This window comes from Diabrotica virgifera, chromosome 3 (genome assembly GCF_917563875.1).
Source record: "Diabrotica virgifera virgifera chromosome 3, PGI_DIABVI_V3a".
Lineage (NCBI taxonomy): Eukaryota > Metazoa > Arthropoda > Insecta > Coleoptera > Chrysomelidae > Diabrotica > Diabrotica virgifera.
This window is the reverse complement of record NC_065445.1, coordinates 44,483,082-44,555,170: the sequence shown is the minus strand read 5'-3', so window position 1 is coordinate 44,555,170 and position 72,089 is coordinate 44,483,082. Positions and strand designations below refer to the sequence as shown.

Below are 72,089 nucleotides of genomic sequence, written 5' to 3'. Positions count from 1 at the left end.
TTCGGTAGTCACTGCATTCTTTGGCATTCACTTTTTTTGGCAAACACACAAATGCTGATGTCAACATTTCTCTAGGGATGATTCCCGTAGTATAGATAGCGTTGAACAGTTCTACTATTATGTCTAGGTTTTTCTCGTTGACCAACTTTATCAGCTCGCTAGGTAATTCACCTGGACCAGCAGATTTATTAGTTTTCATAGAGTTTATTGCCTGACTAACCTCTGATTTGGTTATCTCTGGGCCTACGTCTCCGGTTTGGCTATCTACGGATGTACTAGCTTCTCTCTGGTCATGAAATAGTTCCTCGATATACTCTTTCCATCGTCGTAGTTTTCGTTCTGTCTCCATTATAATATTTCCGTTTTTATCGAGCAATATATTTGAGGTTCTTCTATTTCATATTCCGGCTAGTTCTTTGACTTTTTTATTTAGGTTGAAGTTGTCATATCTGTTTTGAAGTTCTTCTATTTCTTTACGTTTTTCAGATAAGTAGGTTTCTTTAGCCTCCCTAATTTTTCTTCTTATTTGGTTTTGAAGCTGTTTATAGCGGGTCATTTTATTTGTTTTGTTTTTTCTTCTTTCATTCATCAACTCTAGAATTTCCTCCGTCATCCATTCTTCTTTCTTACATTTGGTTGTTGTAAGTACTTTCTTACTTGGCTCTAATATAGAGGTTTTGAAGAATTGCCACTGCTGTTCTACGTTGCAATTATTTCCTGGGTTTCTATCTAGATTGGTGTTGATTTCATGTTTCAAATTTTCTTTTGTTTCTTCTGACTTAAGTTTCTGTATGTTAAGTTTATTGTTGTTGCGGCTTTTTTGCGTCTTTTTTAGTTGAAGTTGAAACCTAGCAATAAGAAGACTGTGATCAGAAGATACGTCTGCTCCTGAATATGCCTTTGCTGCCTGAATTGAGTTTCGATATCTGTGCTTTATTAGGATGTAGTCAATTTGATTTCTGACGATTTTGTTGTCTTTGTCAGCTGGGGATTTCCATGTATAAAGGCGTCGTTTAGGTAATTTAAAGAATGTATTTGCGACTATAACATTATTCTCCTGGCAAAATTCTATTAGGCGATCCCCTCTGTCATTTCGTTCGCCAAGTCCATATGGCCCTACATTAGGGTAGCATTTTCCTTCGCCAATTTTTGCATTGAGATCACCCATGATCACTGTTATGTCTCTAGATGCTGTGAACTGTAATGTTTTTTGAAGTTCGCTATAAAGTTTTTCTATTTCTTCTTCATTTTTGTCAGCAGTTGGCGCATAAATCTGAATTAGGTTCATTTTTCTATGAGTTGTCAATAACTCCAACATTATAATTCTTTCGGACACCGGAACGAAGCCTGTTACTGATCTCTTTACCTTTTCACTGAGGATCATAGCAACTCCATATCTGTGTTGGGTGTCGCTGCTTCCAGAGTAATAGATTCGCCCATTGTCAATATTGAGTTCGGCAGAACTGACCCATCTTGTATCGCTTATTCCTAATATATCGATATCTAGTCGGATCATCTCTTGCTTTATATTCCTCAGTTTCCCAGGTTCATACATACTTCTTACATTCCATGTAGCGATTTTGTAGGTGGATTTGTATATATTTAGGGAACAGGGATTTCGCTTACTAACGGCCTGGGAAGCCCTGTCGTTACTGTTGTTTCTTCCCCTGTCGAATCTTGGCATCCGAGAACCATGATTAGTAGGTTGTTGATTGTCATTTCTGCAAACCATGACGAGTTCTAGGGATACTCCATCAGTCTTTAATGCAGTGGTTTCCCGTTGCCTTCTGCATTCTTATACCGTTGACTTTGACCAGTCTGTAGGGTTCATCCGCCTTCGAGACCGATTTTTCAGTCTCAAGACAAAAGAGTGCCCTGCCACTTACCAACTCATCCGCCCGAAGCCGTTGATCAGTAAGTGGGGGATTGCTTATACCGGCAATCATTCGGTGAAGAGCAGGTAGGTTGTAGAAAAAAATATAGTGACCCGTCTGCCCTCGGAAACCTAATAGCCATTCGGGGTCGGGAGAAGAAGAGGTAGCCAAGAGAGGCCGATAGGAAAGATTAAAGACATTTCACTCAAGACTAGTTGAAAAAAAGTAAAATGTGAATAATACACTTTGTGTTCCCGCTCATACTTCGGGGTGTTGACTACAGGCTGTATGGCTCGTCCAGCATGCCATAGCACGAAGGGTAGGGTGCACGCCATTTTACAATGTAAACACCCAAACTCCATGGCCTGACTTGCGATATCTGTGCTTTATCATATCTATGAAAATATCATACCACAATATTATAGTTATTAAGGTACCAAGGATAATAACGCTTGAGGTCAATGGTGTATATACCGAGGGTCTTTGGCCCGAGGGATATACGTTGTCCGAAAGCGTTATTATCGATAATACCCGTGGTGCCTTCAACGTTTAATGTCCGACTAAATTATTCTTTATATGCAAAAAATTTGAATGAATTCTGAATTAATTAGTTTTCAAATAAGTACATTTACCAGCAATAGTCGTAACTTAATTGTGGTAACCATAGATTTAATTAGGTTGTTATTTGTCAACTTGACAGTATTTAACTAGTTATTTAAATTTAATGCCATAATTCATAATTTTGCACTGAAAGTTATGTCTCAAAGATGTCTTGACATAAATCAAGATGTATTCATGTGTTTCATAGATTATAACAAGTCCTTTGATAAAGTGCGGCATGATCATCTAATCAGACTCCTGGCAAAAAAAAATTTAGATAAACGACACATCCGACTAATAGCAAATATGTACTACAATCAGAACTATTAATCAGTACTACTCTCAGTAGTGAGAGTAGGGAATAATACCACTGAAGAAATTGAAATAAAGCGAGGTGTGAGACAAGGGTTTATACTGTCACCAACCCTGTATAATCTCTATTCCGAAGACGTAATGAACAGAACACTCTCTGAGCAATCCATAGGTATTAAAATAAATGGTGTTGGATTAAACAATCTGAGATTTGCCGACGACACCGTTCTGATCGCAGAAATACTTGAAGAGCTACAGACATTGGTGAATAAGATAGCAGACTGCAGCGAAGAATATGGACTGTCTTTGAACATATAGAAAACTAAATTTATGGTAATATCGAAATCAACTCGAAATGTCCAAAATTTATATTTACACAATGAAATTATCGATCGAGTTAGCAAATACAAACATTTAGGCACTTTTATAAATGAAGACCACGATAGCTCAGCAGAAACCAAAATAAGAATAGAAAAAGTCAGATCCATATTCACTAAAATGAAGAGAGTGTTCTGTGGAAGAGATTTGAGCCTTGAAATGAAGCTTCGCCTGATAAGATGTTACGTACTTTCTGTGCTGTTCTACGGAATGGAGTCATGGACGCTGAAAAAGATTGATACCAAAAAATTAGAGGCATTTGAACTGTGGATGTATTGTAGAATGTTGAGAATATTATGGACGAAGAGAGTCACAAACGTCGAGGTCTTGAGAAGAATGAATAAAGAAAAGGAAGTCAGTCATATTTACGATCAAAAACGAAAACTGCAATACTTGCGACACATGAGGTGAAAGATATGAACTGCTTCGAATAATTATGCAGGGGAAGATAGCAGGAAAAAGGTCCATAGGAAGAAGACGAAACTCCTGGCTAAAGAATCTACGGGAATGGTATAGCTGTAGCAACAACGAATTGCTTCGGTCAACAGCTTCGAAAATACGTATAGCCCTGATGACCGCCAACCTTCGGAACGAAGATGGCACTTGAAGAAGGAGAAGAATGCCATAGGGCGTTATTTTTCAAAATACCGCCCTAGGGCATTATATCATACTTAACTGACCGAAATCATGTCATTATTTTTCAAATAATATACCTTTCGGACATTAAAATATTATATCATGATATTGTATAACAATATTAAAATTAACATATAACTTTTTTAACTTGGCTAAACTATACTGATGAGGACCAATTAGTCCGAAACACGTATACAGTGAGGACGTTTGAGTTTGCATAAATTCATTATCTCGAGAATGAGCAAATTTGAAGAGAAATCCTCAGATAGGTCTGTTTTTATTTTTAAATTAGGACTTTTTGGCATATATACAATACTAGTGACGTCATCCATCTGGGCGTGATGACGTAATCGATGATTTTTTTAATGAGCGTAGAGGTTGTGTGATAGCTCATTTGAAAGGTAATTCAATTCTCTATTCAGCAATATAAACAATACCATAATTTTGTTTATACATGTTTATACATTTTAATACCATAATTATTTATACAGGGTGGTCAAAAAAATAATTTTTGAATTATATTAATTCACACTAAAAGAAGAATGTATGTAATTTATTTAATTCAAAATACATTTTAATGTTGTGCGAAAATAGGAAAGAATGTCTATTTGATAAATAAATATTGGTTTTCGCTTAAATTCAATATTAAAGCTACCACCTACCTGTCTCTTAGCCATTTGAACATTTAATTTAAGAGAAAAGCAATGTTTATTTTTCAAATTAACATTTTTTCTGTTCTATGGCAGCTGTAAAAGGTATTTTGAATTAAATAAATGACATACATTATTCTTTTAGTGTGAATTAATATAATTCAAAAATAATTTTTTGACCACCCTGTATAAATAATTATGGTATTGTTTATATTGCTGAATAGAGAATTGAATTACCTTTGAAATGAGCTGTTACACAACCCTTACTCTCATTTAAAAAAATCATCGATTACGTCATCACGCCCAGATGGATGCAAAAAGTTACAATTTAAAAATAAAAACCGACTTGTCCGAGGATTTCTCTTCAAATTGGCCCATTCTCGAGATAATGAATTTATGCAAACTCAAACGTCCTCACTGTATACAGTTACTGAAAGACAGGGAGAAGCGTAATTTTGAAGTGTGTAAAATATATAAATCGTAGCTGAGCGCCTTCGGCTTATAAAGCCATCTTCAGAGCTATGGTCAATAATTTCAAAATACCACTATGCAGAGAGGGGGGCCCCTGTAAGATTTAGAAAACTTCTACTTCTTATGCAGTTTTTTATTTGTAGAAAAAACTTTGACTTTTGTAAAAAAATTGTGTAATGGTCTAATCCAAAAGTCAGACAAAGTTTTTTCTACAAATAAAAAAATACACAAGAAGTAGAAGTTTTTTTGATCTTACAAGGGTCCCCCTCTCTGCATATTGGTATTTTGAAATTATTGACCATAGCTCTGAAGATGGTTTTATAAGCCGAAAGCGCTCAGCTAGGATTTATATATTTTACACACTTCAAATTACGCTTCTCGCTGTCTTTCAGTAGTCATAAGTGTGTACAAAAACTATTTCAGTACCCAGAAATATATGGAATGATGACCCTTCATCATTTGTATTTCCTTTTATAAAGATGTACTACTATACAAAAACTATTGAATACACCCTAATTTTTTTTTCAAATTATAAGTACAGATAAACATAAATTCGTTTTCGATTGTGGAGACATTGCTAAAAACTCATTAAATGTAATAAACTGTAGTTGAAAATGCAGTCACCATTTTCTATTTTAAACGCGTGTGAGACTTGGGCTGGCACCGGCTATAAACTCTTGTATTAAGGATCCTTACTTGTTGTCCCGAGCTGCAAGTAGGTAGTGGTGTACCTGTACCAAAAGAGTTACGCAGATCTTAGTGATCATTGTGTGGCCCTAGATAGAACATAATATCTGGTTTTAAGAAATTGAAGTAGGTACGCCTGAATTACGGGGTGGTGATTTTACTACGATTTCAAGAAGATATTGCTGATGATTTCGTATACTGTAAGTATGTTTATGCTTATCGCTTTGGAATATTTTTTATGAATCTATTATTTTAATAACAATTATTGTTTTTGGCAACAACTCGTGTTGTAATATAATTATTAAAAACGTAAAATGTTTAACAATTAAAAAGCAATATCGAAATTTTTATTTCACTTCATTGTTGTTTCATATTGCAGTTTTTTTAATCGCCTATAACTACCTCCGAAATATAAATTAGGAAGGTCGCTATTAAATACGTGTTTTTATAAACAAAAGCTCAATCACTGGTTGCTATGCAGTATCTATTGTTGCAGCTACAAGTATCAATTTTAAATGATTTTTCAAGAAAGTCACATTTTCAGTAGCATCTTTAAAGAAACTTTGTACATTCCAAAATCGTTGGAAAATTTTATTTTTCAGTTTTCAGTAGGAAAAACCGGCTTAAAATGACATAGATTCCAAACTTTTCACTAAACTGGAATATAATATATTTATATAATATACAGGGTGATTCATTAAGAATATCCAATTTCTGAGTTGTTGATTCTAGACCTCAAATTTTTATGATTTTGCCCAACAATAAAATTTTGCTGCATTCCGAGATACTGACTGTTTAAAATTTAATTTTCGCAATTTCAATATACAGTGAAAATATGCATTATTTCCGAAAAATTCAAATAAGCTTATATTTTTCTAAAACTCTTTTTGTTAGTTATACAGGGTGTCCAGAAACTCTACCGACAAACGAAGACAGGAGATTCCTCAGATAATTTTAAGACAATTTAACCAAATTCACCTAGTCCGAAAATGCTTCCTAAGGGAGCTAGAGCTCTTTGAATATGGCGTCTTGTTTTTCTTAAATATCTCCAGAACGCTTCTAGTTAGAAAAACGAAAATTGGTACACATATTTATCTTCCAGAGATAAATCGACTACATCCATTGTGAATTTTTAGTACCAGTCATAGCCGTCCGTTTTGGGTGGGGCAACGGTTATCTTATCTCATAACTTTTTTGTCTTTAACTTTTAAGCATTTTTGATACTGGATTCTTAAATTGTGAGGTATCCTAGTAGTACTAAAAGGTACTCTTGCTTTAAGTAGGTAGGACACACCGTTTTATAGAAAAATAGATTTGAAAATTTTTGGTTTTCTGAATTTGAAAAAAAATTTTAAAAAAAATTTAAAAAAATGGTGCACTTTACCAACTTAAAGCAAGAGTAACTTTTAATACTAGAATACCTCATAATTTAACAATGTAGTGTCAAAAATTCTTAAAAATTAAAGACAAAAAGTTATGCAATAAAATAACCGTTGACCTACCCAAAACGGACGCATATGACCTGTACAAGAAATTCGCAATTAATGAAATCGATTCATCTCTAAAATATAAATAAACGTATCAGTTTTCGTTGTTCTAAATCGTTTTTTTTTTATTTTTTTTTTTATATTTAAAAAACGAAAAATTCAAATCGATTTTTCTAGAAAACGGTGTATCCTATCACTTAAAGTAAGAGTACCTTTTAGTACCACAGAACCTTACGTTTTAATAATACAGACTCAAAAATGCTTAAAAATTAAAAACAAAAAGTTATGCGATAATATAACTGTTGCCCTACCCAAAACGGACGCCTATGAACGGTACTAGAAATTTGCAATGGATGGAATCGATTTATCTCTGAAAGATAAACATATGTGTATTCATTTTCGTTTTTCTAAATAGAAGCGTTCTGGAGATATTTAAGAAAAACTAATTACCAGACGCCATCTTCAAATAGCTCTAGCTCCTTTAGAAAGCATTTTCGGACTAGGTGAATTGGGTTAAACTGTCTTGAAATTATCTGAGAAATCTCCTGTCTTCGTTTGTCGGTAGAGTTTCTGGACACCCTGTATAATATATGTTAAAGAAAAACGTTCTACTCACAGATTTAGCCGTTATAATTGTTTATTAATTGTTGAAACAATAACAATTGTTTTGTATCAATAATTGTTAAAAATTTAGTTGAATTCATTATTTTACTTTGATCAAATATGTTTCTATTTTGTTTTTGATTATGCTGAATCCGAATATGGCGTAACAATTTGAAAATAAAAAAAAAAATTGAGCTCTTATGTATGTCTGCGTAACGAGGAACCATATGAGAAACTGTTTTATTAGGTATCTATCAATTTTACGAAAAAAAGTTATTCTTCATAAAATGCTCTACATAATCTAAAATCTAAAACTTAACCACCAGATATCAAATTTTATCTATTTGATGCGAGGTATGTCAAACATATGAAATTCGTTAAAGAGTCAAGTACCTTTATATTTCAGAATATCAGAAATTGTTGTTAGGAAAAGTTGTTTTGAATTAATTCCAAACAACTTTTTTTAATAACGATTTTGGAAATTGTGAAATATACAGGTAATTTAATCTTGAGCGAAATCCATATTTTTAGACATACCTCGTATAAAATTAATAAAATGTGATATCTGATGGTTGCATTTTAGATTATATACGATGCAGAGCGTTTTATAGAAAATAACTATTTGTAAAAACTGACAATAAAAAAGCTAAAAAGCATACTGTGTAAAATGTTTTTTAACATTTATTATTTTTTAAGCTTGTTATTAAATGTTCTTAAAGTAAGATGTACAGAAAGAAGTTTTGATGACTTTGTACAAACATTTTTTTAACTGATATTTTTGGTTTTTGTATTACATCTTTTTACCTTTCTTAATTTTCTCAAAAAGAAGTTGTTTATTCTCAAAAAGAAGTTGTTACATGTCTAAAATAAAATAATTTAGTGCATTTTAAAGGTTACATCTTAATATTTAAAAAAACACCTATCAAATTCTAATATATCTGTTCAAACTTGAGTAATACCCTCTTAAAGTGGTAGTAATTCTGTAAAACTAAGAGTTTTTCAAAAATTACATTTTTTAAAACGTCGCGTCGTATTATTTGAATTAAATTTTTGAGATTTTTTTAATGAAACGTCATTTATTAAGATGTTTGAAAGGTAAGTTGTGCAAATTTGAGAGTTATATAAATAAAATTGTATTAAAAATAAAAATGTATACCATTTTTATTCAGTTGCAATGCGAAGCCAAAACTGTCTTAATTTTTACTTAGATTAGAGAGTGCAGCCAGCACTCTTATCGACGATTTCACCTCTTGTTAGAGGTTCATCAGAGACTGCATAGGCTGCTTTCTCTGGTCCAGGTAAAAATTTTCGACATATTAATCCCTCATTGCAACTGACGAGAAGGTAGTAGGTGCGTAGCGGCATCTGCTAAATATTGTATTATTTGAAAAAATATATAAATTTGTAAAAATTGTATTATTTACACATTTTTAAATCATTGTTAAATAAAATTCATGTCTTATTTTACGCCAACACCGTACTTATGCCCCTATATTTTATTTTTTTTTTAACTATAAGATAGCGTTATTATTCTTCTTTCGTTTATAATTTGTAAAATTTAATTTGATCAATTATTTAAAGAATTATATTAAAATAACTTAACTGTGCGCTTCGACGAACGCTAGTTTTCAGTGCGCCAATGTTTGTAAGAAGGGTGACTTTAGCGTTATAAATAAAAAATTATAGAATCTATACATTTAATTGTAGAAAAATCTCTATATAAAGTTTTTTGTGTAAAATTTTCTGTATTTTTCAATGGTCAGCTCAGTATTTTTCTAAGATTTATATTTTCGTGGGTATTTAAAAAAAACAACTAATTTCGCAGTTCTTTTGTTTAATAAAAAAAGAAGCACCCACTTCTGGAGTCGAACTTTGTTATATGTTGTTTATTAAACATTTCTTAATTAAATTAGAAAAAAGTTCTATCTTGTTTGATTATTTCCGTAAGCAAAAACTCTATTTGACTCCCCTATAACATTTAAACCGTTTTGTTAATAGTTTTTTTATTATTTTCCAGATATAGCCACTGAAAATGATCCAACATGAAGAAAGCATTTCTGAACGCTTGGGCATAAAAATAATCGACTCGTCATCAAATATCGACAAATATCCACAAAACTCCATATTCAAACAACAATATTCACTTAGACCTCGTTCTCGTAAAAGAAAACATATTTTTTTAGAAGATAATGACACATTTATCAATTCGCTACAAAGTAATAAAAGCAAATCCAAAGCTCCCCCTCTAAGCAAATACCGTCGAAAAAACGCCAACGCCAGAGAAAGAACACGAATGAAAGAAATCAACGCAGCTTTTGAAATGCTTCGGAAAGCTGTACCACACATGACACAACAGGAACAGCAAAACGAAAAGTTAACTAAGATTACAACTTTAAAGCTAGCGATGAAATATATTTCCACATTATCTGAATTGTTATCAATTAAAAGGAACAGTTTTGTACTTTCAGATTATCATCATTCTGAAGAGTGTGTTATCGGTTTAGACAATGCGTCTCAAACGATACAAATTGATAACAGTAAGCACAACATAACCGATTTTATTTTGGACTTACGCGGTGAATCTTTCTACAAAACAGCCCTTCCTACTTTTTTCTATGATTTTCCGGAACAATAACAAATATATAATGTATTTTAAGTAACAGTGTTTCATTAATTACTATTGTTCTTAAGCTATTTCCTTGTAGCATCATAATTATTATGTAATTTACTATTTTAATTGTAGGGCAGTCAATGAGGGTATCTGGATCCGAATTCCATCCTACTAAATCGATTTACTTGATATTTTCACAGTAAGTAGGGAATAGCTCAAAAAACAAAGTCTACCCTATGCCGATGTGCGCTTTTATCTTGGGGGTGGTTCCCACCCTTCCTCGGGGGTGAAAAATGTTTTGGTTAAAATAGCCACGAAAGAGACTAGAGAACCTAATTTTAAGCAAAAACTGTTCTATAATTATTTTTGGAAAACTTAATACTTTTTAAGTTATTCGTGGTTGAAAATTGGGCATTTTCGTTGAAAAATTACACCTTTTCGGACGGATTTTTGCGAATAACTGAAATCTACGCATCTAATAAAAAAACTATATAAAATATTTCTGTATGTTATAAAAAAATAAAGAGATTCGTTCCTTCGTAAATCTTCTAGTTAAAATACAAAGAGGAATATGGTAGGTAAGAAGAGTTTGTTTTTTTGCTGCATGCTCAAATCGGTGTATTCAACTTGAAATAACAGAGAAACTGTCGATTTTGGGTGTACAATGGTACTAATAACTTTTGTAGTGCTTGAAAAGACCCTTAAAATGAGCAATACTAAATGTCGATTACATTCTAACTAGGCGAGATATTCTGCAAAAAAGTTTTGATGACTAATGTATTTTAAGAAGAAATAGAAGTCTATTTAACTCCTCATCCATCAGAATTTAAATACATCGTTTGCCTTCTACAATACTTTTTATTATAGTGTTTTTTCTATGTTCAAAAAATTGGACTGGATTAAAATGAATGGTTTTTAAAAAAAGAGAGCAAATTATAGAGCGCATTTTTAAATTTTCTTAAAAATCTTCCTTTTCCTCCATGTACCTCGACAAATATAAGAGATACGAAAAAAAGATACCACACAAAAATTTAGGGCTTTTTCAAATATTTTTTTTTTCTTTTTCATTGCTGTATCTCATCATTTTCAAGTTACATTGAGAAAAAGGAAGATTTTTAAGAAAATTTAAATATGCTCTCTATAATTTGATCTTTTTTTTTTCAAAAACCATTCATTTTATACCCGTCCAACCTTTGGAACATAGAAATAACACTATAATAAATTGGAAAGAAATCCTTTGTAAAAGGTATAAAAATTTTTTATTAAAAATCCCTTAAAAGGGCTACATCACAACAAAACGTTTTCGATTTTTATAAAAAATCATCATCAGTGTTCGATCTAAAAATAAGTATAACCGGTATAAGTATAACTATAATAAATGGTATTGTGGAAAGAAAACGATGCATTAACATTTTGGTGGATAGGGGTTAAAATTACTTCTCATTTTTTCTTAAAATACATTAGTTATCAATTTTCTTTGCAGCATATCTCGCTTAGTTTTAATGTAATGGACCTTTAATATAGCTCATTTTAAAGGTCTTCTCGAACACTATAAAAGGTATTAGTAGCATTATACACCTAAAATCGACCGTTTTTCTGTTATTTCAAGTTGAATACACCAATTTGAGAATGTACCAAAAAACAAACTATTTTCACCTACCATATCTCTTTTTGTATTATAACTAGAAGATTTATGAAGGCAAGTGTCTCTTTTTTTTTTATAACCTACAGAAATGTTTAATACAGTTTTTTTAGTTAGATGCATAGCTTTTAAGGTATTCGCAAAAAACCGTTCGAAAAGGTATTATGTTTCAATAAAAATGGCCAATTTTCAACCACGAATATCTCAAAAAGTATTGAGTTTTCAAAAAAAAAAATTATAGAACAGTTTTTGCTTATAATTAGGTTCTCTAGCGAATTCCGTGGTAATATTAACCAAAAAATTTTCCACCCCTAAGAATGGTTGGGAACCATCCCCAAGATAAAAGTACACATCGGCATAGGGTAGACTTTGAATTAGGAGATAAGTAGAGGCTAGGCCCAAAATTTTATTAAAATCCATGCAGTAGGATAGAATTCGGAGGTAATATCCTAGTTTTGCTCCCATTGATTGGCGTATTGGGAATAAAGCCCCAATTTAAATTTGAAATTAATTTATTTTGCGTTTCGACTTCTTTTTCGGAAATCGTTAGTGGAAGTCGAACCGTCAAATAAATTAATTTCAAACTAAAATTGTGGCTATATTCCGAAATAAATTAGTTAATTAACTAATTAATGCACTTCATAAGTCTAACATAGTCTTTTGAGTCCCTTGCAGTAATATTTTGTATTTTGACATCGACGTCCGAAGTGGAAGTCGAAACGTCAATAAAATCATTTTTTAAGTTAAATTGTCAGTTTCGTACGGATCTTCGAGAGAACCACACGTATCTATTTACATCGGCCGGTGATATCGAGTGCTTAATAGTCAACAGATTTGTATTAAAACTTGTTAAATTATTTCTAAAAAAAACAAACTGAAATAGTGGTAGTGTAGGGACACACAATGAGTGTCAATTCGGGGGGAAAGACCCCCCCACTCATCCTCCAATCGATTCTACAGAACCGCAAGATATTAATATGCAAGTTACGGATTCAGGTATATTCAATACACAGGGAAATCAAAACGTAAGTACACCAATTTCTTAAAATATCGAGCAAACTAATCCTTTGAAAGACGGAAACACCTCCCAATTACAACCCCAAAGGGAGAAACAGGTATTTAAGTATGAATCAAACGATCAAGGACCTTACCATTTATATGTTGAAAATAATCAAACGAACTTTTCGGGTAGGCTAAATTCATTAAAAGTCGGGGATTTAATTTTATCAAATTTTCCTGAACTTGACAATAAAATTTTAAGTATAGATACAATAGGTCGCAATAGAATTCGAATAAAAATGAAGGACCCAAAAAATGCTAATTATCTTGTCAGTAACAAAAACGCTAAAGTATTTATCGACAACAATTTAGATATTTATGTTCCTAAATTTATTATTGTCAGGCAAGGAGTAATAAGAGATATTGCGACGGAATTTTCTGAAGAGTATCTCAAAAATAAAATTAAATCTTATGATAATCATCTGCCTTTCGAGGTTTTAAATGTTAAGAGAATAAATCGTAAGGTTACAAAAGATGAAATGACAGAATTTGTGCCAACCAAATCGTGTGTTGTCAGTTTAAAAACACAAATATTACCCAAATATGTAATTATCAATAAAGTTATTAAAGAGGTAGAGACATACAAACAAAAAGTATTGCTTTGCTTCAATTGTTTGCGTTACGGGCACCTGGGGGGGCACTGTAAGTCTCATCCCCGCTGTTTCAAATGCAATAAGGATCATAATTCAAAAGAGTGTACGGAAAAAGAAATATCACCAAAATGTTTCAGTTGCATGGGAGATCATTTCACTATTAATTTGAAAGATTGCCCGGAGTTTCACCGACAAAAATTAATCAAAGAAACTATGTCATCAACAAATTTAAATTATCATGATGCTAATAAACAAATCCCTAGAAACACCTACGCTTCTATTACTGCAAATCGTTCAAATAACACTAGCAACATCCCAAATAAAAACATGACCTTTCAAAATATGTCCATCCCACCTCCAACCCGTTTTGAGCTTCTACCCTCATGTTCAACTCGACCTCCTCCAAACTATAACATCTTCGGAGAAAGCCCTTCACACCACACACAAACATACAGTAAAGTTCATCATAAACAATCAACTGGTACGTTTCACAAACCAGTTAAAAGGCTGAGGCCAAATAGCCCAGACCCCATAGAAATAGCACATCGAGATATTGTTTCCCAACCTAGGACTCTAGGGCCAGATTCTAATATTTTAACCAATAACAGTTACGTTAAGAATTTAAACACCTCAGATTTTTCAACTCATCATTCAGGGTTAGGCTCAGAAAATGTCAAAATTATTTTAGAATTAGTGGCAAACATTATCTCAACAATTAGGAGAACCAATAATTATGATATTTCAAAAACGGAACTAGAATATATAATTAGTAAACAATTAAATATAGACTCATCAGAAAACACATTAAATTCGCAGATACAATACAAAAAATAAATATAATTCAATGGAACTGCCGATCAGCAGTTTCAAATAAAGAGAACTTGGAATTCCTTCTTCACGAGTATGATGCTGCTCTTGCAGTGTTATCTGAAACTTGGTTCAAACAAGGAAAGTATTATAACTTTAAAAATTACAATGTTAGTCGTCAGGATCGCCCAGACGGATTTGGAGGGGTAGCAATATTAATTAAAGCAAACATTTTATATAAAGAAATAATAATAAATACTAAAGTCAATTTTTCTCATAAATGCATTGCTCTTAAGCTTTTACCTAATAAAAAAACAATTCATATAGTTTCATTATATATTGAGCCAAGAAAGAAGATAGCGCTGCAAGAGTGGACTGAATTTTTTGATAATGTACCAAAACCTTTTGTAATAGCAGGTGATTTTAATGCCCACCATGTTTCTTGGGGTTGCGATTTTAATGACACATATGGGAATATTTTATCTGATGCAATAAATCAATGTAACCTTGTTTATCTAAACAGCGGATCTCCAACATTAGTTCCTTTAAGTTGTAAAAGCGCAATCGACTTAACTTTATGCTCTCACGATATTGTACAATTTTTTACATGGACCACAATTGAGGACCCACATGGATCAAATCACCTACCCATATTAATTACACTCGATGTGGAAGATGATCATCAAGTAGCTGTATCCTCGGAGCACAACAGATGGCAGTTAAAAAATGCAAACTGGAATCTATATGTAGCTATTCTTGAATCCAGAGATATAGCTCAAAATTATGATGAATTCCTTTCTATGATTAATGAAGCTGCAGAAATCTCCATCCCAAGAAAAGTCTCTAGTCAGACTAAGCACCGTAATCACTGTCCGAAGCCTTGGTGGAACGAAACTTGTAACAACGCTGCTCATCAAAGAAAAATAGCTTTCATCAAATATAAGAGAACTCCAAATCGTGAAAATTTAATAGAATTCAAAAAAATGGACGCTTTTGCCAAACGCACTTTCAAACTCACAAAAAGGCAAAAATGGATTGAGTACTGTGAAAGTTTAAACCATCATACACCAATTTCACAAATTTGGAAAAAGGTAAACTCATATAAAAATCGGAAAGTCCAAAATAGACTACCAATAGACCCAAATGCGAATTGGATAGAAGAATTTCACATCAAAATTTCACCGCCATGGGTACCAACCAACCAAGTTGCATATGATCCCCAAATTTCGTCAGTACCAAGGAACATGACCAATCTAAGCGATAGTTTTTTTATGTGGGAACTGGAACGATGTATGAAACATACCAACAATAGCTCTCCTGGTATAGACAATATTTCATATTCCATGCTTTATAATTTGCCAATGAATCAGAAAAAATATCTTTTAAGTATATATAATGCAATATGGACAGGACAAACAACAATCCCTGAAAGCTGGAAGGAGTATATTATCATCCCAATAAAAAAATATGATAAACCGAATTCCATTCCAACTTCTTATAGACCCATATCATTAGCTTCATGTGTAATGAAAACCTTTGAGAGGCTTATCAAAAATCGTCTTGAGCAATGGTTAGAGAAAGAACATATTCTGCCTGACACACAATATGGTTTCAGAAAATCTAGGTCAGCATTGGAGGCATTAACAGTAATAGTAACAGACACTTTAGCTGGATTTTCTAGTAACTTTATGACTATGACAGGTTTCAACGATATTACAGGAGCATTTGATAACGTTAACCTAAATGTTCTAACGAACAAACTGATTTCAATTGGATTTCATAAACAATTAGCGAACTTTATAACTTCCCTGTACACCAACAGAAAAATTCATTTAAAAATAAATCAAGAAATCACCAAACCTAGAATCACGAACCTTGGACTCCCCCAAGGCAGCATTTTAAGTCCACTTTTGTTTATATTATATACAATGGATGCCAGTGTTAAACTCAAAAATATACGAACAATACAATTTGTAGATGATATTGTTTTTTATTGTACCAGGAAAAACTTTGAAACATGTGAATATGAACTGAACAAAACCTATGACATCTTTAATGAGTGGCTGAATGAAAATAATTTTACACTCTCTGAACAAAAAACAGAGGTGTGTGTATTTAGCCGAAAACGAAACATTGAGCAGGATCATGTAAAACTGGGACCTTATAATTTCCAAATAAAAAATGTAGTGAAATACTTAGGATTATATCTAGATCGGAAACTGCTATGGAAAGACTGTATACATCAAATAACTAAAAAGTCTGAGAATGCTATTAACATACTGAGAGCTTTCTGTTATACCAAATGGGGAGCTGACCCAAATATTGCCTTGTTGTTTTATAGAACTATGATAAGATCAATCCTGGATTATGGTAGCCATTTGTATGGATCAGCGGCACAAACGCATTTAGATAAAATAGAAAACCAAAAAAACAAAAGCTTGAGAATATGTCTTGGATATCTCAAGTCAACTCCAATAAATATTATGGAAGCAGAAGCCGTAGAACCACCATTACAACTGAGAAGGCAACTAATTAGTAACAAGTTCATCACGAAAGCATTTTCCAAATCCGCAAGTTATATAACACTTATCCATGAACTTTCAGTTTCAGTACTCACTCAGTCGTATTGGCTAAAAAAGAAAACTCCACTTATCTGTGAAAGTTACACCACTCTTTCTCAATACAGGTTGTCACTATACACATCAAAAATCCAACCAATATTTTCAGAACGTCCACATATTCTGTTTTCTAAACAAATCAAGACATTTCAGATCGACAAACACGACCACTTTCTCGAAACGGTTAATCAACGATGGCCCGACTACAACCAGATTTACACCGATGGATCAAAACAAATTCGTACAGGCGCCACTTTTTACGATCACACCACAAAATATCACGAAGAGATCAGATTACCAGATGAGGCAACGATATATACAGCAGAAATGTTTGCAATAAGTGAAGCTCTAAAGTATATACTTAGGACTGATAGATCGAAAAGTATTATATTTACAGATAGCAAAAGTGTCGTGGAGAGACTAAAGAATATAGGTGCGTCGAAGAACTTAAATCATCTAGAAGTAGAAATATTACAGACCAATTACGAAATACGTAGCTCACAACGAAAGGTGATAATAGTTTGGATAAAAGGACATTCGGGTATTCAAGGAAATGAAATTGCCGATAAGTTTGCAAAGGCTGCGTCAGACTTAGACAGAGAGTGTATTAATCAGCGTATTCCTTATACCGATTTGAATTCCATACTTAAAATTCAGCTCAAAACCAAATGGCAAGAATTGTATAACAGCAAACAAACAGGACTAAATTACAAATCATGTCAAGTCCAGATCCCGAGGCTAAGATGGTTCCACAACCAAAACAACAGAAACTTTATTATTACCATTAACCGAATAAGAGCAAATCATGCAATGTCACCAACTTATAAATTTAAAATTGGTTTAATTGATGATTCTTCATGTTTATGTGGTGAACTGGGAGACTTAACTCATATTATACTCGGGTGTTCATTAAATAGTGCAAGCACTGATAAATTCTATAATGAAATAGTTAATAACAACATTTTTTTACCCATAAATTTAAATTGTATAATTTTCAATACGAATAATAATATATTGTATTTCTTATATAATCACACCAAGAGGTGCAAAATGAAATTGTAAATTACTAACCACATCTTTGTTAGCAATTCTGCAACTAATTATATTTTGTACGTGTGCACCGAAAAAATATAAAAAAAAATATAAAAAAAAAATTAAAAAAAAAATTTAAAAAAAAATTAAAAAAAAAAAATAATAATAAAAAAAAAACAAAAAAAAACAATAGTAAAAAAGAATATAAAGAAAAAAAAAAGCAAAATAAATTATACATATAAAAAGATAAGTAAAAATTAAATTATAAAGAAAACAAAAGAAAAATTTGCACACATTAATCTTACCTTACTAATATTTTGAGCATTGTAATCGTGAGGAAGGATGAGTTTTAAATTAAAAAAAAAATAAAAAACAAAAAGAATTGTTATAGTTAAAGAAAAAATTGTCTGGCTAATTGGTCCCTACCAAAGCCATCAAATTAATTAAAAAAAAATAAGTTAAATTGTGCCTTTTTTCCAATTTAGAATAATAAATTCTTTAATTATTATTATAAACAAATTACATGATGATTAAAAAAAGCACATGGGTAACTTTGGCCCAAATTGACCTAGGCTAAAATTTTTCATTTGAAAATTCGTGTTAAAATACTAGGTTTTCGAATATAGAAAAAGATTTTTTCTACTGAAAATATTTTTTTAGTTATTCTATATGAAATTTTATAAGCTAAAAAATTTCAAAGTTCGGCATTAAGATTTTTGACTATAATAAATATTTTTTTATATTTTCTTGTTGATAAATGTCAATAAATGTTGATAATAAAACTCTTTTACTTTGATTTGGCACCCGTATAATTACCCTATCTTTAGTATTTTCTGTCTTATGTTATTGCAAAAATAAGATATCCGGGATAAACAAATAAAATAACTTTTAAATTTAATGATTGTTCTCAAATTTTGGGGGTTTGTTAAGTACCCCAATACCCAACTTTTGGTGAAACCCTAAAGCTGTAAGTTAGTTTTAGTAATAAAAGTTTTTAACAAATATCGATTTTTATTTATTCGGCAACTTGCAAAGCAACAAATTGACTTTTTAAATTTTAAAAATTAGCATTTTGCAGCTTTTTCAATGTTCTAAAAAATCAAATTTTGTAATTTTATGTCAACTACTTAGCTTTTTAATAGAGTTCAAAAAATCGAAAAAAATCGCGATTTTTGCACTAAATTGTTAATACCTAAAAACGGCTTTGAACTTTAGTACACTAAGAGCCGGTATATGTGAAATTTGCTAATCATTTTAAGCACGATAAGAGTCTATGACTAAAATAGTGGATTCTAAAAGAAAATGTATACCGTCACTTTTTAGTGGCACATGCGTCGACAGTGGCGCATCAAACTTTCCACTTATGGACGGGATAAATAAAATAAAAGGTACTCTCCCTCACTACCATAATTCATTTTTCATTTTTTCAAGTTCTATGTAATTAACAAATAAGACTCATCCTAATTTTAACCCACCACCCCCTTCCGCCTTCCCCCAACCATCAAAAACTTCATTTTTTGTTTTTATTTTTTTTTAGGTGGGATGCCATCATTTTTAAAATGTCAAAAAATTCACAGGTGTTGATATGTTTTCTTTTAGGTTCTACTATTTCAGTTATACGCTCTTCTCGTGCCTACAATGATTAGCAAATTTCACCTATGCCGGCTCTTAGTCTATAGCAGGGGTGGGCAAAGTGCGGCCCTCGGGCCGCATGCGGCCCTTTATACATTTTTTTGCGGCCCGCGAAAAAAGTGAATTATTTTCATTTAAAGATTTTTTTAAATTATTGCTAATATTAATAAATAAATATAGACACGGCAGCTATTAATTAACACTTTCGCAGCGGGAGATTTTTTTGCAAATTTTCAACATAACGTGGGCAATTATTTGGGTTTCCGGTAGAGTTTTGTCGGCTCCCTGAACGAAATCCGCGAAAATTCAACAAATGGAAACGATATTTTTGAAGTAGTCTGGAACTGTTTGGAAAATTTTAAATAGCGATGTAACCACCTAGTAAGTGTAACAACTGACGGAGCACCAAATTTAAGAGGAACAAAAATATTGTAATGTTGAGAAAACTTAAAGATTACGTCCATGAACAATTTTCAGAACATCAGTTATTATTTTTCCCTGCTTAATCCATGAGCAGGTATTGTGCAAAAATGTTTTGCAAGTAGTCAACGCCAACGTCATTTCAATTATAACTAATATTGTTAATAGGATTCGTTCAATAGGATTAAATCATCGTGTATATTTTTATATTATTCAGGGTAGCGAGAAAGTATGGAAACACGGTAATTTCTCGGAAACCGCTCGAACGATTTTTATGAATTTTGGTGGGTAGGGGTGTCCTAATGCGGCCGATATTATGGTGGTAATTACATTGTTGTCAAATGTTCCGTTTTTCTGAAAATAAAATGAACTTTCTTATTTTAAATGGAACACCCTGTGGATTATTTTTCATGTTATGTTCACTATACCTAAATGAAATAATTTCGTAGTTAGGTATTGCTACATTTATTAAAAAAATTTTTAACAATTTATAAAAATCAATTTTTTAGGCCCAGGTAGAGATTATTTTAGGTTCTTTGGATCATTGGGAACAAAAAAGGTCTTTTGTAATTTTCCTCAAAAGTTTATCGTTTCCGAGTTATAAACAATTTAAAACTGAAAAAAATCGAAAAATGACGATTTTCAAGGTTCAAAAACACAAGTAAAAAAATCATTTTTAAAAGTACGAAGTACCTAAATTCAAGCTCAAACCTTGTTCTATCAGATGTCTATAACAATTTTTGGTATATTTTATTCTAAAACATTGTTTTTTTTTTAATTGTTAATAAATCTCATATGCGAGGATGGGCTATCGGGCTACATTAACAACTAAAAAATAATGTTTTAGAATGAAATAAGACCAAATCGCTTATCGGCATCTGATAAAATAAGGTTTGAGCTTGAATTTAGGCACTTCATAGTTTCAAAAATATTATTTTTTACTTATGTTTTTGAACCCAGAAAATCGTCATTTTTCGATTTTTTTCAGCTTTATATGTTTATAACTCGGAAACGATTAACTTGTGAGGAAAATTACAAAAGACCTTTTTTGTTCCCAATGACCCAAAGAACCTAAAATAATATCTACCCGGTCAAAAAAAAAATAAATTTGTATAATTTGTTTAATTTTTTTTTTTTAATAAATGTAGCAATAACTCCGAAATTATAGCATTTAGGTATAGGTAACATAACATGAAAAATAATCAGTATTTCTTAAGGACTGCAAAACGCAAAAAATATATAGGATGTTCCATTTAAAATAAGAAAGTTCATTAGATTTCCAGAAAAACGGAAGATTTGACAACAATGTAATTACCACTAGAATATCCGCCTTATTAGAATACCCTTACCCACCAAAACTTATAACAATCGTTCAAGCGGTTTCCGAGAAATTACCGTGTTTCCATACTTTTTCGATACCCTAATTCTTTCAACGAAAACAAAAACAATGAAGGGAATCTAAGATTTTTCAAATTTATACCTTTTTTTATTTTGATTTAAATGACGCGTGTTGCATGTTACGTATGATGCGTGTTTGCATCTATTTAAGCGCGGAATTTCCCTTCAAATATTTAAGTAACTAATAGCAATGTGAAAATAAAATTTACTATTTTATTTGGGAATAAGCCACAATTTAAGTTTGAAATTAAATTTATTTGGCGTTTCCATTTCCACTTCGGACATCGTTATCAAAATACAAAACATTAATGAATTGAACTAATTAAATAAATGCTTCGTTTATTAATGTTTTGTATTTTGATAACTATTTCCGAAATGGAAATCGAAACTTCAGATAAATTTAATTTCAAACTTAAACTGTGGCTTATTTCCAAGTAAATTGCATAAGTTGTGACAAGGAAATAGCTTCAGTACAATATTAGGGAAAAAAGAAATAGGTCCATAGATAAAATAAAAATAAATACATATATATATACACATATATTTGAGGGAAATACAATGAGGAAAATATAATTAATTAAGTGCGAATGCTGTTTAGGGGAGACGGGTACGGTTTGAAAAATTTGACATTTTTGATTTTTTACTATTTTAAATGAAAGTATGTACATAAATGAATAAATAAATAAACTTCAAGAATACTATCTAAAATTTTCAGCTTGACCGGAGTAAAATTAGCGGAAGTAAAGCATGTTTAATTCGACTCGCTTTGCAGTAGCTTGAGCGTAGTGAGAAACGTTCAACAGCTGTTCCCGTTTCTTTTGTAAATTATTCTGCGATTCAAAAACATATTCCGGCGCGCATCCCTTTAATATGTGACCGATAAAAAACAAATTGAAATAAAAGTGTAATAAAACTCAAACCAAACGCGTCTTTCTCAAAACTGCTTTTTCAAAGGTGATGGACATTGTAACTCAAAAACTACCTACTTGACAGATCCATCTGAAATTTGTCACAGATTTTCTTTAGACATTTCGTGAGGTAACTTTTACAAAAATTTCGTTATTTTAGTTTGTATTTTGAGTGATATGAAAAACTCAAAAATCGTTAAAACTAAAAAACCGAACAGCGTTACCTCGAGAAACTCATAAGCTAATAAAATATTTTTGAATTTTTTGTTTCATAATGCAAAAATGTTTCATGATCCATTCACGAGTTCTACTGCAAAATCCATTTTTTTTGGAGCTGCCTGTAAAAATTTGCCACCGTTGGCTTATTTTTCAATATTTGGTCTTGAATTTTTTTTTGAATAATCTTTGAATTGTAGTGAATATGTTTATTTAATTTAAAAATAAAATAATTCTACCATAATTTTCAACCAAATTCAAGAAAAGGTGCTTGAAATGTTGATTTCAAACCATGCCCCTCCCCTTAAACAAAATTAGTAAAAAGTTAAAAATTCGAACATGTTAAGGTAACAAATATTGCGGCCCTCGGTAATAGACCAAAAATATTTGGTGGCCCTTACTAAAGAAAGTTTGCCCACCCCTGGTCTATAGGCAAGAAGCAGGTAAATTTTCATACGATAAGGGCCGGTTGTTCGAACACTAATCAAAAATGGAATCCACTGATCATTATCAAATATTTAATTACAATTATATTTGAATAAGCGTACTTCTGACAGATGTCACCTTTTGAGGTTACGTTGACTGATCTATTTTATTATTTTGGTTTTAATTTAAAATAAACCATAATTAACTCTTTCTGATGTTAATTTCTTGTTTTTACTTACAAATCAATAATAATAATAATAATAATAATAATAAGCAGTTTTTAATATATATATTTTTATATAATACTTTTAATAATAATAAGCAACCCACTATCTCAGCTATTGAACTCCACAGACGCAGGTTTTAGCATCAAAAATAACAACAATGTGGTGATTATTGTACATGGATAATTTGAAATTAATGGCTTTTACTCGAAACCAACTCGATGAGATGCTAAAAACTGTAGAAACTTTTTCTAATGATATTAGTATGCACTTCGGACTAGAAAAGTGCCGTATTTTAAATATAGTCAGAGGAAAAATACAGCCCGGAGGATTCGATTTGCAAAATTTCCAGAACATCGAGGCCATGGGTGAAAACGATATGTATAAGTATCTTGGAGTAAAGCAAGCGCGGAAAATTTACCATAAACAAATGAAAACAGAGGTAACTACTGAGTTTATACGAAGGGTAAAACAGCTGGTTCGCTCGCACCTTAACAGTAGAAATTTGTTTAAGGCACTAAACACCTACGCATGTTCCGCGCTTAGCTACTCATTTTTCATTGTTAAGTGGACAAAAACGGACATAGAAAATCTTCAGCGAAAAGTAAGAACGCACCTCATAAAGGCACAAAAACACCATCCCAAAAGTGCAGTAGAAAGAACGACATTACCACGGAATTTAGGGGAAGAGGACTTATGGATATAGGTGAGCAATTAGACAAACAAATTGCTAACTTAAGAACTTATTTTCAGATGCAGGCTGAGACATCTACTCTACATCGCGCTATCTGCGCAGTAGATGACACAATGCCGATCAAACTGAGGGAACCAGAAATGCGCATAAATCACCTCACTAAAGACGAACACATGCGCACCTGGATGGGGAAACCTCTGCACGGGCCACATCCCAATGAGGTCAGCCAAAACTATGTCGACAATACAGCGTCGAACTATTGGTTGACATCAGGAAAGATGTTCCCTGAAACGGAGGGTTCATTACTGGCCATTCAGGATCAGGTTATCATCATCATCATCATCATCATCAGCCCATAGTCGTCCACTGCTGAACATAGGCCTCCTCGAAAAACTTCCATTCAGATCTATCCTGCGCTGCTGCAATCCAGTTGGTACAAATCCTCTTTATGTCGTCAGTCCATCTTGTGGGTGGTCTTCCCGGGTTTCGTCTATCCGCTCTCGGTCTCCATTCCAAGATTTTTTTGGTCCACCTATCATCTCTCATTCTAGCGACGTGTCCTGCCCACTTCCATTTAATTTTGGCTATGTGTTTTATTATGTCTTCTACACCACTTCTTCTACGAATTTCTTCGTTTCTTACCCTATCTCTTAACGTTATGCCCAACAATGATCTTTCCATTCTACGTTGCGTCACTTGTAGTTTTCGTGCAGATGTCCTTGTTAGGGTAAGTGTCTCTGCGCCATATGTAATAGCAGGCAGGACACATTGATTAAAGGCTCTTCTTTTTAAGCTGATGATATCTTTAAAAATATCACGTAGTCTTCCATATGCTGCCCATCCCAGAGTTATTCTTCTTAGCAGCTCAGCAGTTTGATTGTCTCTGCTAATTTTTACCGTATGTCCAAGGTATATGTAGCTGTCAACAACTTCAAGGATCAGGTTATACCAACCAGAAATTACCTGAAATATATCGTCAAAGACCCTCAGGTTCAAAACGATAGATGCCGATATGGATGTCAAGCCCAAGAAACCATCCAACATATTACAGGGGGCTGCCAGGCATTTGCTGCAACTGAATACAAGGAACGGCATGACTAAGTTGGAAAGATCATTCATCAAGAGATAGCTATCAAACTGGGACTTCTCCAAACGAAATATATCCCATATTATCAATACGTCCCTGAGAGTATGCTTGAGGATGGCAACTACAAGCTATACTGGGACCGCACTGTGCTCACAGACCAAACAGTGGCACATAATAGAACAGATCTCGTACTAGTTAATAAATTAACAAGACAAACAACACTAATTGATTTGTCGATACCTAACAACAATAAGCTACGTAGTAAATTTACTGAAAAGATCGCCAAGTACAGATATCTGGAAATTCAAATACGAAGGCAATGGAGAACGCAAAGTACCCAGACGATACCGATTATTATGTCTACTACTGAAAACATTCCGAAGACCCTCCTCGAAAGCATCAAAAAGCTCTGAGTCTGAATGAACATCTTTATAAGACCATGTAGAAAGCTGTACTACTCGCAACGGCCAGAAGTGTACGAAAATTTTTGGGAGATAAACCTGCATACCAAGTCACCTAGGGCTCGATAACATGGAAAGAGTCCCACCAGAGCTCAATCCTTTTGATACCGTAGGTATCTGGGCTGAGTCAATTTTCCCCTTAGAAGGAGTGTGAGCCGTATGGCTAAATCTGGAGCAATTTTTAATAATTTAAGAGCTGCGGCTATATTTTAATTACTGCTTTACCTACAATCAATAAATGATTAGTGTTTTACATGTATTTTTGATGTCTTGATTTGATTCCCATCAAGAAAATTAATTACAATAAACTGATTGATTATAGTAATCAATTTCTTGAGTACCGTCTAAACAACCGGCCCTAGGTCTATAATAACTAAACAAGTAGGCAGCTACCTGGATATTTCAGTGTCCTGAGAAAATCCTTATTTCTCGACTAATAGGTATATCCTCATAATCACGACAACGCTCCTAACAGGCATCGGCTATGACCCATGCTCACATGCTGTCCCGAGAAGAAAGTTACACCGCTTAATAACATTAGGTAAGTCGACTCCCACTAAGTATATGGCGCTCCTATAGTCTATTAACTTTTTATTTAGTTACGTCTAATGAAGCTCAATTTTGATTAATTTGATCGTCAGTGAAAAAACGACCGAGGGAATGATATCAACACAGCTACTAATAAGAATTCTTGTGTAAATTTCGTAATGAAAGTAACTAATTACGGGATTATTTTTCAATTAGTGTGCCACCCAAGTATTGAATCCATTTAATAAAATAGTATGTTGGTTTACGAAGAAATCTTTTTTTTTTCGACTTAATAAAAATCTTCAGTTCATTTCAGTCCAAGTTAATTATCGATTATGTTATAAACAAAACAAAACAAGAAACTGAAAACGATATAAGAAATGCGCTAATAATGAAAAATAACAGAGCTACTGAACCTGAAGACATACCTGCAGAACTGCTAAAACACGGCCTTTATGCCATAATTAAACCAAATATTTAATGATTAATGACCAATTGGAAACACTTTCCACTGAAGTCAATAAAATAGGTTTTAAAATCAATACAGTGAAACCTCGATAAGTCGGATTAATCGGGACCGCGGCCGATCCGGGTTATCGAAAATCCGGGTTAGCCGGAGAATATGGTAAAAATTAATAAAATACATATAAATAATAATCAAATACACATTATATTTGCAAAAACATGAAATTCATATGCACAGTACATCTAAATTACGTAGGTACAGTATTGTTTATTTCTTGGTAAAAAAACTCAGTCAAAGTGAAAAAATGTTTGTTTTGTCTGATGAAAATCGGTGCGGGTTAGCCGGACTTCCGGGTTATCGGAGGCCAACTTATCGGGGTTCCACTGTATACGTAAAATCAACTGAATGAGAATAAATGCAAGGAATGCTATTTACTATCGACAACATTCAGATTGAAAATGTGGAAACCTTTACGTATCTTGGAACTTGGAAATGTCATAATAGAAAACGGATTTGCCGAAATGTAAGGAATGGTAAACAGCAAACAGAATATATGTTGTGTACATAGGCGTCATTTCACGAATTTCATTGGGGTGGTAAAGACCTACCGGGGGTTTGGGGGGAATACCCCCAAAGGAAAGGGGGGTCCGGAGGTTCTCCCCCGGGAAACTTTTGTAAATTTCGATGGAAAATAGAAAGGTTTAACGCAATTTATACACTATTTTTTTATAACTATACACACTGGCTGTACACATCCTGATTTTCGATTTTTTACAATATCTGCCCCAATAGTCCTGTCGCCAGGGGGGGGGTACAACGGCCTCGTTAATTCAGATGGACTTACTCAAGTTTTTTTTATGTATTTTGACCCGTAGAACACGAATTTTTTGGGTAACAGTTGATCCGAATGTCGATAAGATTGTTATAGACCAAGAACTTGAGGAATCAAATAACAGCGATTTTTGGCAAAACAAAACAATATTTTGTATTTTTTGGGCCATTTTAAGTAAAAAATATTTCTACAAGTTTTTTCGTAGGATGCACAGTTTTCGAGATAAACGCGGTTGAACTTTAAAAAAATCGAAAAATTGCAATTTTTGAACCCGAATAACTTTTGATTAAAAAATAAAATAGCAAGTCTGCTTACCGCATTTGAAAGTTTAAGTCAAATTATATCGGTTTTGATTATTTGCATTGGTAAAAATTTATTTTTTTATTGTTTAACAAAGCTATCAACACGTAGGGTTTCCCGTGCTTTTACATGCGTTTTAACGCATGTAACGTAGAAATAGTCTTGATTGCACTAGTACCTATTCTACCTACTCGTTCGATTTTAAATGAGAAATCATAGAAACATCACTCACGCACTAGTTGTTTGTAGCTTTGTTTAACAATAACACAATAAATTTTTAGCAATGCAAATAATCAAAACCGACATAATTTGACTTGAACTTTCAAAGGCGCTAAGCAGAATTGCTATTTTATTTTTTAATCAAAAGTTATTCGGGTTTAAAAATTGCAGTTTTTCGATTTTTTCAAAGTTCAACCGCGTTTATCTCGAAAACTGTGCATCCTACTAAAAAACTTGTAGAAATATTTTTTGCTTAAAATGACCCAAAAAATACAAAATATTGTTTTGTTTTGCCAAAAATCGCTGTTATTTGATTCCTCAAGTTCTTGGTCTATAACAATCTTATCGACATCCGGGTCAACTGTTACCCAAAAAATTCGTGTTCTACGGGTCAAAATACATAAAAAAAACTTGGGTAAGTCCATCTGAATTAACGAGGCCGTTGTACCCCCCCTGGCGACAGGACTACAACCCTGTGTATCAACCTAGGATTCTACTGGATACAGTAGATTCTACGAATAGGGATTTTCATTCACAGTCATTTGTTTCAAGCTTCGGTCATGTTTCGTATAATATTAAGATATCTACGTCATACGTCTTTGGTTTGTACCATTGGATATACCAATAACGTATAACGTAGATATATTAATATTAGACGACAAATGACAGAAGCTCGAAACAAATGACAATTGATGAAAAGTGTCCCTTTTATAATTTTTTTTATTTAGTTATTTATTGCTAATTTACAATCTACTTCAATACAGTAATAAGTAAATATGATGTATGTTCTTGGATTGTGGCAGGTGTCGTCCATTGACGACTCTCTGGAATTTACCTAGCAGCTAGGTCTTCTGGCCAAAGTCTTTTTAGCCGTCTATCAACCAGTGGGCGGTTGAATAATTCGTCTATGAGATGGTTTGGATGGTCTGCTCTGCGTTTCATGTATCTTCTGGAGTGGTCAGCAATCACATCATTGATGAAGGGGATGTTGAGGTCTGCATGAAGGGTTTGGTTTGACACGTACCATGGGGCTTTAGCTAACATACGAATAGTTTTTGACTGGAATGTCTGTAGTATTTTGGTGTTGGATGGTTTGCTACAGCCTTTACAGCTCAATTCCGTATGTCCACACCGGTTTGAGTATTGTTTTTTAGATACAGTCGGAAAAATGAAAGAATACCCATGAACGAACATATAAAACACGCTGTATTTTTCTGTCACTGTGTCACAAAGAAAATTGTCCAGTGCAAGTACATGTAACAATAATTATTACATGTACTTGCGTTGGCCAATTATTTAAGTGACATGGTGACAGGAAAATACAGCGTGTTTTATATGTTCGTTCATGGGTATTCTTTCATTTTTCCTACTGTAGTCAGTTTGTTTTCTAATGAAAGTTGCGATCTTCTGTTGATTAGCCAGTTCATATTTTTAACTTTTAGGTCGAGGTGTCGTCGTTTTGCTGCAATATGTGATTTCCGGTATACGACAATTAGACCGAAATCATTAGACCGAAAGCAGTAGACCGAACTCATTAGACCGAAAAGCACTTTGCCGAAACCTCACTAGACCGAACAGCATTAGACCGAAATGGTAAATAAATTTAAAAAGTTTGCAGTAAATTATGCTAAGATTTTTTATATCTGTCCACCGTAACACCATTTTAACTGTTTATAGTAACCATCCAAATAACATTTAGTTGTAATTACATTAGTCTTATCTCTTTTACTGCGACAAATAAAAAGAGCTGCTTTTCGGTCTTCTGCTGTTCGGTCTAGTGAGGTTTCGGTAAAGTGCTTTTCGATCTAATGAGTTCGGTCTACTGCTTTCGGTCTAATGATTTCGGTCTCTTTACAGTAAACCGTGATTTCCAAGTAAGTTTTTCCTCTAGATGAAGGCCCAGGAACTTTACTTCTGTTTTTATTGGTAAAGGTGAATTATTTAGGTGTAGTTATGGACATCTAATTCTTAGATTTGTGAAATTTACTTGACAAGACTTGTTTGTATTGACGTTTATTTTCCAGCATCTAAGCCAGTCTTCTAGTCCATTGAGATGATTTTGCAATTTGTTACATGCTAATATTTCGTTGATGTCTGTTGCTAGTATACCAGTCATCATCATCACGTAGCGCTACAACCCTGGGTGGGTCCTGGCTGACTGTACAACTTTCTTCCAATTTGTTCGGTCTTCCATCAACCTAGGGTCAAATGGGATGTTCATTTTTCGGAGATCTACTTCTACTTGGATGTTATCTCTCCATCGCATTCTGGGACGTCCGAGTGGTCTTTTGCTGTAGGAATCTTCTCCCATACCAGTCTTACAAGTCTCTCGTTATGAAGTATGTGCATTGTAGAGTTCTTTTAATTCGAGGTTGGTTCTGATCCTATACTGATTTGTGTTAATATCGTGGTGAGGTCCGAAAATTTTTCTAAGTATTTTTCGTTCAAAACGTCTGAGCTTTTCTTCGTTTGATTTGGTCATGGTCCACGTTTCGCAACCATATGTTAGTACAGGTCTGACGATGGATTTATAGATTTTGTATATATATTATATATAGGGTGTCCCAAAAGTAGTGGAACGGTCGAATATTTCGCGAACTAAACATCTTTTCAATCATTTTCAAAAATATATCCAATGACATGAAACACCAATCCCCACTACACCCCCTGGAGGTGTGGTGGGGGTAACTTTAAAATCTCAAATGGAAACACCCAGTTTTTCTTGCAAATTTGGCTTCGTCACGTAAAAGTAGGCAACTTTTATTCAAGACATTTTTTCAAACTGTGGATAGATGGCGCTATAATTGGGAAAAACGATTTATCCTGATACCATAGGTAAATTATAGAAACGGTCTAATATCTCATGAAATACACTTACAACTAAGAAACCAAAAAACAGATTTTTAATTTTTTTTGAAAACCTATCGAATAACACCAAACATGACCCTCCAACCCACCCCCTGGAGGTGGGGTGGGGGTAACTTTAAAATCTTAAATAACAACCCCCACTTTTTATTGCAGATTCGGATTCGCTATAAAAAAATTAAGCAACATTTATAAATCGTATTATTTCAATTAAAGCGCCATCTATTAACAATTCTAAAAAATGTTTCGAATAAATGTTGCTTAATTTTTCGTGACGGATCCGAATCTGTAATAAAAGAGCTACTTAAAATAAAAGATCTTTGCTACTTAAGATTTTAAAGTTACCCCCCACCCCACCCCCAGGGGGTAGGTTGGAGGCTCACGTTTGGTGTTATTCGAAAGGTTTTTGAAAAAGATTAAAAATCTGTTTTTTAGTTTCTCATTTGGAAGTGTATTTCGTGAGATATTAGACCGTTTCTATAATTTACCTTTGGTATCGGGATAAATAGTTTTTTCCAATTATAGCGCCATCTATCCACAGTTCAAAAAAATCTCTTGAATAAAAGTTGCTTACTTTTACGTAACGAATTAAAATCGGCAAGAAAAACTGGGGGTTTCCATTGAAGATTTTAAAGTTACCCCCCACCCCACCTCCAGGGGGTGTAGTGGAGGTTGGTGTTTGGTGTCATTGCATAGATTTTTGAAAATGATTGAACACGTATTTTTCAGTATTTTGATCCGATGTTTAGTTCGCGAAATATTCGACCGTTCCACTACTTTTGGGACACCTTGTATATTATAGTATACCAGGGTCATCCGCAAATGTTGCCATTAGTGTATTTTCGCTAATAGGAATATCAGCAGTGAAGATTTGGTAAAGGAATGGGCCAAGTACACTGCCTTGAGGTACTCCGGATTTTATTTGGTGATAGTTGGAAGGAGTACCTTCGTATTTAACTTGGAAGTATCTGTCGGACAAGTGCATGAAATAGTACCTTCGTATTTAACTTGGAAGTATCTGTCGGACAAGTATGATTTAAGGAGGAGATAGATTTGGTCAGTTAGCAGATTTTTGATTTTGAAGAGAAGACCCTCGTGCCACACTCTATCAAATGCTTGCTGTATATCGAGGAACGCTAATAGACAGATTTGTTTCCCTTCTATGCTCTCTTTTATTTTGTTGACTAATCTATGGCACTGTTGTGTGGTTGAGGGTTTTGAGCGAAAACCAAACTGATGATCTGGGATCAGGTTTTCTATAGGTATTATTGTTTCTATTCTGTTAAGGATTAACCTTTCGAAGACTTTTGATAAAGTCGGAAGGAGACTTATTGGTTTGTATGAACTGGCTTCAGTTAGAGGTTTACCAGGTTTAGGTATCTTTATAATTTGTGCATACTTCCATTGCACTGGAAAATAGCATAGTCTCAGGAGGCTATTAAAAATAATAGTTATTAAGACGACACCTTTTCTTGGGAGATTTTTTAAGATTTCGACAGTTATAAGGTCAAATCCTGGAGCTTTATGAGGGTAAAGTAGGTTGATTTCGTTAAGGACTTCGTTTGGTGAGAAGTATTTTAGTGGTAATGATAGCTGACAGGGTGCATTGAGGAAGTCTCTGATTTTCTCGTCGTTAATATCGTTGGCCTGTGGGTGGAGAAGACGGTTGATAGATGTTCTGTTGGATTTTTCTATGTCTGATCGAGCCCAGGTTCCATCATTTTTCTTAATTGGTGATTTCATTACTACCGGTTTTTTAAATTTCTTTGTGACTTTCCAAAGAGAGTTGTCGTCAAGAGAAAGGTTTATGACATATCTCTCAAAGACTCGTTTTTGGCTGTTTGGATAGCGGAATGAAGTCTGTGTGTGAGCCTGTTTAGACTTGTTTTATCTATCGCCTTTCTTGTTCTTTGCCATTTGCGACGGGCTCTTCTTCTCTCTTCTACTAATGTTCTAATGTGGAAGGGTATATGTACTATACCTTTCATCAGTGGTATTTTCCTTTACAGGAGTAGCTTTCCAAGCGGCCTGTTGTATTTGTTCCGTTCGATGTTTTACAGTTTTTTCAATATCGTGTTTTTGTTTGAGTCGAATGTCAAGAGATATTATTTTATTGATTTCTTCTTTGAATTGAACCCAATTCGTGTTACTGGAACGTAGCCTTGGTGCAAGAGTTTTCCAAATTATATTGGTACTTAAGGTAATCAAGATGGGGCTGTGGACCGATTGTAGATCAAAACTGGGGTGATGTCGCTGTGTATACATGTATGTTTTATAAATTTGAGAAAAGTTAATTTCTTTTTCTGAACAAGTTCTGAGAAAATTTTTATGCCAGATTAGCCCAAGAAGTGTCAAATATAAACAATTATAGCGCTAAAATAATTTTAGGAGATTTAAACGCAAAAATAGGAAGAGAGGAAATATATCAGGGAACAAGAGGTATACATAGCCTGCACGAAATAAGTAACGACAACGGGCAAAGAATCATAGATTTTGCAACAGACAAAAAAATGGTGATAAGCAGTACAAAATTTTTACATAAAAATATCCACAAAGAAACATGGGTTTCCCCCGATATGAAAACAAGAAACCAGATCGACCACGTCTTAATAGAAGCAATACATGCATCAGACATTTCAGATGTGAGAAGTCATAGAGGGGCAAACAGCAACTCCGATCACCACCTTGTACTAATTAAATATAAACAAAAAATTACCGCCAAGGAAACAGAGAAAGGTGAACAAAAGGTCAAATACGCTTCAGATATATTGGCCTCTAATGAGGAAAAGACAGGAAGATATGAAACAAAAATAGAGAACATAATTGAACAATGTAATCAAGTAAATGAAAATCAGGTCAGAAATATCGAAGATAAATGGAGGGTTTTAAAAGAAGCAGTGATAACAGCTGCAAAGGAAGTAGTGAGGGAAAGCAAAGAACCTAGCCAAAAAAGATGGTATGACAAAGATTGCCAGAGACTAATGGAACAAAAAAACCAAGCAAGGCTTAAAATGCTGAACAACAGTACGGAAGAAACCAAAGAGGAATATACTACAAGAAGACGACAATTAAGAAAACATCTAAGATTTAAAAAGAGGAAACACAATAAAGAAAAGATTGAAAGGCTAGAAGAACATGAACAAAAACATGAAATAAAACTATTCTATAAGGAAATAAATCTTGAAAAAAAGGTTTCCAGAGGAGCCACTTGCGGCAGTGACCACCATCTATTAAAAACAAAGCTCACAATAGGAATAGATAGAGCAAGAGATTTAAAAGAAGCTGCAGCGGAAATAGAAAAATTAACAGAAAAGAAATACAACCTAAACAGCTTAGAACAAGAAAGCGTGAGGGATTTATACAGGAGTAGATTAGATAAAAAGTTAGAAACCATGCAATTTACCAGCAGTGAAGAGCATTATCATTATATAAAAACATGTCTTCAGGAAGCAGCAACAGAGGCCCTCGGACTCCAAATAAAAAACCACAGAAAAACTCCGTATTGGTGGGACGAAGAAATAGAACAAGAGATTAAAAATAAAAGAGAGAAGTATAAAAAATTTCTGAACACAAGGACCGACGCCGATAAGGTAGAATACAAGAGGGTCCAAGCTAAAGTGCGAAAAATGATATGCCAAAAGAAGAATGAGGCTTGGGAGCAAAAGTGTAACATGATTAACACACATTTAGGAGGACGGAGAAGTACAGAAAGTTGGAAAGTATTAAAATCGCTACGACAGGAAAAGAAAAGAGATATAATATCAGCAATCACACCGGATCAATGGGACGAATATTTTGAAAAACTCCTAAATGAGGACAGAGCGGAATTTTTAAATAACAGTGATACCAGCAATGTAAATATCTTAGCCTCACCATTACGGGTAACAACAAAAGAAGTAGAAGAAGTATGTAAGTTTTTAAAAAATAACAAAGCACCAGGACCAGGGAACATACCAGCTGAACTAATAAAATATGGCACAACAAAATTATATGAAAACCTGGCTAAACTCTTTCAAAGATGCATCAACGGAGCGGAAATCCCAGAAGAATGGAAGACATCATGGATATCCACCATACATAAAAAAGGCAGACGGGATCAATGTGACAACTACAGAGGCATCGCTGTAACGAACTCGATCAGCCGAATATACGGAAAACTGATTAAAAATAAAATCGAAAACGAATATAAAGATATAGAAGCTGAAGAACAGGCAGGATTCAGGGCAGGGAGATCAACGGTTGACCATCTGTTTTGTATTACACAGATTATTGAGAAGAAACTGGCCGTCAACCAGGAGGTGCATCTGTTATATGTGGACTTAAGAAAAGCGTATGATAGCATCCCACAAAACAAATTATGGGAAGCATTAGAGAAAACCAATATAAGCGCAAATTTAATAACAGCGACGAAACAATTGTATACCAAAACTGCATCAAGGGTGAAAGTTGGAAGCAGGCTATCGAGAGGATTCCAAATTAGCAAAGGCCTAAAACAAGGGTGCTGCCTTTCACCGACATTATTTAAGATCTACCTCGAACAAACTCTAAAACTTTGGAAACGCAAATGCAAAAACATGGGATTACCGATCAGCAACAATACAATATACACTTTGTCATTTGCAGACGACCAACTTGTACTAGCGCAAGACTACGATGATATAGAATATATGACAAGGAAATTAATAGAGGAGTACAAAAAAGGTGGTTTGGAAATAAACATAAAGAAGACCGAATATATGTGTATCGGTGGGACACAGCAGGACCTTACACTGGGGAATGGCGAAATTATTAAACATTGCGACGCATATAAATACCTTGGTATGACCATCACACAAGAAGGAAGCGTAGACCGGACGATAGAAGAAAGAAACAACCAGGGAAGAAAAGCAATTACCCTTCTCAATAGCATCCTCTGGGACCAGTCAATATCAAACAACAACAAACATAGAATATACAATACAATTGTTAAGAGTATAATCACTTACAGCAGTGAAGTATGGCAAATAAAAGAAAGATACAAGAGAAAACTTGAAGCAACAGAAATGGATTTCTGGAGGCGCTCAGCAGGAAAATCAAGATTAGAAAGGGTAACCAACAGCAGAATTAGGGAAATAATGAATGTGAAACACACAATAGTAGATGACATTAGTACCAAACAGCTTAGATGGTATGGACACGTACAAAGAATGTCCGAAGAACGACTCCCGAAACAAATCCTAACGTGGACCCCTCATGGTAGACGAAAAAGAGGAAGACCCCGCCTGAGTTGGAGAGAAGGCATAAATCGAGAAATGAGAGAAAGAGAATTGGATGAAGACCTTTGGATGGACCGAAGTGAATGGCGACTAGGCATCGGAAGACGTAGGAGAACGTTTTAAAACCGATATATATATATATATATATATATATATATATATATATATATATATATATATATATATATATATATATATATATATATATATATATATATATAAAGGTTTCCAACCGAGAACAAAATTATGCAAAGACAAAAATGGGGACTTAATAGCAGACGAAAAAGGAGTGCTAAATTGTTGGAGAGAACATTTTAAAGAACTGTTGAATAGACAAAATCATCATTACGAAATAGAAGAGCTAAGATTAGTAGGACAGGCTGAAGTAGACCAATATGCACCAACAGAAGCAGAAATAAAAGACGTAATAAAAAAAATGAAAAATAACAAGGCCCCAGGATGCGATACAATAACTGTAGAAATGTTAAAATACGGAGGACATAGAATACAGAGTGAAATATCAAAGTTAATACTAGAAATATGGACCACAAAAATAATGCCGGAACAATGAAAAATTGCAGTGATATGCCCTATATCTACATAAAAAGAGAGATAAGTTAGATTGCAATAATCACCGGGGAATATCACTGCTAAACGTTGGATACAAAATATTGGAAGGAAGACTAAATAATATAATGGAACAAACAACAGGGGACAATCAAGGAGGATTCAGGAAAGGCAGGTCAACTATAGACCAAATATTTACAGTAAGGCAAACGCTGGAAAAATTCTACGAGCGGAATACCGAACTACATCATCTATTTGTAGATTTCAAACAAGCGTATGACTCAATAATTAGAAAGGAATTATATAGCGCAATGCAAGAGTTAAATGTGCCAAAAAAAACTAATCAGATTAGTAAAACTATGCCTAACCAACACCAAAGCAAAAGTAAGGATCCAAAATCAACTGTCCGATGAATTTGACATTAATGAAGGTCTAACACAAGGGGATGCACTGTCAACAACACTTTTTAACCTTGCGTTGGAACAAGTAATCAGGAAAACTCCTATAGATAGGGATGGTACAATATTTACAAAGCTCAATGAGGTCGTTGCCTACGCAGATGATATAGACATAATCAGCTGGACATTAAAAGACCTAGAAAAAAATGTATACATATTTTAAAGAAGCGGCACAGACTATGGGTCTAGAAGTTAATGTCCCAAAGACAAAGTACATGGTAACAACTCGGGAAAAAGTACAAACGAAAGGCAACATATCTCTGAGCGGGCAAATATTAGAAAGAGTAGACCGTTTCAAATATTTAGGATCAACAATAACAGAAGGAAATAAAAACAGTGATGAGGTAACAGCAAGAATTTCACTTGGGAACAAATGCTTCTACAGCCTACAAATTATCATAATGTCAAAATCAGTATCTATTAATTCAAAAGTAAAAATATACACAACAATAATGAGACCTGTAGTAATGTATGCATCAGAAACATGGACCTTGACTAGTGAACAAGAGGAACAACTTCTTAAATGGTAAAGAAAAATCTTAAGGAAAATATATGGACCTATACAGGAGAATGGAGAATGGCGTATAAGAATGAACCACGAAATAAATAGAATGTTTAACAGACCGACCATCATAAAAGAAATGCGAAGTAAACGACTGAGTTGGTTAGGGCACGTAGAAAGGATGGATGATAAGAGAAATACAAAAAAAGTACTTAGGAAAGAATCAAATGTAAAGAGACCGAGAGGTAGGCCTAGAAAGAGATGGATTGATGGTATTAATCAGGATTTGAAAGACCTAGGAATACGAGAATGGGAAAAACAAGCAAAGGAAAGAAAAACATGGGCAGCTATAGTCAAACAAGCAAAACACACATAACGCCGAAAAGACCTCCCCAAAAAAGAAACAAGAAAGTAATATTTTAGATAAATATCGTTTAGAACTTTTGAGCGTGTGCGTGTGAGCGTGAGTTATGCGTGTGGCTGGCCTCCACACCATGTAAAACTTTAGAGCCTAGAAACCCCAACGGGCGACCATGGCCCTCCGTGGGCTGTCAGCGGTCACCGATGATGATGATGATAATTTCTTTTTCTTACGATGCCTATCCGTTCCGAATGTTGGCGATCAGCATAGTCATCCTAGCTTTGCTTGCTGCTATTCGGAATAGTCTGGTTGTAGATGTATTGAATCACTTTCTGAGGGTTTGAAGCCAAGATATGCTTGTTCTCCCCGCCTCTCTTTCCAAATACCTTATCCTCAAGAATTGCCAGGATATTCTAATTTGCGCACAGTCAGACATTAGTCAAACGATCCACCCACGAAATTCTTAGAATGCGCCTGGAACATCACATCTCGAAGGCCTCGAGTTTTCTCAAATAGTCTTCAGAAAGTGTCCAGGCCTCTACTCCGTATAATAACATAGAAAATCATAGCATCTGATGACAGAGATTTTGGTACCAAGTGGTAAATCGTGACTTCTGAAAAGAGACTTGTTATATATCAATCGACTGGTCTCATTCACTCAGTGGCGTAGCTGACAGGCCCGCAGGGCCCGCAAGGCGGGGGGCCCCGGCGTTAGGAGGGGCCCCTTAAAGCCGTCAAACTTAATACTTCTACTTTATTTAAATTGGAGACCAAAATATATTTTCCTAATAAACACCAAAATAGGGAATTTGGAAGGAAGTAATGAAGCGGGTAATTGACGTAACTCTTACTCTTTCCGGGTGCAATTTAGAGTTTCGTGGACAGGTTGGTAGTTTAGATGAAAGTGAATCCCAGAAAGTTAATAATTTCTGTCAGTGGTTTTTCTACTAGCTAAATATGATCCTGTTTTAGCTAAATTAATCGATAAAAACATTTTTTATTGTTGCTTAATTTTATTAAGCACTTTAAAGTTACTCTCGTGAATTTAACATTAGAAAAATCTACTTATAACAATTGTTATAACACAAAATTATAACAATTATTTACATTGATATTTAGTTTCCCTAATCTCATCTGGAACCATTTCGGCTTCACTTTCACTGCTATTTCCATTCCTTGGAATTGAAAAACGAAAAATTGAGCGAAAACACACACGAATCTTAAATGACAAGCGTTGTCATAATAAAATACAAAGTTGATGTTATTGTCAAAACCGTTACCTAGCTACCTAAAATCGTCCCGAAAGTAAAAAAAGCGTCCCGAAAGTGAAAAAATTAGTCCCGAAAGTGGTTACTTTCGGTACGAGTTGTGTAAAATGGTGTTTTCGATTTAATAAATCATACCGAAAGTTTTATTTTCGGGACGGCTGCAAAAAAAAATAATTTACCTTCCAAATCAGAAGTTAAGTGCAGAGGGTCCTGTAAATGAAATTTTAAAATTTATAAAATTAAAGCACCTTTCCGTACACAACTGCAGAGGAAAGGGGGGCAAGCAGTATGAGTGGTGTATATTCAGGTGTACAAAGGCGCATAACTGACATTGAAAAAACAGTTTCCTATGTTCATTGTGCATCCTATAATCTGAACCTAGTGTTGAATGCCGTTGCTGGAGTACATGAGTTGTTTTTTTACGATATAATTAAGAGATTGTATGTTTTTTTAGTGCAAGTATTAAAAGTTGGAATGTACTATTATGACTTTGGATTCATCTCGTTTGCCAACACGAAAAGGTTATGTGAAAACCGGTTGTTATCCAAACATGATCCTGTTATGGCTTTGCGTCGAGCTTTTCGACAAAGTAGTGAAATCGTTAACAAAAATTTCATTGCTATCAAAAAACTATGAAAAATTAAAAGCTAGTGCATTATTAGAGCATATGAATAGTTTTGAATTGGCCGTTCACATTATTATTCAATCCAAAATACTTAACTGTATTCATCTAACATCAAAACTTTTGCAATCTGAAAAGCAGAGTTAATGGTTATTCGAATTTTTAGCAGAAGCAGCAGGAGTAGCAGAATAGTGGGGATTTTACCGGAATTTAAACATAAATGGATAAAGCTTTTAAAAAAAATCATTTACACATATTTTAGTAATTATATTGTTATTAGTTATCGTTATGTTTATAATACGGGAACCCACAAAAATTGTCGCGGGGGGCCCCCTAATCTTCAGCTACGCCACTGCATTCACTGTTTATGTTAGTACCAAGGTATGTCTAGGTGTCCATCCTGCCAATTGGTTGTTGGTTAACCAAATAATGTGTGTTTAATATTTCGCGTTTACTGACTACCTTGTATGTACTTTGGTTGTTTCGTATTGAAATCAAGTCCATATTCTCTACTTATATCTGATATGCGCGATATTATTCTTTGTAAACCATCTAAGCTAAGCTGCGTAGTCGGCATATCTAATGTTGTTTAGACGCTCTTCGATGACTAATACACCTTCCTGTAGTTCTCCCAGTGCTTGCTGGAAGCTCTGTTCAGAGTACATATTAAATAAAAGCGGGGACAGAATGCATCCTTGTCTCACTCCTCTATCTATGGAGACTGGCTCTGTCAACTCGTCATCAACTTTGGTGTTGGCAGTTTGCTTGTAATAAAAATTATTCTTAAGACCCGCTTCTTTAATTTAAGTAAAAAAAAACGTAAACAATAAAAAATATATTTACTCTGATAAAACAACAGAAACTGTATATTAACTATAAAAAATAACTTATATAAGAATAATTAAATAAAAATAATATTTAAATACTAAAAGACTTAAAAAATAGTAGAACTTTTTTCAATGACGTGGATATAAAAGTTTGGTACGTCGATCTCTTCCAAACGTTTAAAATCTCCAAAGATTTTGTATTCAGAATTTTCGCCAAAGGATTTTCTTAACATCTCGTTGAAAACTTTCAATCTGTGTGGATAATAGGAAAGACGGAATTCGCTAAAAATAAAGAAAAACGTGAGTATTTTATGTGTTTTAAGCTACTCGTAGATATGCTGATGACCAAAAAAATACAACACTTTGTAAGGTACAGTTATTTATTTTGTATACTTTCTATACAGCTATTTGGATCAAAAGTATTGCTTTGTAAGTCTTATCTAAAAATATATAGAGTGTCCAAAAGTAGTGGAACGGTCGAATATTTCGCGAACTAAACATCGGATCGAAAAACTTAAAAATACGTGTTCAATAATTTTCAAAAATCTATCCAATGACTCCAAACACCAATCCCCACTATACCCCCTGGAGGTGGGGTGGGGGGTAACTTTAAAATCTTAAACGGAAACTCCCAGTTTTTCTTGCAAATTTAGATTCGTTACGTAAAAGTAGGCAACTTTTATTCAAGACGTTTTTTCGAACTGTGGATAGATGGCGCTATAATTGGGAAAAACGATTTATCCTGATACCATAGGTAAATTATAGAAACGGTCTAATATCTCACGAAATACACTTCCAAATGAGAAACCAAAAAACAGATTTTTAATCTTTTTTGAAAACCTATCGAATAACACCAAACATGACCCTCCAACCCACCCCCTGGATGTGGGGTGGGGGTAACTTTAAAATCTTAAATAGCAACGCCCACTTTTCATTGCAGATTCGGATTCGTCATGAAAAATTAAGCAACATTTATTCGAAACATTTTTTAGAATTGTTAATAGATGGCGCCTTAATTGGAAAAATTCGATTTATTAGCGCCATCTATCAGAAATTTTAAAAAATGTTTCGAATAAATGTTGCTTAATTTTTTATGACGAATCCGAATCTGCAATAAAAAGTGGGGGTTGCTATTTAAGATTTTAAAGTTACCTTCACCCCACATCCAGGGGGTGGGTTGGAGGGTCATGTTTGGTGTTATTCGATAGGTTTTCGAAAAAGATTAAAAATCTGTTTGTCATTTGGGAGTGTATTTCGTGAGATATTAGACCGTTTCTATAATTTACCTATGGTATCAGGATAAATCGTTTTTCCCAATTATATCGCCATCTATCCACAGTTCGAAAAAATGTCTTGAATAAAAGTTGCTTACTTTCATGTAAATAATTAAAATCTGCAAGAAAAACTGGGGGTTTCCATTTGAGATTTTAAAGTTACCCCCACCCCACCTCCAGGGGGTGTAGTGGGGGTTAGTGTTTGGTGTCATTGGATACATTTTTGAAAATGATTGAACACGTATTTTTCAGTTTTTCTACCCGAGGTTTAGTTCGCGAAATATTCGACCGTTCCACTACTTTTGGGACACCCTGTATATGTGATAAAGTTTTACCTCAATATTTTGTGTTTAAGTACTGTTTTTCTGTTTTTATTCTCGCAAAAACAAAAAATATAAGAAAGTTTATTTCGGTGTATTTAATATTAGTTTATTGCACATACTAAAAAGGTTATAATGTATACTTCTATAAATAAATATGTAAAAAAATATTTGTCCTTCTAGGTCCATTTTTTTTGGCTATCAGTAAGTACATTATTTAAAACAAAAACGCTGGACGGAACGGCCGCCCGAGAACTTTATCGTACCGATCTATTATCGTTATGGTACTAGCTACTGGAATTCTATAAAAATAACAAATATACTCGTTATTTTATATTTTAGAAACACCTACTGTACTTAATAGTATTTTATGGTTCTACGCATCATTAATTCCTGCATTTGAGAAAATGTTCGATGCCATATTTCGGGGACACACTATAAATGTGTAGGTTATTGCATAAATCAATAGAATATTATAGTCATACTTTCATTTCAAATTAGTTCATTTTTCTGAGAAATTAATAGTTTAAAATATTTGCATTTCATTCTATTTCGATTACGCCAGTCAATGCGCGAGATTAAGAACAAGATATTATCTCCAAATTCTATCCTACTGCATGGAATTTAATGAAATTTTGGGAGTAGCCCAATCTCCTAATTCAAAGTCTATCCTATATACTAGGGCGCTTTTATCATGGGGGAAGTTCCCACCACTTCTCAGGGGTGAAATATTTTTATTTTCGAATTACATGGAGAAAAATGAAGATTCTTAAGAAAATTTAAAAATTCATTCTATAATTTGATCACATTTTTTACAAAAACCATTCATTTTAAACCCGTTCAACTTTTTGAAAGTAGAAATAACACTATATATATTAAAAGGTATTGTAGAAGGAAAACAATGCATTTAAATTATGGTGGATGGGGAGTTAAATGTTCATTTTCATTTTTCCTTAAAGTACATTAGTCATATATTTTTTTGCACCATATCTCGCTTAGTTTGTAAGTAACCTACATTTAACGGTGCTCGTTTTAAAGGCCTTTTCAAACACTACAAAAGGTGTTGGTAGCATTGGATTCATTTTAAACCCGTTCAACTTTTTGAAAGTAGAAATAACACTATATATATTAAAAGGTATTGTAGAAGGAAAACAATGCATTTAAATTATGGTAGATGGGGAGTTAAATGTATATACTTTTCATTTTTCCTTAAAGTACATTAGTCATATATTTTTTTGCACCATATCTCGCTTAGTTTGTAAGTAACCTACATTTAACGGTGCTCGTTTTAAAGGCCTTTTCAAACACTACAAAAGGTGTTGGTAGCATTGGACACCTAAAACCTACCGTTCCTCTGTTATTTCAAGTTGAATACACCGATTTGAGCATGACCCAAAAAACAAACTATTTTCACCTACCATATCTCTTTTTGTATTATAAATAGAACAAAAATGAATAACCATTTTCAATTTCATTTTTGATTTACATTTACTCTGTGTGGAGTATGAAGGGAACCAGTCTCGTTGGAACTTTACCGCGCTGAGCAGATGGGACGTGAATTGTAAATTGTAGAATTCCCTCATCTTCCTTAGTCTCAGCATCCGTATGGCTTGCAAATTGTTGAAGCCTCGGAGGTGTAACCAGAGAAGGTTCCCATTGTTTTCATTCTGGTGGGATATGCTATATGCCTATAGAGTGAAAACTTAGTCTTTTTATAAATAGAACATTTACGAAGGAACGAATCTCTTTATTATTTATAATCTAAAAAATGTTTTATATAGTGTTTTTAGTTCGATGCATAGTTTTTAAGGTATTCACAAAAAATCCGTCCGAAAAGGTGTCATTTTTCAATGAAAATGGCAAATTTTCAACTACGCATAACTCAAAAAGTATTGAGTTATCAAAAAAAAGTATAGACCAGTTTTTGCTTAGAAATAGGTTCTTTAGTCACTTCCGTGCTTATTTTGACCAACAAATTTTCCACCCCCCTGAAGAAGTGGGAACCGCCCCAAGATAAAAGCGCCATAGTATATAGGGTAGATTTTGTTTCTTGAGCTATTCCCTACTTATTGTGAAAATATCAAGTACATCAATGTAGTAGGATGGAACTTGGAGCCAAATACCCTCATTGACTGCCTTACAATAATGCTCTGCTATGAACGCGTGAGAGAGAGGACACACATAAGATTATAGCAAAATTTCTATTTACCGTAACTTTTCGAGTTTTTGAGCTACAGCAATGAATTTTATGTCGTTGGAAAGGTAATTTTGCATTCTTTCAAAATATGTTAAAATATACAGGGCGTATCTAAAAAATTAAGATTTTTTATCCAGCCATATATTTTATTAAGCCATATTTTTGGTAAAATTTATTGTTATAATAGATAATAAAGTACCATATATGTTTGCAAAATTTCAAATTTTAATTTCTATTAAGAAGGAAGTTACTGGCACTTGAATATTTTTTTATAAAAAATTCATAACTCCCCTCCTATGGGGAGTTAAGATATATGACTAATGTCATTAAATTTACTGATAGGATATCAAAAATATATCAAAAAATAAAAGAATTCCTTGGAGCCATTTTTAAGAAAATCTAGTTCAAATTTATGTCAAAATTTGACCCCTTAAATATAGGCAACCCGTAACTTTTTCTGAAAAACGATAACATCCTTCTTATAGCCCTATCTTTAGGCTATATAACGACTTTTTCAAATTAAACTTATCTTAAACAAGTTTATAGATAGATAGGGAAATGTGTCGGGTGGGCGGTCGGCCATGTTGGCCGCCATTTTGAATTTGGAAATGTCAAATTCCGTATTTTTATTTACCTATCGATGAGCTTACTTTGAGTTGAATTTCATTCATTTCGGTCAAAATTTGCAAAAATGGGCCCTAAATAACCCCCCTATTTCGGCCCCCTTTGAGAGGTTTTTTTTAAAAGCTTAGTTTCTCGACAAAATTCTCTTAAACTTACTCATACCGAATTTTATCAAAGTCGGTTCAGTAGTTTTTGCTGGGCGGTGGCGACATACGTACGTACGTACATACTTCCGACATGTTTTTTTTATTTGCTTTTTAGACTCAGGGGGACTCAAAACGTCGAAAAAAAGTGAAATCTGAAAAAAATTTTTTTGCACGATCCTATAACTTACTAAAGTAATGATACTAAAGTAATATTATACTCATACTACGTATGTAGTACGATAAAGTAAAAATAGAATTAATTCGAATAGAAAGTAGAGTACACTTGTGGTAAAGTGTATTATGTGACTTTAAGTATTTAAATCATTATTTACCTTACTGAGTCTTCTATCACAGTATCTCGCTTGCCATTCTCTGCTGATATGTCAATTAAATAATCTAGGGTTACTAAAGCTGCCTTCCCAGCAATATACAATACTGATGTTTTAATATCTGTGGTGTGATAACTCTGAAAACAAAAAAATAAAAAGATTAAAGCTGTTTGCGATCATATAAAAACAGTTTAAATAAAGTATGACATTGAGATTTTCAACCGAAAAAACTAAGGAAATAATATTTGATAAAAAGAAAATAAAACACAACTTAAACCTAAACGGACATATTCTTATAACAATTAACAAACTCAAATTCTTAAGAATAACATTTAACTATCCACTTAAATGAACATAGCACCTAAATGAACTAAATGAATCATGTCAACATAGTCCAGGGTAATAAGGTTTTTCCCATGACACTCGAGCAGCCAGGGCACTGAAGCGTTTTTTTGACAGGTAATACCTATAAGAGCAAATTGTAACTATTTCCTGCGTAGGATCTGGCGGCCATTTTTATTTATAAACAATTAAGTGTCAAAAAATGGCATTTTTTCTTTTTTCTCAAATCAATGGAAAACAGGGAAACTTATGGTTTTTTTAGTACAAATATTTTTGAGATTATGGAAAAAGCTTTAAAATGACGTATTACAAAGTTTGATATACTCATTTATTGTTAATATAATTGAGAAAAAAGGTCGGAATTGCAAAAAAAAATTAGTTTCGCAATATCTATTGTAAAAATTAGTGTACCAACTGTGAAATTTTTGTCGTATAAGGGTACTTTGGTGCTTAATATGTGATAAAAATTTCAACGCGATTCATCCAATTGTTTAAATTTTATTCAAATTTTTTATCCCAGAGAGCATTTTTTTTTGCAATAACATAAGTCAGAAAAAAATGAAGTTAGAATTTATTAGTAATAAACAATTATGCAAAATTATCGTAAATCTTTCCTTATAAACTTTTTATTTTGTTATATAAGAAAGTATATATATTTATTACAATTTTTTATCAATTATTATATAAATAACATTACTTGCTAGTTGTGCACTTGAAACAGGGTAAAAAAAGTTAATTTTTTTGGAAAAAGTTATGCAAAAAGTTTATAAGGAACGATTTACGATACTTTTGCATAATTATATATTACTAATAAATGCATTTTTTATTCGGCTTTTTTAAACCAAGTTGAAAATATAGCTCATGCTCTTCCATTTGACACCTGTGGAATGGTTCTAACGTCATTTTTTTCTGACTTATGTTATTGCAAAAAAAATGCTCTCTGAGATAAGAAATTCGAATAAAATTTAAACAATTGAATGAATCGCTTTGAAATTTGTATCACAGATTAAGCACCAAAAATCACTTATTTGACAAAAATTTCAAACATGTACACTAATTTTTACAACAGTTATTGCGAAAATAATTTTTTTGCAATTCCGACTTTTTTTCGCAATTATATTAACAATATATGAGTACATCAAACTTTGTAATATGTCATTTTAAAGCTTTTTCCATACTCAAAGATATTTGTACTAAAAAATCATAAGTTTCCATTGATTTGAAAAAAAAAAGGGAAAAATGCCATTTTTTGACAGGTAATTGTTTATAAATAAAAATTGCCGCCAGATCCTACGCAGGAAATAGTTACAATTTGTTCCTATAGGTATTACTTGTCGAAAAAACGCTTCAGTACCCTGTCTGCTGAAGTGTCACGAACAGGGTGTATTTTTGTCTTATTACCCTGGCCTAACAGGTAATAAACCTTTTGAAAGTGTTCATTTTTTCTCTGAAGTCCCACAAGCATAATCTTGCTCATTTTTCTGTCGACACTCAAAATTACAAATAATTTCAGATTATTTCATTCGTAGAGATTTTGACCAAGAGAAAGCTACAAGAATAAAAATTACAGCGGTAATTTTTTTCGATTATTTCCCCTCGTCAAGTTTTACGTCAGATCCTCTTCGTTGCTATGCAAAAAAGAATATTGAGTGATTTTAATGACAATTAATGTTTTACAACTTGTCAAAGAGAACACCATGAACACGTTTAGCAAATATTCAGGCGAAGATATCAATAAAATATTATGTACTTAAAATGGTTTAAAAACACAGTTATATTCATAACATAGTCTTACCGAATTACTCTCGAGCTCTTAAAAATTATCGATTTTTTTGCCCTGGTGACACTTTGACATAATTTCATTCCCCTTCGTGTAGTGAAATTAAAACTGTCAAATTGTCACTCGGGTCACAAATCGATAATTTTAGAGCTCTCGTGTAATTACAACTGATAATTTTGAAATTCTTGGTTAATGTCATCATTTTCAAATTTATTATATATTTTTTTTAATTAAATTTCTTATGAAAAACGGCATGATAAATATTGTTTATGAATACTATGGTTATTATTAAATATTTAAGAATATTTCGTATATTTTAATGATAAAAGTTTGGATAAATTTCCTTATGGCGAATGGTTGTACATACCAGTTATCTACAAAATAAAAAATCAAAACTAAAGAAGAGGAAATACGTGTCATTTAGTAGATATTAAATTTAAAATAAATAAAATAAAAATAATTTAAAATAAACACTGCACGTAGATTATCATAATATGTAAGTATTATCAAAAACGTTCCAACATAATTATTGTATTTAAAATACATAAATATTTACCAAAGACTTATCTCTGGTATGTATAAAATTATTTTAATGCATTATCATGCTTATTTTTACTTTGCAGAAATTTGGCAAGCTTTGTTAAAATATTATCTATATTATATTATAAAATATTTATATAAATAGATTAAAATTCGCAATACTAGGTGATTTGAAAGTCAAAGATAACCCTAACGTAAAAACGTGTCATTATAACAATCAGATAGTTATAATCTAATAAATAATAAAAACTTTAGTTCTAAAAATAATTTGTCGGTTGCTATGCATATTTCATGTGTTTTAGTTTGGTCTTTAGTTTTATTTTAGCTAATACTTAAGTACATAATGTATTTGAAAAACATACTTATGTTCTAATATGCCCATGAGTTTGTACGTTCTGTGCAATATTCCATGATTTTTGTTTTGCTTTAAAAATTTATTTTGACATACTTTTCTCTATATTATCACAAACTAGCTATAAGAATTCCCTTCTAGCTCCATTGTTCCTTCTTCATAGATGTTTTATCTCATATATCTAAGGTCTTTAACACTTTCATCCTACAGCTCAAATAATTTTTGAATTTCACAATAATCTAGTTAAAATCCTTCGTAGAAAAGTCGTATTACATATTTTCTTTTGTTTGTTCTTCTTCTTCTAGTATCGACTCCACTACCCTAACAACACAAAACATTCCAGGAATGTACTATCAAAGTTCTATTAATGTTTGAATGTACTGGATATTCAAGGAACATTCGGTGAATATCTGATTAAGTTATTCGTGGAATGTTACCACAAGACATTCTATGAACATACTACCAATGTCCTATATTTTAAGAGAGGCCATTTACTATTCAATTTGCATTCATTTTCAAATTTGCTGCGCGTGTATATGTATTTAGGCAATCCAAACCACGTGACTTCTGGTTCTGGTTGGCATGGCATACAGGTTACAGAGGTTATGTTTGTAATATCATTTCATTTCATCATTTTACTGTTTATCGTCATATTTTGGATTCATTTGGATTTCGTTTGCTGTATTTTGTGAACTTTATAAACTTTACCACACTGCAAAGTGATTATTTAAGGAAATTATTATTGGAGACACCAGATGTTTGGAGAAAGGTAGGGCAAACAATTTTTATCAATGTTCATTTTTCTCTGATATTTATCAATATTGATGAATTTTGCAAGCAATAACATTATTTCTTTTATTGTTTTAGATATTTGTTGAAGCTGAAAATAATTGGGGATTTAGATCCATATACAATTCAGTCAGAATTGGATTTTACCATAAAGTGCATTCCACCAAATTACTATTATAGATATTATAGATGAAAGCATACAAAAGCCTTCAGGCACATAAATATTTTACAGCTGGATTTGTTTTTAAAGTTGGAGTAAAGTTGGAAGTCACAAGCAACAACTTCGTAAGTACCTACAAGAATATTGAGGAAATCCAGCTTCTGGATACTACTGGGCAAACTAGAAGATTGAAGAGGACAAAGCCTTTTGAACTAGTTTGAGTGATAGTGAAAAGCAGAGCATAATGCTTGTGTGCATGTGTATGTTAGAATAGTGCGGTTAGAAACGCAGAGCATAGTGCTTGTGTGCCTGTTAGATTAGATAAGAGACGCTATAGGTAAGCTCTTCATTTTAAGGAACAGTAGTAATTTAGGTTAAATTAAAATTGCTCATTGGTCAGAGTTATGACCAGATTGTAATTCTAATGAACAATTCAATACAATGAATCGTCATCGTAGTGATGATTATGGAAAAAAATATATGACAAGATTTTGTGCAATAAAAATGTTTATATTTATCAAGGATGTATTATTTGGTATGGCTATATATACAGTCGGAAAAATGAAAGAATATCCATGAATGAACATATAAAACACGCTGTATTTTCCTGTCACCGTGTCACAAAGAAAATTGTCCAGTGCAAGTAACAATAATTATTACATGTACTTGTGCTGACCAGTTTTTTTTTGTGACACGGTGACAGGAAAATACAGCGTGTTTTATATGTTCGTTCATGGGTATTCTTTCATTTTTCCTACTGTACTTCTGGTATATCGTCGGTGATGTGACAATACCTCCTATCTGCTTTTTCATGAATTTTGTAGGAGATGAAAAACTTGTTTGGGCCACCTCGTGTTTTCATATATTTTTTGATTTGTTTTGTAGTAAATTCAACTATCTATTTACTACAAAACAAGTCAAAACTTACGTATGAAAACAGGAGGTGACCTTAAAAAACGTTTTTCTTCTCCTGCAAAACTCATGAAAAAACATATATGAGGTATTGTCACATCATTGACGATATATTTCAGAGAATGTCTAAAAAATATACTTTGAATGTCCTAAGAACATTCATGGAATGTTTCAACAAGACATTCAGTCTAAACAATATACTGTGAATGTTCAAAGAACATTCGTAGACATTCATGGAATGTTCCAACAAGACATTCAAGGAATGTTTAAAATGCTGACACAGCACTTTGCTGGGACTTTCCAGGGACGTTCGTGTGCTTTTGGGGACATTCCAGGAATATTTTCAATGTCCTGTGTGTACCTTCTAGGAACATTCCTGGAATTCTTTGTGTTATTAGGGTAATTAATGTTGGCTATAACCAGTGACCAGTGCAAACCCGGTCCAGTCCAGGGCCGTAACTACCATTGGGGCAACCGGGGCAGTGCCCCGGGGCCCCCGACCAAGGGGGCCCCCGTTTGGTTGGCCGTGCATAGACTTTAACGAGGAAAATAAAAATATGCATTTAACAGCCGATCCTAACTAAATAATTTCAAATGACACAATTTTAAAAAGACCTTTTAAAAAGTTTTAATTTTTCACTGGGGAAATTAGGCTTTTCGACTAAAATGCAATGGGAACAAAACAGGGCCCCTGAGGCCCGAGCTAAGCTGGGACCCCTGAGGCCCGAGCTAAGCTGGGGCCCCCGAGACCTTAACATAAAATTTTTAATTATTACCTAGAAAATTAGTTATTTTGGCGTAATAAAATATAAAATTCCATTGGAAGAGGGGACCCGGGCTAAGCCGGGACCCCCGAGACCTTTCGTAAACCTATAAATTGTGACTGAGGAAATTAGTTATTTTGGAGAAATAAAAACTAAAATGCAACCGGAATAGGGGCCCCAGGTCTCAGCTAATTTGTCTTAACCAATTTACCTCAGACCACATCTTGGTACGTGAAAAGAACATATTGACAACATATTGAAAAGAAAGGTATAGATAAGGTAGAACACATTAGGATCAGTCCCACCAGTACAAACACTGACCAGCTTCACTGAGTGTGTTCGGCTCACACTACAGTAGTTTAAGGCACCTTTAAGTGTATTTAAATCAAAGTGAACACGAACGAAGGAACGAATTCGTAGGTGTTCGCTTGGTTATTCGTTCGGTACAAAGTAAGACCCTTTAGGTAGATTGTAGCGAACGAACGCATTCGTTGATAATAATCCGTCAGCAATGTCAGATACAGATGAAGATGTAATGATTAGCGTTGCTAATTTTATACCTAGTTATTGCATGACATGCTGAAAAAAAAAAGAAAGAAGAAAGTGTGATGTTCACACAGGAGGGAAAATGCGCTTTCAAAGGGTTAAATATTAAACATTTTTCCGGCCCCCCTGACGCTGAGGGTAAATTCCCCAGACCTCTTGGTAGGAGCCCCCAGATCACATTTGCCCAGGGGCCCCCAACATCGTAGTTACGGATCTGGTCCAGTCTCTAATGTTTTTTCAAACAGGATATTTGTCGTCCACCAGGATCCCTCTTTCCTTCAATTCTACCCTTCATAATCAGCTATAAGCAGGGCCGCTTTATCTGTTAGGCAATATAGGCAGTTGCCTAGGACGGCAAATTATGAGAGGGCTGCGAAAATACTGTACAAAAAAATGGTACATGTTTGAAGGGCGGCTACTAGAGAATTGCCTAGGGCGTAAAGTGACCTAAATGCGGCCCTGCCTATAATAACTCGTACTTATCAGTTCTAAGTATGTGCCCGAATATGCGGTTTTTCTCTTTTTAATGGTGGTCAAAATTTCTCTGTCTCTTCCCATTCTGTGCAACACCATTACGTTCATAATAAGGGAAAGTGGGGGAATGGTGCGCACTTAAGCAGAAATCGATTCTGTTGTAAATTCTTTTAATCTATCATAACATCCAGTACGTTAGAGTAAGCCCTAACTATTCTACTTTGCATATGTAAAATAAGTTTTAGAGAAATACAAAGTACAAAAGCATGATATTAAAAAAAGAAAAGAAGTGCCTTTGCGCACGATTCCCCACCCATTAGGGTAATCATGCGCACAGATTGGGAAGTGGTGCGCACTAAATTAATGTTAGAAAAAAAACATTAATTTAAAATTAATGTAATAAAAACACTTCTTTCAAAAGTATAAAAGTATTATGAAGAAATAAGAATTGTATGGTATACTTAAATGTCATATTTTTAACGTAATCAAAAGTTGCATTTATAATTTTCTGGGGTATTTACAGCTGTACATTCTGCGTGATTCCCCGAGGCACATAATACACATGTATATCATAATCCTTTCCCTCTTTCCCACAAATAGAGCATGTCTCGTTACGTGCAGCTGGTTTTTCTAATGGTGGTGGAATGAAGCTTCATTCAACATCATCTAATTCGTCTTCATCGATAATATCTGACAAATAACCGTCTGTTACATCAGACGACTCAGGTGTTAGCTCTTTCTGCACTGTCTTCTTTTTTTGTTTGCCTTTTTTTGTTTTTTTTTCTTTTCTCTGTCTGGCGAGATATCTGGCGATTCTTTATCTTCAGCAGTTGCCTTCCTTGCTGCTTTCTGTTCCTCCTTTCTCTTAAGATTCTCGTTCATTAATCATCCCTTTTCATGGGCCTCCTCCAATTTTGTCTTCATTGGTGTGCTTGTAATTGTTGTCTTAATGTTATATCAGGACTCCTTTTTGTAAACCCATAAAGCGAATCTCTGCTAGCTAGCTTCTTCTCTTTATTAAAATTATTTAGGATATTATTTTCTTCGGCATACCTGAATACCAACCATCTAAGTTCTTTGTGTTAAGCCATAGAATAATTTAGCAAGCGTTAACGCAACATTCTCTTAATTATTTTTCGACTTCACCTGAAACACAGCTGTACAGCTGTGAGGCCTAAACGGGGTGGCGTGTGCAAACCTGTTAATCTTTTTTTTTAATCGATTCGGGAATATTGAAAGCCCTCCCGTTTCTTGTATTTTCTGCCATCATTTCTGATTACATACATTTTTAAATCTTCGTCAGTATATTTAAGAATCGTAGATTTTCTAGAGTAGGTTCGTGGCATCTGACAATAAAAATGGTAATTTTTATATTTACCATTTCATTGTTTGTGGGGTAATCGTGCGCACTCGTGCGCACTATTACGCCTTTGTGCCCTAAATACTAAATCATCATCACAAACGGAAAACTACTGAACCATATCAACCAACAGATGCACCAAAATACACGTTAAACAACATGATTTAAATCAATAATAAGTCCAAAGTAATTGAATAAAGCCTAAGGAATTACCGTCCTATTTTTGGAGCAGAAAGACTAGAAGAATTCTTGCAATTTTCAATAATCGGATCTGACTTAGTCCACGTGCAATGGTCGACTGAAGATAATGGCGTAAACCGTTCATGAGATTGGTTGAAAGGTGTAGGACTGGTTGAGTTCGTAAAATCTTCCACGGAATTTGAAATACAATGCAGCGCACGATTACCCGCCGCGCACCATTCCCCACTTTCCCTTATACAGTGCGGTGGAATAAGTGTTGCCCCCCCCCCTGTTAACTTGTTTATTTTAAGAATATAAGCAAAACGCTCGGACAGGTCGATTTTTAAACTAATCATAGTATATCATAGCATCAACGTTTCGAACTTTACGCGATCCCTCTTCAGGTGACAGGCATAACTTTGATTTTTTTAAATGGTAAAGTACATCATGTGACACCTCATTTAACAGCTTTTAAAATACGGATTTCAAAAATGTATAATACTTTAATCCTTTTTGAGATCGCAGGCACAAAATTTCTGTCGAACTCTTTTGAAACGCATTTATTTTTTCGAATTCTGAGAAAACTAATAAGTAAGTATTTTTGAAAAATTTAAACGCAGAATGAAAGATTAGATTATTACCGAGGGCTGACAGTCCCTTAGAATAAACAAAAAGTTTCTTTTGAATGATATATTTGAAATTAAAAATCACACTAAATTTTCTCTTTTTTCCACCACTGTGACTTATTAAAATAAACATTATAGGAGTTCTCAGGGACTTTGGACCATCGAGAATACTGTAATATTTCATTCTGCTTTTAAATTTTTCAAAAATATTTATTAGTTTTTTCAGGACTCGAAAAAAATAATTGCATTCAGAAAGAATTCGACCGAAATTTTGCGCCTACGCTCTCAAACAGGATTAAAGTGTTATATATTTTTGAACTCAATATTTTAAGAGCTTTTAAATGAGGTGTCACATGATGTACTTTCCCATTTAAAAAAATCAAAGTTATGGCTGTCACCTGAAGAGGGATCGCGTAAAGTTCGAAACGTTGATGCTATAATATACTATGGTTAGTTTAAAAATCGACCTCTCCGAGCGTTTTGCTTATATTCTTAAAATAAACAAGTTAACAGGGGGGGCAACACTTATTCCACCGCACTGTATGATCGGTTCACGGTATTTTCAATATTCTCCTAAAAAGCCACATCTCAAAACCTTCCAGCTTTCTAATTAAGTTAATATTGACAGTCCAAGCTTTCGACACCGTAAAGAAGAATAGAGTGGATATAACATTTTACCATGCGATATCGGATTTGCAGATTGAGCCTTTGGTTACTCAGAAATTTCCTCATCTTCAAAAAGGCTACTCTTTATTGCTCCAGACTCCTAAGTATTTTTTTGTTTTTAGTTGTTTGTAATGGGAATTCAGGATATCTAATACTTGAGAACGAGAACGGTTATAAAAACTTATTACGTAGGTACTACTAAAAAAGAAAAATATATTTCTCTATATACTTCTGTATATTTTTCTTTCTGGGTACTTTTTTGATGCTACTTGCTTATGATATTTTACCAACATTTAGCATAACAATTAAACCCGTGACCGATATATTTGTATGCGTATTCTTCGTCATATTTCAAAATTAGAAATACCAGATGCCGAAATTATGAATTTAATTGAATTAACTGAATGAAGATGATCAACTTGTTAAGTAAACTAATAAATGACCTTGATATATTTAAAGAAAAATTATTGTGTAAGTCATGTCACTCATAAAGGCCAGAATCTATCAAGAGATCAAATCAAGATGGAAGGTTTTAATATCTTGTATACATATAAGAGAATTCTTTATTAATTGTGTAAGATTTAAAACACAAAAAGAATCGATTATTTAATAGGGGCAGGGGCGTTTGACAATTTGACATACCCCACACGAGGCTATCTAGTATTTTTGTCGAATGCTGGAAATGTCATGGATTTAACATACATATTTCAGAGGTAGAAATCTAATACAGAATGGGTTAATGACACGAAGAATTGACGAAAATTATCAAGGAAAGAAAACTTGAGTACTTGGACCATATAACGAGAGATAATATCAGATACTCGATAATGTAAGTTATATAGTGATAATACTCTAACGAAACAATTCGCTCTAGCCTTTTAACGATGGCTAGAGCGAATTTAACAAAATGAGAAAATTGCTCTGCACAATCTAGTCCTGATCTGGTTGAAGTAGACGCAAACATCATCTATTTTTCACACCTGACTCTTGACATTGAGAGTGGGTGAATGACTTTTTCTGATTACCAAAAATAATGTTCTGACTATGAATATCGAATTACCGGTTACGAATACGAATCTCCAAGGATTTCCCTACGTTTTCAAAACGATACACCCATACAGGAAGTATTAAATGAGTTAAAATATAACTATTATACAAATATACAAACGTGTTAAAGGAAATACATGATAAATTTTTTTGATGGTAGTAAAAATAAAAGATAAATTACATTATCCAATTTATTTTTAAGTAAAATATTTATGTTGATATTATTTTTTTTTTTTATTATTTTATTTTTATTATTTTTTGATAGAGTCTGGGAAATTTTTTATAAGTTGAAATGGTTGGGTTAAATTGTACATTATTGCAATATGTATATATTAATCTTACGCTATATTATTTTTAATAATAATCAATAAATATATAATAATAATAAAATATTAAATAAATATAATAATTAATATAATAAAATGGTTTTATTAAAAATTGTGTTTTATTTATATTGATATTGATGTTCTTTCGTTAGTACTAATTTTGATCATATTGATATCGAGTATCGAGTCGAGTGGAGTATCGCAAACTAAAGTGCATTGTAAATGTAACATTGTAACCTATTGGATTAAAAAAACGAAAAGCGGTTTTTGGAAAAACCGGTTTTTTGGCCGGTTATAACTGCCAGGTTAAACCGTAAGCAAAAAAACCGGTATAACCGAAAACCGGTGTTTTGTCAAAAACCGCTATCCCGATAGCCTATCCCTAATCAAAACCAGAAAATTGGAATATCTCGGAGGAATATCTATTATACGTGGACAGAGTTACAACTTGCTCCAGATCATTATGCAGGGAAAGATCCAAGGAAAAAGAAGTAGATACCTATAGGGAGAGGTAGAATGTCATGGCTGCGCAACCTGAGAGACTGGTACGGATGTACATCAAATGAACTTTTCAGAGCAGCCGTCTCTAAAGTCCGAATAGCTATGATGATTGCCGACCTCTGTCGCGGAGATAGCTCTTGAAGTAAAAGAACGACAGAATAGAGGTAAAGTAGGAGAAAACACTCGTGACTCCGAAACCTTCGTCAATGGAGTTATCAATCATCAGATAAATTTTTTGTTGTAGCACAATGTTGAGGAATATATCGGCAATTTGTCATGGAGGCTATAAGGAGCTAGTTCGGGCACAGTACAAAAAGACAAAAAGGAGAAGGCGATACGAGGATAACCTTTTAAAAGTAGAAAGATTACAATATTAACAAGATATTTCTACAACTGAGCAGTAGTGGAAAATGAAATGCTGATTATTTGGATTAGATAAGATAAACTGATAAAAACAAAAACAAAAATCTTGAGAAGAGAAATTTAAGATAAATATTAATATTTAAGAGGGCCGAAAGTCCCTGAAAACTTCTATAATGTTTATTTTAATAAGTTACAGGGATGAAAAATAGAGAAAATTTACTGTGATTTTTAATTTCAAATATCTCGTTCAAAAGAAATTTTTTGATTATTCTACGGGACTTTTGGCCCTCGTTAATAGTGTAATCTTTCATTATGCGCTTACATTTTACAAAAACACTTACTAGTTTTCTCAGGATTTGAAAATAATGAATGAACTTAAAATACATTGGCGCGAAATTTTGCGCCTACGCCCTAAATATCTACTACTTGGGTATGAAATATCCGAAGAAATCAAAATTATAAAAGGATTCATACAAGGATTTATATTGTGACCTTAGTTTATGCGGTGCAAGTGACCTTGAGGGTTTCAGTTAAATCTGTTATACTGTATCCACTAATTTTTAATATCTATGAAAATGAGCCTAAAAAACTAATTTCTTACTTACGTTATAGTAAATACATTTTGGTGCTGTCCTTCCGGTATCTATAATATCATCATAATTTCTGTGGTCGATCAAGAGTAAACCGCCTGGCTTTACACACTTTTCAAAGTTCATTAATGCTCGCATCTGTTCTCTTTGGTCTCCGTAGTTGTCAAGTAAATGGGCAAATGAGTTTCCTAAGCAAATGACAGCATCAAAACCATTCCCTACTAGGTCTTCGATGTCGTCGTATAATGATACCCAGTTCGCTTCTTCGATAACTAAAATATTAATAATATTAAACCTAATTACCAAAACAAACCTCCTAGAGAACAAACAACAGCTGAGTCTTAGTAAACCTCTCCATAAGACCAAGTAGAAGGCGATACTTCTCTCAATAGCCAGATGCCTTTGAAAGTTTTTGGGAGATATTCCACCGTACCATATCACCAGCGCGGAAAGAGCCCCACCAGAGATCAACCTCTTTGATACCGTAGGTATCTGGGATAAGTGAAACTTCCCCTTATAGGTAGTGAGAGCGGTAACGCTTAAGTCATAATAAAAGAAATAACTTGGAAAAATATATAAAAGCAGTGGGGTTATTACGGTCTCCTCCGCATCCCACATTTCGCTCGCCATTGTATTCTCTCCACCCACTCCTTCTCTTCTATAGCTCTATCTTCCGTAGACTGGTCTATGCATTTCTTCCATGTTTCTGTAGGTGTTCCTCTTATTCGTCTATTTATAGGCGTGTTATTTACTGTTCTTTTTGGCCATCTCCCCTCTGGCATTCTCATAACATGACCATGCCATAGCAATTTCTTTGTTTCTATTCGGTCAACCGTGGAATATACACTCTTTGTCCGTCGTATTATTTCCTCATTTGGTACGTGTTCTAATCTAAATACCCTGCATGCTTTACGCAAGTAATCCATTTCCGCTAGTTCTATATTTTTTCTTTCCTTTCCTATGACTTGCCAATACTCTGCCCCATAAGTTAGAATAGGTTCCACAATTGACCTGTAGATTCTTAATTTTGTATTCAGCTTCATCTTGTTAGACCATAGTAGACCATCTAAAATACGAGTTGCTTTCTTTCTTTGCTGTATCCTATACTGTATGTCTTTTTTTGTAGTTCCTTCTTCTAATGTAGTTCCTTTTTCCTAAATGTCTATATTCCTTACATTTTCTTATACTTCTTAACTGTAATTCCGGATCTTCGGTTTTCTCTCCTATTCTCAAATATTATGTTTTCTTCATGTTCATACATAGGCCCTATTTTTCATATTCGATCTGTAGCTTTCTTAGCATATAATTCATATCATGTTCGTCATTGGCAAGAATTACTTGGTCATCAGCAAACAACAAAGTTGTTAAGCAGTTTTCTTCAATCATTATTCCCATCCCAGCAACTGTTTCTCCCCATTGCTCCATAGCTTTCTGAATGTATATTTTAAATAGTGTTGGCGATAAGCAGCACCCTTGCCTCAGACCTTTTGTAACAGGGAATGGTTTCGACATAGATTTTCCCTGCCTAATGCAGATTTTCGGGTTTTGGTACATATTTTTAATTGCTCGCACATATGCTTCACTTACGCCCATCGCAGGGGCGGCCCGTCGGGGTAGGCAAGGTAGCCGCCGCCTAACCTCTTCAAATGTACAATAATATAAATTATTAATATAGATCACATATATCAAAATTGTTAAATTTTGACACAATACCTACAATAAGAAAAGCTACTTTTTAATTTCTCTCCGAAATTTTAATTATTGTACGTCCCTTGTAGTAGTAGTATTAAGATTCTATATTCATTGGTAAGGTAATTTTAAACGGCGCCTAGAACAGAACATCGATGCAACAGAATTGATGTACCATCTCGCTCTTTACGCCAGCTAAAGCCCTTAAGTTCTGGCGGTACTGGACCATAATTTCCACGAATTTTTGAGGGAGTTAGGCACGAGATTTTGGAGCCTACAGGCCTTCAGCATAACGAAATCGCTCACATCTCGGTTGATTCTCTTGTGTGTTGTGAAATTATTTTAAATTGTTTTTTGATTTGGGCTGTTAGTACGTTAAGTATTCAATAAAAATAGATAGGACAATTTAAATTTGTTTATAAAAAGTGAATAATAAACAGGCAAATTTAAGATTGGTCTATTGAAGGGTATTTTAATTTAGTAAGTATTCATTAACAACAAATAAATCTGTGAATAGTTATTGGTGGAATAAAATTTATCAGTCGATTATATTTTATTTTTATTGTGTTTCAATACAATTTTGATAATTTAAAGTAAAAAATGACGAATTTTCTTTGTTACATTTGAATAGATATTTAAATTTAAAGCGAGGTTAACTTGTCAATTTATTCGAAGAGTAAATCTTTATTTGAGACAAATAAAATAGAATTTGTGGATACATGTCGCCTACCCGCATACTGAGGTCACGAACCGCCACTGGCCCATCGTCGTCAAAATGTCAAAGATAATTAAAGGTGCCGTGTCGTAAGCTTTTTCCAGGTCAATAAATGTTAGGTAAGTAGATTCGTGGCTTTTCTTTTCTCTATTACTTGTTGCATCACGAATATGTTATCTGTGCACGAGATACCGGCGCGAAAACCACTTTGTTCTTCCATGTCCTGGATTTCTATTTCCACCCTTTTATTTAATACTCGGCCATACAACTTCCCTATTGCACTGGTTATACTTATACCTCTCTAGTTTTTGCACAACATTTTGTCTCTCTTTTTGTAAATCGAACTAATGTATGCATAATTCCAATCTTCTTGTCTTATACTTAGAAAACTAAGACTAGACTTGGAAAATTAAGAGATAATAATAGGCAGTTGAAGTCCTGTTACCTTTCTTGTGTATTATAGAACAACAAAATGCAAACTACTCTGCTATACTCTTCTAATCTGCAATTCTTCTTCTATACTGCAATGGCAGAATCACGAAAGACTATCATTGTTATGGTTATGATTATTTGAAAACATTCAGATTACCGAGATAGAGATGACAGTTTCAAAGAAAAATATTAAAAAACTTTATTCTAGACTAACTGTACAAAACACTTACCCCATTTGTCGAATGCTGGTTCTTTTCGTCTATTCCATCGTGATTTAAGGGCATATTTTAACATTTTATCCGAAGCATCCACAGACACCACTTCAAATCCTTCTTCCAGTAACATTATAGAGTCAATACTGCAATAGAAAATATTTTTTAGCAGGAGTAATACTAAAATCTGCATGTAAAAAAGTGTTTAACTAATATTCTGGGAGATAGTGTCAAATTTTTACGGTGATTTTGGCACGGATTCTATTAATTTATTTTGGTAGATAGTACTTGTTTGATAACGAAAATGTCTGTCTGCTGGCGTGACTCCGGGGATTTTAGGCAAGAAAAAATAACATAAAAGTAGATGGAATGAACGCTACAACTTATATGTCAAGTGCTTATCTCCGTGCCTTACTTCCTTACTTATTGTCTAGTGGTTAGAATACCTGGCTTTCGCCCAGGCAGGCGGGTCGGGTTCGATTCCCGACGTCTGAAATCCTTTTTGTTTTTAAAATTGACATTTTGATTGGAAGAATAATGGTTTTTATAATACATTTTTACAATATATTACATCTTATGTACATACATTATGTACATATAATATATGTACATATTGTGTCATACAAATTATAAAAACGTGGTATTATAAAAAGTTATTTTTTATAAAAGAGTAAATATTTTTTCTATTATTAATTTTCCAGGTATTTTTGCCCCGGTTTTAGGCCAGCTGACATATCATTTGTTTAAGCGTTGGACCAACTGCCTATATAAAAAACAGCCATGCCAAAATGCTCCGGTCAAATTTGACGCTATCTCCCGGACTATAAATCTACCGTGCTTAGCAAAACGACGTATCTGCAGAGACATCACATTTGAGTAAAATCGATTTTTGTTCGAAGTATTCGTACACATTTACACAGGATACACGGATACAGGATACGGCATAAGATGCGGTGTGTTTTGGCTTAACTTACGTCATTTTTAGTAAGCAAATAAGATAGATATGCACATTTGGGTTAGAAAGAAGTAAAAATTTATTTTTTTTTCAGATTTTTGCAGATACGGCGTTTTCACTAAGCACGGCAGAAATAGTGTGTCAGTTGGAAAATACATTAATTTTAACGCATATATTAATATAGAAATCTTATATCTTTTGTACTCAAATTGTTTAGTTTATTCTCGTTAATGTTTCTAATCTAAGCAAACATCTTAGTTTTAACAGCATAAAATTTTAAAAATTTTGTTCTATTAGAGAGTTCTTCAGACAGACAAATAAATGACCTTGAATACCTTTAATAACCTTAGCAGTGATGCCTGATGATATAGCAAGGGTTAAAAAAATTCTTAAAAGCCTTTATGAAAAGTATATTTTATTAAAATCCCTAAAAAAGGCTACATCACATACATAAAAACATACTTTTATAAAAAATTTTACTAATTTTTGTGTGGTTAATGGTATACAGCCAGACATGATATTATTTTCCAGTGGATTTTGTAGTCTATCTAGTTTTGTGGACCAATTTTATATACTTAGGTACCTACTTGTGGTAACAAGTAAACATCTAAGTAACGAAAGAACTTCCTGTTTTATTTATTTAATTGAAAAATGCAACATTTCAAACGAAAACAAAAATTATTACGTTTCTTATTTTTGGTTCAACGTCTAATTACACAATGCACTAAAATTTAAAAATGTCAGTAATCAATTTTGATTATGGGGAAATCATAACCCTTTTAAACCTTAAAGATAAGTTATAAATAGATATAAAATTACCAATAATACAAGAAATCGTTTAGTATAAACAAAACTGTATGTCATGGTTTATCATTACTGAAATAACATTTATTGTTGTTTTAAAAAGTAGATAAATTTAGTTTAACTGTTAAATTTATTTAATCTACGTCGTTGTATATTCGGTAGAACGGGAAAATATATTTTTCTCTCGAATATAGAAAGATACTAACAAAACAAACATAACCTAACAACCTTGCAGATTCAATGACATAAAAAAGTGAAATATACGATATAGATAAAATAAAATAAAATAAAAGAGTTTTTATTCGTTTCACAATTTTGATAAAGCCTCAAATTTAATATAAACAATGTAGTCGTAGTCCATTAAAATGTTACATTTTTTAAGCCGTACCTTGCATTTGTTAGAGGAGTCAATTTTATTTCTTTAATGTATAGGGCGGATCAGTAGAAGCTTAAGTTCAAGTTTTTGGGGTCTCCACCCTTGTCCCCCGGCCGCCATCTTGGAAATGGGGTACAAAGGGGTCTCGCGCTATATCTCTTAAACTACCAACCCTACGGAAAATCTAATTAAACATAAAATGTAGCAAATTAAATTTTCTACAATTTTATTTCTATTACTTTTTATCGTCAAGTGACAAACAAAAAAGATATAAACAAAAATATGTAAAAAAATTTAACAAGTCTCCTTTTTGAGCTTAACTTTTTTTCATCCATTTTAAAATAAAATAACATTATAGCAATTTTGTAGAGGGTTTTTCAGCGAACAATTTTCACTATAAAGTTGTATAATTCTAATATTGAATGGGTTGCATATGTGAGTCCATAATTAATGTAGTAATGAAACACAGACTTACTCACAATCATTTAATTATACTTTGACGACCGGTTTCGATCTCTACATTATACAGATCATCTTCAGGTCGGCGTTACAAGTAGTTAAATGCTACAATTAAAGAAAACCAGAATTAGAACATTATCTGGTTGCACAAATATTAATAGAAAGCCAAATTCGAAAAAATTTTTGAAATAAAGGTTTGCAACTGTTGACATTTCAGAATATTGATACATACAAATGCACACCTATGAGTTAAAATGCTCATAAGCATATATGAGCAAATGGGTGCATGCAGTTTGTGAATATTTGTTGAAATTTAAATTTTTTAACTATTAAAAAACAAATTAAAACATTAAGCAACCTTAAATATGCATCCCAACTCAAAATAATAATAATAAATAGATAGTAATATTGTTCAAACCTACTCACATGCCGTTACAAGGGATGCGTTGCCACTTAGTTGTTATCATATTAATTCGTCCAACTTATGCCAATTGGTTTGCTGGGAGAGTTATACGGTAAACAGACATGTTACGCAGGTCAAAACGAAAGTTGGACGAATTAATATGATAACAACTAAGTGGCAACGCATCCCTTGTAACGGCATGTGAGTAGGTTTGAACAATATTACTATCTATTTATTATTATTATTTTGAGTTGGGATGCATATTTAAGGTTGCTTAATGTTTTAATTTGTTTTTTAATAGTTAAAAAATTTAAATTTCAACAAACATTCACAAACTGCATGCACCCATTTGCTCATATATGCTTATGAGCATTTTAACTCATAGGTGTGCATTTGTATGTGCAATATTCTGAAATGTCAACAGTTGCAAACCTTTATTTCAAAAATTTTTTCGAATTTGGCTTTCTATTAATATTTGTGCAACCAGATAATGTTCTAATTCTGGTTTTCTTTAATTGTAGCATTTAACTACTTTTAACGCCGACCTGAAGATGATCTGTATAATGTAGAGATCGAAACCGGTCGTCAAAGTATAATTAAATGATTGTGAGTAAGTCTGTGTTTCATTACTACATTTGTATAATTCTATTTATTTATATAGGTTTTACAGCGCTCCAAACTTGACCAGATTCTCGAATGCTCATAGGGATACAATAAAAACAAAAGTTAGGCTTACTTTTCTATCTATATATATTTTTTATTCATACAATTTATTATGATTTTAACATTCCTATGCTATTATTAATCTGATTTTGACCTTTCTTCCCACTATAAAACTTATAACCCTAAGCATATAGAGAAAAGGCCCAAGAAGTTGTTTGAGGACAAATTCGCCGGTTCAGAAGAAGAATGACGCAACCGCAAAATGCAAAATTCTTAAGAAGAGCAAAAAACGATTTTTGATATCAAAATCATAAAGCATGATCAAAATTAGCCATTCATCACACCGTGGTCAGGATCTCGAGATATAAGCGTTTTTAGGGTGTGTCGCTTGTCTATGAAGTAACATAACTTTTTTCCTATTGTATATTTTGACTTAAAATTTTCCAAAAAACTTCATGAATTATTTTTTATTGTTGTGTTAATTAAAATTATAAACTAAGAAGTTTGTCACTCAACATTTTAAAGTAAACATGAAACTAACGAAATATGATGACAAAATCTTTAATAATTATTAACAACTCCTTTTTTAATGTGTTTAAATATTTTGGACTAATTTCATTGTTATCTACATACTTCAAAGATGAGACAGTAACATTTTCAAAAGGAAATATTTAAAGGAAATATTTACAGTGACCAAAGGTACAGCGAGGTAAATTTGAAAAATCATCAAAATTGATTTTTGGCATTTTTGTATAAAATTTGATTTTTGAAGAAGTTCCACCAACTCTAGATAAAAATAAACTTCATATTTGGATTCAGCGACCTCGAAAACATAAAAATAGACCAAAATTGTTCATTTACCTTAAATTTGATTTTCTTGGTCGGCATAACGGTTGATGCCGGTCGCCTAATTTATAGATAGAAAAGTATTGTTTTTCTATGAGAATTCGAGAATCTGGTCAAGTTTGGAGCGCTGTAAAACCTAGATAATAAATAAAATTAAACAACTTTATAGTGCAAATTGTTCATTGAAAAATCCTCTACAAAATCGCTATGATGTTATTTTATTGTGAAATGAATGGAAAAAAAGTTATAACCTCCAAAAGGAAACGTCTTACAAAATTTTCTCTTATTTTTGTTTATAACTTTTTTGTTGGTCACTTGACGATAAAAAGTAATATATATAAAATTGTAGAAAATTTAATTTGCTACATTTTATGTGTAATAAATTTTCTGTAGGATTGCTAATTTAGGAGATACAGCGCGAGAGCCCTTTGCACCCCTTTTTCCAATATGGCGGCCGGGGGACAAGGTGGCGACCCCAAAAACTTGAACTTAAGCTTCTGCTGAACCCCCTACACATTAAAAAAAATAAAATTGACCCCTCTAAGAAATGCAACCATAAATGTAACATTTCAATGGACTAATGGTATATTTAGTGATCTATATAGTTCACAGTACATCGTCGATTTTTGAAAATTATTACGAAAGTTTTAAAAATGGTTTTAACTGCTTCGTTTGAGCGAGTCTACCACTTTCTGAAAAATTTTAGAGTGCAGATTGGACTCGTTTCCGCACGCCTCACGCCTAAACTTGTAGCTCTAGCGCGGTTAGGTTTTGTTATTTCAAAACTATAATTTTTAATATTAATCAAAAGAGTATACGTTAAAATAAAATAAATTATTTTTGTCGGACAAAAAAGAGGACGCAATCGTCCAGTCCGACACCCGCAAGATATCACTCCAGCGCGGTACAGTTTTGTTATTAACTTATTACAAAACTCTCAATTTTTGAATTAAATGCACTTATAATTACATAATTACTTAAGATTGTCGATCTATAAAAAAATATTTTTACATTTTCTTCAAACACTACTTGTTGTTTATTTATTTATTTATTATATGCAAATAATGGTTTTAGTTCTAATAGAATATGCAAATAAAAACAAATACACAGACAACTAAAAAAATCGTAATCTACCATAACCTAGCTTAACATATCTTTAGTTAACAACCCTACAACAAAGTAAACAAGAAGATATTGGTTTAATAACTTTAATTGTTGTTTTTATTTTTATTATTGTTATGATTATGCTGTTATGCACATTATTGTAAAGGAATACGTAATTTGCTTCGTCAGTACGTTTCTAGAGTTTTGTGTGCTATTTCAAAATTACCACTCCTCAATAATAACTTTGTAGAAAAATGTGGATTACTTAATTTATGGATATTTAAAGACATTTAAATAGATCGTTTTATTCTCCAATTTTTTTATAAATATACCTGTAGAAGAATAACTTAAAAGTTCTTCGGTTACTCAATGCGTTCCTTGAAACCAAAACTCTTCCTTTACTCTTTTTATAAGTTCTTGGTCGTCATTCCAATATCTCCTTATCCATGATAACTTTGCTGATAGAGCCCCTATAGCACCACAGAGTGCTATGTGAGGGGGAGTGGATAATCTGGAGCATTGGGGAGGGATGGAGTGATGCCCGCTTATATCCTCCTTGTCCCAATAAATTGCATCACCCAAATATCATTCTCATGAGATTTGCAAGTCTCTCAGGCTGCGTTAGGCACTATTGGTTGCTTGCTTGTTAAATCCTGGTGAGGACTCCAGAGAAAAGAATTCTTTGAATGCGTATTTTTGTTTTTAACGTGCTCTTTGCAATTCTTTAATCAGATTGTAGCCTTCCTACAAGTTGTGGGAGATAAGGACTGTGACTCGTGAATTATTCCAGTGTGGTCAGGATTCCGGAAAAAACTCACGACATTTAGTTTCTTACTGTTTGGGTAGAGTTTTGTGGTTGTGGTTACATATGTGGTTTTTATACAATTAATTATTTTAAATGAATTGCAATTCCCTACACACAATGAATTATTTAACACTTCCTCATTTTATGACGTCTTTGAGGAAAAATTGTTTTTATTAAAAAGTTTTTTTGCCCTTTTTGACTGCCAAATATGGTCTATAAATAGCAGTGTATTTGTTAAACTCTAATATTGACCAATATTTTTTTTTATAAAAAACAATTTTATCAAAGTTTTAGTAAATAAGATATATCCAAGTTTAGAATATGTATTTTAATATTTATAGTAACAGGTTAAATCGAAACCACTGACGCAAAAAGGACGATTACCAATTAATTATCAAATGTTATACTTTTTACTACAAAAACACGTTTACGTCATTCAAGATTTCTGACATCAGAGCATTGCCAAAACATTAGATTATGACTTTTCATCGTGGCCATGTTATGGTACAATGAGAAGCTAGGCATCATTACTTGCCAGAGATATTTTTCATCATTGATTAGAATTATAGATTATTTGTACAGTAAACAAAAACAAAGCAAAATTTGTCTGGCAAGTAATGGTGCCTAGCTTTTCACTGTATATTTATTATACATGTCCATGATGAAAAGTGATATCCTAGTATCTTCTCAATGCTCTGAGGTCAGAAATCGTGAATGACGTAAGCGTGTTTTTGTAGTAAAAAGGGTTTGGATAACGTTTTTGAATTAAGCAATTAACCATTTAGTGAACATTAAAAAGCTCGAGGTTCAAAACATGTACATACTACTGACATGATATTATGGTAATAAAATATCTCTATCAGGTTTAACAAAGTGAAAACTTTTTGTGAAATAGTATCTTGAAGCTGTTACATAAAATATTTCTAAAACAGTCTAGCTAAAAGTTGTATCTATAATAGTAATCATGCAAGTAATATATTTCTTACCCCGTTCCGCAAGCTACATCCAAAATTCTTTTGCATCCCTTCCTCTTCAATAATCCCACCAAAAAGTTCTTGTAGTTTTGAGTTCTGGAGTTTTTGTCTCCAATGAAGACTTCCCAAACTTTTGCTGCCTTTCCATCGGCGTACTGATCTCTAATACCTTCAGATGCCGTACCAAGAGATCTCGTGGTGATAACATTAGCTTGTGCCATTTCTGAAAAAAACAAGGTATTAGAAAGGAGCGAATTTTTATGTATACAGTTTGACTTTTTCATGGAAATTGAAAATTTCTTCTGCTAATGTTTAGAATATTAGCAGGATTTTTAGTCTGTTTAAAAGAATCATATACAGTAATCGACGATTTTTTTTAATACAAACCAAGTTAACGGGCCAGCTCATTTGAAAGGTTTCCCAATCAGCTTTGCAACGATGTATTATTAGAATATTTATGTCTACAGTGTTTATTAAAATTATAAATTTAAGTTAAGTAAAATGGGATTACAATAAATACTCATTTATTGAACTAAATTTCGTTAGGAAATAGTTTACTGCTTATTTTTTTATTGCATCATTGCTGAAGGTCATAAAATATATCAAGCTATTTTAACGTTTAATTTCAGATTAACAAAATCAATTATTTAACTATTATATTATTAAATATTGTAGGTTGTAGGCAAATTGTAAATACACCCAAATATTAATTAAATATATAACCCTTAAAATTGTGAAACATTTTATAACAAAACTAAGGAGTATTGTTTTTGAAGCTATTTTCTTAGTGGCTTTTTAATGCAATTTAGTACTTTAGTTGAGAGTAAGACACAGTTTTATATAAGAAATGTATAGCTTGTAAATAAATATGATACACATGTACGTGCTGTTGTCCACGTGTCATTATGTTTGTGTTTATGTAAGATATCATAAAAATAACACGATTATATCAAACAGGAAGCGATCATAAATTTGTGCTGTCCAAAATCCAAATGAAAACAAAACACCAGAATAGGGAAGATAGAGGAGAACATCTAGGGAAATCGCTAGAGTATAATTGATTAGAATTTTGAGTCTGATTTGTACGAAGGTTCTAACTATTCTGTAAAAAGGGGTCAAGTGAATTACTTATTGTTGTTGAGATAGTCTCATAATGTTTTGGTGCCAAGTAACATATTTTTATTAAACTGGTTGTGTAAAAAGGAACTAAGTTCCACTTAGTAAAAATATAAAAATGTTACTTGGCTCCTTTTTGCAAATCAGCGACGATTGATAGCCCAAGATGAAGATAGTCTGTAAATACTAGTCCACAGATTTAACACAAGTGCAAAAAAATTTAATGTGACAAGCTCATCTCAGAAAATTAAATCAGAACCAACAAAATGTAAAATAGAAATTGATGGCATCAATATGGAAAGTATTAAAAATAATGGAATTCAATTACGTGGAAATTACACTGTCCAGCTATCCTGAAAAAAAAAGTGAGTGATGAAGTACAAAAAGGAAGTAGACTGGCAGAATTCTTTAATAACATATGGCGAAACGGACCTATTAACATTGAGATAAAGTCAAAAATTTATAAAGACAGTTTGAGACCAATAATTACATATTATGTCAGAAACAAGACCCGATACAGCCACAACACAAAGGCTAGTGGGAACGATAGAAATGAGAGTACTGAGAAAAATTACAGGAAATACATTGAGAGATCGAAAGAGGTGCGATGACATTAGAAGAAAATGTAACGGACAGTGTATAAACGAATGGGTATTTAATAGAAAAAAAAATAATGGAATGACCACAAGTAGAATAATGGAGACCCGCGTGGACAAAACAGCAAGAGATAAATCACCATTCGGTAGAAGTATTAACCGTCCGTGCAAAAGATGCCAATGTACGTCAACAAGCCTATCCAGTCATCCAGTCTAGTAGTGGTACTATGTACGAAAATAAAAAATATAGAATACTCAACAATATTTACTATACATATATAGTCTTTTGAATCCCTTTTACTTTTCAGTGTCGGAACTGACACGTCTTTTCACGTGTGTACAAATGTTGACCATTGTTTCTTGTGTTTGCTAATCTGCTTGCTTCTGCTATTGTTTTCCCCTTCCTTTGAACGATTTTAGCGACTACTGTATCTCAATCTTCTCTACGTCTTCCTCTATTTATTTTCTTTTATATCCTAGCTTCCCATATTTTCTTCAGAGGTATGTAGTCTTTCATGCTTTTCAGGTGTCCCCACCAACTTAGGTGTTTTTCTCCAATATACTCAAGTAGTGATTGCGTCTTAAGATATGTCCGTATATCTGTGCGTCAATCTTCAACTCTTCGAGAATGCTTTATTTCTAAGGCTTGTATCTTACTCTTTAGTTTTCTAGTTAGTATCCATGATTCACAGCCGTATGTAAGCACTGGTCTATATATGGTTTTGAATACAATCAATTTGGTTTTCCTTGCAATTTCTTTGTTTAAGAAGAAAAGTTATTGCATGAAATAGTTTTGATGTTTTACTAATCGTCTCTTCAACATCTTTGTCCTGCCTTCCATTATTTTCAATTGTAACGCCTAATTATTTGTAACGCCTAGGAAATGGAAAAAATATTTACCCTTATTCTAAAAGAGGCTTTTGTAATGTAAATAAGAATTTTCTTCCGTAAAATTAAAAGATCGTGGCAAATGAAATAAAAGTTTGTATTAAAATCAAATCTAATATGAAATAGGTAAGTAGGTACCTGTGACTGATGTGCAGCAGCAACGTTGAAATCTCGTCAACTTAAACGTCTACGATATGAAGCTTCTGTACCGACAATTTATACGCTCGCGACAATGACGAAAGAATCCTGTTATCGGCATAAGCACTAAAAAGAACGACAATCCATGGAATTGTTATTACATTGTAAAATAATTATTTTGATACTGATGTTACATCAGACTCGAATAACCACACGAATTATTATAGTCCAGGCTGTATGCTCGCCCCCGTTAAGTAAATTCTAAAATACTCAATAAGACGTCCTTATAACAAATATTAAAAGAAATCAGAGAACGGCTACAATAGACATAAGCAAGCTTAAAGAACCCAACGTAAAAGAATGTCTTCAACACGAACTGCATAAGAACTGTAGAGATCTGAACATAGACACCAATGACATTGACGAGCACTGGGAGCAACTAAAACATTGCATACTAGAACCTTGTAAAGATATACTAAAGACTTCCACAAGGAGAAAAGAGGAATGGATGAACGACGAGATACTGAGTGTGATGGAAGAATGGAGACAAGAAAGATGACAATAAATACAGGGAGATTAACCACGAGATAAGGAAGATGATAAATCAGGCAAAAGAAAAACACTTTCAAAGAAATCGAGGATCTCCAAAAAAGATACGATCTATTTAACCTACATAAGAAAGTCAAAGAAATGGCTGGACTAAGAAAGCAAAATCTAACTGGTGCACTTCTGGATAGACACGGGGTCGCTATAACAGAGACCGATGAGAAAGTACAACGTTGGGCAGAATACATCGCTGAACTGTTCGATGATGAAAGAGGGTACCTGGAACACATAGAACTTACTTCAGGAGAAATAGGTCCATATATTACAACGGAAGAAATAATACATGCGTTAAAAACAATGAAGAACAGAAAAAGCCCAGGACCCGACATGCTTCCTATCGACCTTTTAAAAATTATAGATGAGCAGCATATTGATATTTTAGTGGTACTCTTGAACAAAATTTATAGCTCAGGCACATTACCCAAAGAATGTTGACGTCGATCTTTATTTGCCTCCCTAAAAAGAAAAACGCACGAGAATGCGGCGAGTACCGCACCATTAGTT

The 72,089-nt window shown here is 33.2% G+C and overlaps 2 protein-coding genes across 3 annotated transcripts in view; one reads left to right on the top strand and one right to left on the bottom strand.

Moving 5' to 3' along the window:
- Window positions 1-10,358, top strand: part of LOC114342965 (twist-related protein-like) — a 63,826-nt gene extending 53,468 nt beyond the window's left edge. The window contains exons 1-2 of one of the 2 annotated variants that reach the window (XM_028293772.2): window positions 5,577-5,808; window positions 9,716-10,358. In XM_028293772.2, coding sequence (XP_028149573.2) covers window positions 9,731-10,333 — 603 coding nt within the window. In that variant the 5' untranslated portion in view covers window positions 5,577-5,808; window positions 9,716-9,730 and the 3' untranslated portion in view covers window positions 10,334-10,358. Of the gene's footprint in view, window positions 1-5,576; window positions 5,809-9,715 lie in introns of those variants that run through there. The other variant, XM_028293780.2, reaches the window with a different exon arrangement.
- A 30,233-nt stretch (window positions 10,359-40,591) lies between these two features.
- LOC114342981 (glycine N-methyltransferase) lies at window positions 40,592-71,138 on the bottom strand. Its single transcript, XM_028293792.2, has 6 exons — window positions 70,980-71,138; window positions 68,254-68,464; window positions 60,871-60,998; window positions 57,820-58,076; window positions 45,490-45,623; window positions 40,592-40,878 (listed from the first exon to the last, which is right to left on the bottom strand). Exons 2-6 carry the CDS (start codon window positions 68,460-68,462, stop codon window positions 40,704-40,706), a joined length of 903 nt encoding a protein of 300 aa, XP_028149593.2. The 5' UTR covers window positions 68,463-68,464; window positions 70,980-71,138; the 3' UTR covers window positions 40,592-40,703.
- Between the last annotated feature and the right edge of the window lie 951 nt (window positions 71,139-72,089).

What these genes read in the sequence shown, in the direction of transcription:
- LOC114342981 (XM_028293792.2), bottom strand. Translation starts at nt 68,462, where the DNA reads ATGGCACAAGCTAATGTTATCACCACGAGATCTCTTGGTACGGCATCT. An exon ending in GATGTAGCTTGCGGAACGGG is followed by an intron (nt 60,999 to 68,253) that starts GTAAGAAATATA and finishes TTTCTATTGCAG; the next exon opens with TATTGACTCTATAATGTTAC. An exon ending in ACCAGCATTCGACAAATGGG is followed by an intron (nt 58,077 to 60,870) that starts GTAAGTGTTTTG and finishes TTAATATTTTAG; the next exon opens with TTATCGAAGAAGCGAACTGG.